Consider the following 72,089-nt stretch of genomic DNA (forward strand, 5'->3'; position numbering starts at 1 on the left):
CCTCACTGCCCTTATGTTATAAATTGGGGCCACTCCCTGAGTTTCTCGTCTTAAGCTAGCCTAAGATTAACCACCTGGACTTCCTTTTCCTCTGGTTCTACTAGGGGCTACTATTGATCTCTCAGTTTGCACTGATCTATCCCTGGACCTCTGCGGACAGTTCTGAGCATAATGACTCATTTCTCTACAAACAAAACAAGCACCAGAAAGCACTCTACATGTTACCCAGTGAAATCTGCCATATGACTAACATTGGTTACTTCTTTCTCCATAAGCTCTACCCGAGCTAGCATCAACAGATTGGGATTATTTAGTTTTATGTGAAACTGAAGCAGAATCAGCTCTCTCTATATATCGAGAACCTAAACCCTTGCCTCTCTTAGCATAGTGTGAAGATGAAGACATTCTAATCCTTTTACCCATCTGCATACTTTGTTTCGCTGCTAGAGTTTCCTCTTGAGCTCTTTCAATAGCCTTAGCTCTATTAATAACTTCTTGCAAGCTAGGAAAATTTAAGGCCAACATCATCTCTTTCAACTTAGGCCTCAGTCCCTCGATAAACAAATATCATCGAGCTTTATCATTAGGAACCACCTTGGTAGCATAACTGTTGAACCTATTGTATTCATCCTCATACTCATGAACCGCTCGATCGCCTTGTTTCAAGTTAAGAAACTTTAACAACTTTGACCTTATAAACTGCTCCCTGATATAGTTATTCTTGAACTCATCTTGGAAGAATTACCAGTTTACTTGTTCGGGTGATACATACATCGTCGTATTTGTCCACCACACCTGAGCTGATCCTCAGAGTAACGAAACGACTCCACAAAATTTTTCATGATCAGAGCATTGCAGACTTTTCACCATCATCATAACGTCATTCAACCATAAATTTGCGTCTCCATCAGACCTTCACCTTCTTCTCCCTAAACTCAGGAGCTCCCAAACTTCTTAACTCCTTAGGGATTAACATTCGCGGTGCTGGAGTAGCAGGGGAGGCGAAGGAGGTTAAAACCTTGTTAGAATAGCATTGAGAGCTTGCATAAAAGCTCCAAACTTTGGAACAGGCATACCCAGATCCATCTCTACTCTCTAGCCCAGCCGCTCTTGTCGAATTTGTAGAATCCGACATCTAGTATAATATACATAAAGATAGTACTTAAGTTAGTAAGGAGAGACATCCATCATATTCTTTCTATACCCTATCAGTAACCTTGACATCTTAGTGGCATATAAAATCTTTTTACATCAAATACACTAGGTTTCGGACGAGAATCAGCTAAACCAGTAGCTCTGATACCAAAAAATATAACACACATCTCCTGTATACCTTTCCATACATGAGATACATATATCACATCACTTTTCAAACCGTTCCTCATTTGTAAACTCGTAAAAATTTTGTTTCTTTTTATAAAACATTTTAATTTACTAATAATAAAACATGTATTAAACTTAAATAGATAACAAAAGAGAAATATCCATACTTCATCATTTTACATCATGTTAAATAAAATACTTTTCAGAGTGTTTTTACTAAATTTAATACATGCCAACTAAATACATCAAAACAAGACATGAATGTCATCCTGTTACTGATGAGGCGACACTTGATTGGTGATGTCCGATGATCTCCTTACTCCGATTATATCAAAACCTACGTGTGAAATCAACACATGTTAAGTAATTTCTTAGTGAGGCATAATTAACCATAAGAAAACTTATAAACATAAGTATAGCATAACAATTATAATATCTAGTAACTCTTTTTAATTTATTATAAACCTTATCAATTTGCACCCTTAGTGCTAATAAGGTAATTTACCAACTTTCTATTCATGTTCATTTATTAAGATGCACACGCAGTGCCTATACGGTAGTTCATCAACTAATGATGAATTTCGTGGGTTGTACATATCGTGCCTGTACGGTTATTCATCAACTCCTAATGAATTATGTGGATTTGCACACATAGTGCCTGTACAATTATTCATCAACTCATGATGAATTATGTGGATTTGCACACATGATGCCTGCACGGTTATTCATCAACTCATGATGAATTCCATGGATTTGCACACATAGTGCATGTACGATTATTCATCAACTCATGATAAATTCTGTGAATTTGTACACATAGTGCATGTACGGTTATTCATCAACTCATGATGAATTTCGTGAATTTGCACACATAGTGCATGTACAGTTATTCATCAACTTATGATAAATTATGTGGATTTGCACACATAGTGCCTGTATGGTTACTCATTACCTCATGATGAATTCCGTGGATTTGCGTACATAGTGCCTGCAGTGCACTTAGTACTGATATACAATTACAAAATATGTTTTTACAATATCTTTTTATAATTCTTAATGTATATAATAAATGCACTCACCTGGCTTTCCTCGCTATTGTATCCCAAACCGTAAAGGTGATTACTTAGGTACTTTTAAAAGAACTGTAATACCCCAAATGGTAGGTCAGTGACTATTTTAAAAGAATTAAAAAATTTAAGGATTTAATTTAATAGATTTCAAAGTATAAAGAATGATTTGAGTAAGATCAATTAGTAAGAAATGGATGATTGAAAGGGCATTTTGGTCCATTGGAATGAAATGAATTTAAAACTTATTTTTTTTTAAATAGGGATTTAAGAAAGAGGAAAGTAAAGAAAGAGGTTAAGTTATTTACTTCTCTTTTTCTTCTTATTCTCGTGGCTTTGTGCTCTCCTCCATAGACAAAGGTAAACTTCATCTAATTAGTTTTTCCTTTCGATTATGGTTTGTTATTACAACCTTAAGTGATGTGTAATCTTAAGGAAGGGTTAAAGAAGATTAAAACTAAGAGATGATTGTTTTATTTGAGATTGAAGGAAATGGGTTTTTGAATGATAGGTTGGCATATTAGTTTTATTGATGTTTATTAGTATATTTGACTTTCCAAAGAAGTAAATAAGAGATTAGAAGCTCCAGTTATTATTAAAAATATATTAGAAAAGGTGGTATGATTCTTGGTTTGAGATGTTCTTGGGAGATTTTAGATGTTATAAGAAGCTAAATGAAGGAAAGTTAGTTGAGATAAGTAAGGAAGAGTGTAATAGTATTGTTGGAGGTTAAAGTAAGGGAATTTGACCAAATTTGGATAAAAATCGAGCTGAAAATGAAAAATCTGGGTAAGGGTATCAGTAGTGATAGAAAAGTATCGATACTATACGTTTAGATGGGTAGACATATGATGAACGGTATTGATACTGATGCAATTAGTATCGATACTGATAGGGTATCGATACTAAAAGAAAAGTATCGATACCATGGATTCCAAAATGCCTTTGAGTAAAAGATTAAATGCCTAACTGTGCATTTGGTATAAAGGTGCCAATCATGGTAGCTAGATGAAAGGTTAAATGCCTTTGTGTAAAAGATTAAATGCCTAACTGTGCATTTGGTAGAAATGTGCCAATCATGCTAGTTAGATGAAAGGTTAAATTCCTTTGAGTAAAAGATTAAATGCCTTTTAGTAAAAGATTAAATGCCTAACTGTGCATTTGGCAGAAAAGTGTCAATCATGCTAGTTATATGAAAGGTTAAATGCCTTTGGGTAAAATATTAAATGCCTAATTATGCATTTGGTAGAAAGGTATCAATAATGCAAGTTAGACGAAAGGTTAAATGCCTTTAGAGGAAAGAATAAATGTTTAATAGTGCATTTTGACCTAAAACAGTGTCATTCATTGATTTGACTAAAAAGATTGTAAATGAGTCTAACGAAGTAGACGGTTTATCAATGTTTTGATAGTCAAGACATGTTTATGGATAAATTGTAGTTCTTTTACAAGATTATGCATCACTAAATAAATACTTAACATGTGTTGATTTCACGCGTAGGTAAAAATCAAAGATTTGCTGAGTAAGGAGTGCAGCAGCAACAACTATCATTAATTAAAGGTTGACTCGTAGTAACATTGGGACAATCATACTCATTTTGAAACTTAGTTGGCATGTAATTAAACTTAAGAAAATATTTTTTAATGTATTTAAAGTGATAGTTTTGGTAATATGCTCCAATGAATATTTTATCATTGTGTTAAATTATGTGATTTTTAAAAATTAAACAAAATTTTACGGGTTTTCAAATGAGAAAATGTTTTAAAAGTGATGTGACATCTGTATCTCATGTATGGAGAGGTATATGAGATATGTGTGTTACATGCATACTTTAAATGTGATGGCAAAGGTTTAAGTTCCAAGGTAGTGCATGTTTAAGCGAAGGATTAGGAGGAATAAATTCATGAAAGTATAGAGGTTCAAATCGTATACCTGGTATAGTTAGAAGCAAGCTAGATTGCTCCACCTCTGATGAAAATTCCTCAGGCTCCTCAATGCCTTTAGTAAGTCTCTCATATTCCTCCATCTGTAAAAAGTTACTGCAATAGAAATTTATAGATTCGTCCTCTACTATTGAGTCTATGTCCAACACACATTGGCATTCTTCTAAGTCATCCACATATTTGAGTGTGTTGAAGACATTGATCACAACACTCTGATCAGCTACTTGCATGGTGAATTCTCCTTTCTCATAATCGATGAGAATATGGTTGATGGCTGAAAAAGGTCGCCCTAGAATAATAGGTTCATTATCATCGGCCTCATAATCGAGAATAAGAAAATCAGTAGGAAAAAGAAACTTGTCCAATTTTACTATGACATCTTCAATTCTACCCTCATTATGGACATGAGATCAATCAGCTAATTATAGAATCATGGTGGTCAGTTGAGTATTTCCCATTCCAAGCTTCAAAAATTCGAACTTGGGCATCAGATTTACACTTGACCCATGGTCACAGAAGGCTCTCCCCACATATTTATCACGGATAAAACATGGAATAACCAAGCTTCCAGGATCTTTTCACTTTGGCGGAAGTTTACTGAGCGTAGAACAATATTCTTTCACTGTGGCTGCAATTTCAAACTTTTCCACCTTTCTTTTCTTTATGACAATCTTCTTGAGAAACTTGGCATAAGTAGGTATTTGATCAATGGCCTCTAGAAGCGGGACATACATTGATATATAGATTATCAAGGATGTCAACAAACGTCATGAATTGGATGTCATCATTTTTCTTCTTCAGTCTTTGAGCGAAGAGTGATGGGGGTCTAACTTCTTCTACTGAAGGTGGTGGAACAGTTTTTGCTATAACATTTGTTTTTCCTCCATCAGTAGGTTTACTCGTGAAACCCTCATCATTGTCCTTTTCCACAAGTAATCCTTCTTGCACTTCATGTTTTTGCTGCATAATGGTAGAGCAAGAATTTTCTTGCTTCTTCCTCCAAAACTTATCTCCATTATTAAGTTGGGTGAGCGCACTGCATTGTTCCTTTCCATGAGGCTTAGTGAATTCAGTATCACTAGAGAGACTGCTTTATGGGTGAGCATGTAATGTTGTAGCGATTTGACCCACTTGGTTCTCTAAAGCTCTCACAGATCAGTTGTGATTTTGCAACAAGGTTGCTTGATTCTACAAAAGTGTAACTTGACTTTTAATTTTTGATGAGTGCTCATGAAATAAAGCCTTTGTTAAAGCCATAAAATCCTGAAGAGTCTCTTTAAGAGAATTAAAATTTGAAGTAGAAGTTGAACCCTTATTAACATTTTGCCACGGCATATGTTGTTTCTGAAATCTAGAAGATTCAGAAATATTCTGTTGTGACCTATTCAAGTAGACTGCATTATTATTGTTTTCCCCTTGATTACCCCATGAGAAGTTAGGATGTTGATGCCATCCTAGATTATAGGTATTATAATAGGGGGTTTTGTTGCTTCGGTTAAAATTCACCATGTAATTGATAGACACTAGATTATCCAGGCATTCACTCTTATGGTAATTGCCACGACATAAGATACATACAGAGTTGGCCATCTTCACCTCAATGGAATGTTGCAAATTTTTCAACATATTTGTTATGTCAGAAAGTTGGGCAGACACTGAATCCTTAGCATCTAACTCGAATGTCCCAAGTGATTTCCTTCCAATTCCAAGACAATAAGAGGGAAATTGATAGTCATTTTTTGTTATCATGTCTAGTATGTCAAAGACTTCTTCAGGTGATTTGTCAAGCAAAATACCATTTGATGAAGCATCTAATATCATGCGTGTGGGTGCATTGACTCCACTATAGTACATAACGACCTGAGTCTAGTCTTAGAATCTGTGATTACTGTACTTGCGAAGAAAATTTTTGTAGTGGTCCCAGTACTCATACATTGATTCATCATCAACTTGAGAAAAACTTGTTATGTCATTTTGAAGTTGAGTGTGCATGTTGGGAGGATTATACCGCAGCAAAAAGATTTTACAAAGATCAACCCAAGTCTCCATCGAGCTGGATGGAACTCACTAAGCCAAGCTCTTGCTCGGTCACGTAAAGAATAGGGAAACAAATTTATCTTTAGCACATCTTTGTGCACTTCTTTCTGCCTGAATGAGTCGCAAACTTTAAAGAAAGTGCAGATGTTACCTTGAATCTTTGTTAGGCATGCCACCAAATTGTCTGATTGAATTTAGTATGTTTAACATAATCGATTTAAGCTCAAAGTGGGCTACCTAAATCTCAGGTGCTACAATCCCTAGGTTGAGATCATCCAAAATAGGAGCTAAATGATATGTAATAGCTCACAATCTCTATACAAGTCCTTCATTTCCATATGCTACAGTATTCGAATATGTAGGATCTTGAACTCGCTGAACACCTTGGTCTAATGGTTCATTTTGGACTCGATTAGCACGTTGAATATGTCGTCTTTCATAGAATAAATGTTCGATCTCTGAAACTGGAGGATAAAGTGGTTCCTCAATAGTTCTTCAGGTCATACAACAATAAAACCTCAAAAAGGAATAAAAAAGTAAAAATAAAAATAAAAACTAAATAAATTTTTCCTATAATAGAACTTTTACAAAAATAACCAGTTGCAAATCCCCAACAATGGCACAAAAAACTTGATCAAGTGTAAATATATAGTGTGGTGGCATGCAAATATGTGCAAGTATATATAATCGATGCAAGTAATACAATAGTGAGTGAGTATCGTCTCCACAAGGATTGGAGGTATTTTAAAAGTCTGCTATAGCAAATAAAGATTGCAACGAACTAAATCTAAAACTTACTAAATCTAAGTATATATTTTATAAACAAATGAAAGTGTAGCTATGGAAGATGGTATGTATAAAGGATGATGGAATGTTGTGCCAAGAATGGTGTGAAGTGGAGTAAAATTATTATGGTAAAAATTATTGAGAATGTAAAAGTATGAGGAGACAAGTATTTAAGCAAATTGCAAAAGTATGCTAAAATAGGAAAATAATCTGAACTTTGGAAAAATGAGATTAAACTGATAACCTCACACAATCAAGCTTCTATGGAGGTAAATGGTATAGATTTGCTATGGTAATAATATTCTATGCTAAAGATGATATTTGCTTCTATGAGTATGTTGTCCGACAGGATTAGCTAAAAATACTCCTAAACTCTCTCAAGCAAGGAACCTGATAAAACAAATGCTATGACAATACCTCTTAGTGTGAACTGAAACACTAGCATATCGACTAAGTCATATCCCTTTTAATCGAATGAAACCCTCTATTTATCTCTGAGGTGGGTTAGAACCTCCCCATCCCGGTTTGGCTCCCTTGATCACATAGATATAACCTAGCTTTCTCCATACTAGGTATCTATACTTAGAAAATGACAATCTCTCAAAAGATCTTATAAGACTAAGCATATTACGCTACATCAAGCGACAATCTCTCAAAAGCTCTTACAATGTTACAAAACATAAAGTTAAAAACTATAAGCAAAACAACTTTTAAAACATAAAAACATACATTCATCCATTAACACCAAATAAAATCATCCAATACAAATCCAACACCAAATAAATAAGTTCATGGTGTGGGTAAGTTCATCCCAAATTATGCAAGTTTAGTACAAGCCCAAATAAGATATAAAAATAAAGCACAAGGAGAAGAAAACTCCCAAAATAAGTTATTGTCATGACTTAGCTCAATCACCATGCACCGTCTTTGCAAGCTAACCTCTCTCGAGGTCTAGCTGCTACCTCCCTTGAAGATCGACTATGGAGGACACCATGAAAAGAGGATGAAAAGGGAAGAACAATATGGAAATGAGCAGCCACCTTTCTCTAGGTCACCTCCCAAAGCTTTCCAAATGTCTTTAAAAATGTAGGGCACCTTAGGTATTTATAGAGGGGATATTTCTAGAGTTTTGGGCCCAAAATTCCCTTTGTACCCTAGGTGGAATCATTCTCATATTAAGGGAGCGGTTATTGTGGCAGGTTGTCCCAAAAATTACAGCAGGGCTATTGAGTCACATGTCGCTAAGCAATTAAGCAAAGTCATTTTTGTTATTTTGTTGTCCATCTTTCATTGGGGCAAGTCTTTCAACTCTTCATCTCCATAATTCTATAACAATAATTTCTCCAACATGCCTCAGCAACCATGTTTTCTCCTTAAGCTTTAGTTGCCTGCACAACACCACAAAAGCAAGACATTTCCCTCAGCATCACCAGTTTTCAATAAATTTATGTAATAACAAGCTTTTGCTACCAAATGTAACTAAATGGCCTAAATGTAATTTAAATATTGTGACATGTGCTCTAAAACAAACAATAACATAAGTAAAAAGGAAAAATAAATACAACCTTTTTATGGGGTTAAAAACTTGCACCCATATAAGGCCTCATATGGAGCCATATGGATGTTTGCCTGATAGTTGTTGTTGTATGAGAACTCCGCCAATGGCAAATGATCTTTCCAACTGCCAATAAGATCTAAGACGGTGCAAATAAGCATGTCTTCCAAAATCTGAATAATATGTTCGAATTGTTCCACTGTCTGAGGATGGAAAGCGGTGCTAAAGTGTAGTTTTGTACCCAAGGTTTAATGTAGGGCCTTTCAGAACCGAGAGGTGAAACATGGATCTCCGTTGGATATGATCAAGGTTGGAACCCCATACAACCTCACTATCTCATGGATAAAAAAGTTGTGCCAATCTCTCTAATGTGTAATCCATCTGAATCAGAAGAAAATGAGATTATTTGGTTAATCGATCCACTACAACCCATAATGCATCGTGTCTAGATCTATGCATCGATAAACCAGTCACGAAGTCCATGGTTACTCATTCCCACTTCCACTGTCATATTTGAATCAATTATAGTAATCCTAAGGGAACCTAATGTTTCTCCTTGACTTGTTGGCACACTAAACATTTAGCAACAAACTCATATACTTATCTCTTCATGATTGGCCACCAATAAAATGGTTGGAGCTCATGATACATTTTGTTGCTACCTGGATGGGCTACAATATGACTACAATGTGTTTCATATAAGATCCTATCACACAATTACTTATTTGTAGGAACGTATAATCAACCTCTAAAATAAAACACACTCTCATCACAAAACTCATAATCTGAAGCCTCTCATCGGAAGACTTGCTCTACTCGGGTCTTCAACTAGTCGTTAATACTCTACAACCTCTTAACTTCACCCACTAACTCGGGTTCAGCCTACAACTCAGCTAACAAACTACTCGAATCTGTCAAGTTTAGACGCGCTAGTAAAGTTCATAATTCTAACATTGTTTTCCTGCTCAACATATTCATAACAACATTCGCTTTACCTGAATGATAGTCGATCATATAGTCATAGTCTTTCGGTAGCTCTACCCATCTACATTGCCTCAGTTCAACTCATTCTGAGTGAGTACATACTTAAGGCTCTTGTAGTCCGTAAAGATGCAACACTTCTCTCCAAATAAGTAGTGTCGCCAAATATTCATCGCAAAAGCCACCGCTGCAAGTTCCAAATCATGAGTAGGATAGTTTCGTTCATGGAGCTTGATTTTTTGAGATGCATAGGCCTCCACTTTCCTTTTTTTCATCAAAAAGCATCCTAGGTTGTTTACTGATGAACCTTGGGTCAACTCAAAACCCATAGTTGGAGCCCAAATTACCTATTAGAATAGCTTAGACCAAGTTATTTTGGAATTGGGATGAGTTGGGCCCAAAAGAATTAATGAAAGGTGACGACTATTTTATGAATTATAAAGTTTAGGGACCAAAAGTGCAATTTTCCCTTGAGGTTTTGAAAGCTAAAACCCCCTCATTTTATATTCAGATTTTCCGTAAACTAACCCCCTAAAAATCTCACCAAACTTCTTTTTTCTTCCTTCCATCATTTTACATTCCTCTTCCTTTTAAAATTCAGGTTTCCAAACGTTTCAAATCTAATTTGGCTTAGCTAAGGTAAGATTAATAATCTTTATCATCCTAACTTCAATTCAAGCTCAATTTCTCTAGTTTTAATCTTGGAACCAAAAATGGGTGTTTGAGGGGTTTATGAAAATCTTTAGATTCTCACCCATTTGTAGTAAGATTTAAGTTATAGAAAACATTTTAAATCTCAAACCAAGAATCTAGAGAGTTGGTAAACCTTTTTCTTGATATTGTTTAGTGAATGAGGTGAGAGAAAACTCAAAAGCTAAAGGAAAATAGAAAGCACCTCTTGAGTGAGTTGGGGACTTTACCATTAGTCAAGAAATTCAGGGTAATAACACTTACAACCCCTCATACTTCTTGTGGGTCATTTAAGATATAGCTTTGTTCTAAAAAATTTAGTTGAAGCATGCTAAATTGCTTTCATGGTAGATCACATATGTTGAAGTTATAAGCATGTTTAAAGCCTTATTAATGAGCCTACATGATTAGATAAAACACAAATAACATTTGGGAATCTTTAGGTAACAATGTGGGTGAATTTAAGTGCCCAAATAAGGTATTTACGGTGAAAAGTATTGGTACTAGAGGGATCAGTACCGATATTGTTCTTGTTTTAGGCTTAAAATATATGATCATTGTAAGGGCAGTATCGATACCCCTTAAAGGTGTATCGATACTGGCGGTTCAGTATCGATACCGGGGGTATGGTATCGAGACCAATAATCCAATAGCCACTTTTGTACCACAACTCAAGAAGTATTGATACCAGTATCAATACTCTCGGCAAAGTATCGATACCAAGACTCTATTTTCAACATTGAAACCAATTTCAGTATCGACATCATGGATAGTATCGATGCCATAGTCTGGAGTATCAATATTGGGTTAGTAATATCGATACTATTCACCCATTTTCAGCTTTAATTTAACATAAGGTATTGATACCCAAGGGTGAGCAACGATACCCTCATTCAGTTTTGGGCTCAAAACCCAAAAGTTTTTAAGGGAAATAGGGGGTTCCCAAGGAATTTAATTACTCTCAAATAAGACTTCAATTGGAACATTAATATTATTTAATTACATTTAGAAACATGATCAATTAGGGTGACATAAAACTAGCCTTGATTGATGCTCGGGAAACGATCATGACACCCGAGTTCCTTTAGTAATGCTAAGAGTGTCGATGTATAGATTCAGTCTGGATATCCTTAGCTAGAGTGCAAGGCACTTAAAAATGACTAGCTAGGGCTGTTGGAACCATCGCTGCACCTCGTGATGCAGCAAAAATTTAATTCAACGGTTTCTCCAGCGATCCAAGTATGATTACCAAAATTAGGAGGAAGTGATATGATTACTTACATTAGGTTCCATGAAAAATAGCAAGACAGTAGTAGTCATGAGTTGGTTGAATTGTAAGCCTTCACGATAACCGTCTCAGCCTCTACTCAGTTCACCTGTTGAAAAGTTGAAAGCAAATTTCTTATCTCAAAAACTATTTTTGAGATATTTCGTATAAAAGGCTTAAAACGGTTGCTAGACCTATCTTAACCTTTTATATCAGTTACCCTAACTATTATCGTTTTTTTAATTCTGAATTAATTAAATCTGAATTTAATTATTCTAAATTAAAATATTCTAAATTAATAAACATTAAAAGAATTGTAATCATAATTACATTCTTTTAATAGTCGTTTATTATATTTAGGATAATTAATATATATATATATATATTAACTTTAATAATATTCTACAGAAACGTACAATAAATTGTACATTTAAAATCCGTTTAATATTTTCTCATTTCAACCCTAGGGTGTGACCATGTACGTTCCTGTAACATTAGTAGTAATCATTAGAACCATTCTAATATTACAAACAATGAGTTACATCTAGCAATATATCATTGTCACCTATGCTAGAAGAAGTCAAGATTTAATATAACATATTCGTGACTAACTCTTTTATAAATTTTATCATTTTATCCTTTATATCTAGAATAGGAACAAGTCTTGGAATAGTCACACTTGTATAGCCCATCATTTATTTCTTGATATATAGAGTAGACTACAATAAACGAATAATTTGTGATATCTCTTATCAACTTATTCAAGCATGGCCATGCATTTCTAGTCTCACTCAACCAAGTGCATGTGATATATTTCCTATTATATAGGAAGGAAAAATCCTATTTTGATCATTCACAACACACACCACATATATTGTGATATGTTCAATATCAATCTTTATAGTGCAACCAATCACGAAGCATGTTTAACTGTATCAAAACATACAACAATAAATGATAAGATAGTAATGATCTCAAGTCTGAGGATCATACATATAGTCATCACCATGAGCAATGTTGTGACTGTCACATAATAATCCAAGACATATGCTCATAGTGGGTTATTTCAATATGTCGTTCTCTAACAAAATATTCATGCAATGATTCTGACATCTCTATGTCAATGACAACTCATTATCATCAATCAACAACATGTTAGCCTTAAATGTATTATTATTGTCCATGCCCATAATAATCGACTACGGATATTTAATAACAATCATATTAATATATAGACTTTATTATATTTTAGTTTATTTAAGACACAAAAAATATAATTGAAATAAATAATGGTAATTCCTTTATTCAAAAAATGGTAAATAAAAAGTAGCATTGCAATCATGTCATGATTGGTCTTTGGGAATACTTTAACAAGGGCGCAAGGTCTGACACTCTCAAGGGATTGGCTAGTCGAGGGTGTTGTGTCTGATACAAAGATTTTGGACCTCATCCTCGATAGACTAGAAGAGTGTGTAAGCTCTGAGATACAGAAAACCCTTAGCCGCACCATGATGTCTGTCATGGAGTAGAGAGTGAGTATATGAGTATACTAAATATATTATTTTATTAGTGGGCTTGATCATGTTAATGAACCCTTTTTTATATATTTGTGTTGTTAATGTGGCACCGGGCTAGTTAGCTCAACGTTTGGAATTTGTTTCCTTATGCAGATTAGGTGAGGAGTAGTAGAGGGGCATTTTAACTAGCAGCGATCCAAACCAGATTCAAAGAAGAGTACATCTCGAGTTCTTTATAGGGAATGTATATTTTGAAACCCTTATTTTGTACATTTGTAATGATGTTTTGTATAATCAAGTCGTAATTCATTTTAAATTGATGGGATGTATATTTTGAATTGATATTTAGGGAGCCCCAATGTAAACTAATTTATTTAAACATTATTGTTTATTTTATCATGAGTAATTATAAATGAATATTCTCAATTGAGTAAGTTTAAAAAAATTGGTTTGTAACTTCGGTGGTTCGTGTGGCACACTTATCGGTCAACTATGTGTCATGCTGGTGTAGGGTGTTACGTTGATCTTTTCTTCATCTACATGGATTCCCTGTGCACTAACTATAAAGCCTAAAAATATAAGATTATCGCTACAAAACACACATTTGTCCATGTTAACAAATAAATGTTCTTGTCGTAATACTTCAAAGACAGAACGAACGTGCCTAACATGAGATTCAAGAGAATATGAGTAGAAAAGGATATTATCAAAGTAAACAATAGCATAATTACCTATTAAATCCTTTAAAATGTGATTCATTAGTGTCATGAATGTTATTGGCGCATTTGTGAGTCTGAAAGGCATGACGAGCCATTCGTAGAGTCTAAACTTTCCCTTGAAAGTTGTTTTCCATTCGCCACCTTCTTTCATTCGAATTTGATGGAAACCACTTTTCAAGTATATCTTCATAAAGATGCAAGATCCATAAAGTTCATCTAACATATTATCAAGGCATGGAATAGTATGCTTGTATGTGATTGGTATGTGGTTTATTGATCTACAATCTACACACATTCGAAATGTTTCATCTTTCTTTGGCACGAGAATCACTGGAATGGCACAAGGGCTAAATCTTTTACAAATGTGGCCTTTTTGCAGTAATGTTTTTTCTTGTCTTTCAAACTCCTTGGTTTCTTCGGGATTACATCGGTATGTTGGACGGTTCGAAATAGTGGATCCCAGAATGAAATTGATTTGGTGTTTGATTTCTCTTTTCGGTGGTATGTCATCCGGTGGATCGCTTAAAACATCTGTGAAATCCTACAAAAGAGAAACAAAAACACTAGGCAAATCGGTGAGGTTAATAGAAATGAAAAGTGTGGTGTCTTTGAACCGGTTAAGATACATGTGTTGTTTTGGGAAAAGGTTTCTCTCAAGTCTTTTAAACTCGCATAAATGTTTTGCGACACTCTCTTTTTCTCACAAGTGGATTCCCTCACCTCCCATGGGTTATTCTTTGGCTTTTATGGGTTGTGACCTCTTTTTGTTTTGCCTCTTTCTTTAAGTTCCCAACCTCCTCACAGATTCTCTTTTGATCTTGCTTAATGTCTTTTGGATGCATCGGTTTGAGACTGTAAGGTTTACCTTTGATGTTGAAAGAGTATGAGATGTTTGCATCAAAAATAAGTCACATTATCATGGTCGTCTCAAAAAAATATTAGATGCTTGCATTGGAAGTACATCACATCACACATCGTCACAATATTTACTCATCTTCAAATTAACTAGGCATTTTTTCATGACTTTCAACTCGGTATTCTCAGTAAGACATTGTAAGCAGTATGGCTTTGGATACCATTGACAAGGCAAGTTAAGTGTATCCACTACATAACTACTGATTAGATTAACACAACTTCCATTATCAATGATCAATGAGTATACTTTAACTTAAATCTGACATCTCATGTGGAAGATATTTGTTCCTTGTATATCCAAGTCATCGACTGTTTTTGTACTCAAACTTTTCCTCATAATCATGCATAATAAGTCAAACTCATCACTGTCTGAGTGAATGGGCGTATCTTTTTCCAAAGCCTCTAGACAATCCGATTTGTATCGGTCCAACGATAATTCTCTTCTCGGATTACCATGGTTTTCAAATTTGGACAATCGCGACTGACATGGTTGTGACCTTTGCATTTAAAGCATAAGGTTTTATTTTCTCAGGACTTTTTAGGTTTTTCAGCCAAGTCTTTATAAGCTAACTTAGGCTTTTCACCCCTCAATTTCTTATTCGCGGCAAAAGAATGAGTGGATGATGAAGTAAGAGTTCAATGGATTACCAAAGGAAGAAGCTGAGGTACCTTGGCAGTTTTCTCAGAAATGAAATCTCCTTTGAAGTTGTTCTTTGATTGTTATCTCTTTCTTCTATATGTCTTCAAGACTCTCTTGTCCATGTAAATTAATAAGATCAACCATGTTTGTGTTTAAGCAAACAACAAATCTTGACATTGTGTCTTCTTCGTCTTCAGTTATGTTTGTCAGATTTAACAAGGATTGCATCTCATTGTAGTAGTTTTTGACTGAACTTCTTCCTTGTCGAAGTCAATAGAGTCGTTTTACTTCCCATATATATGGTTTCAGAAGAAAACGGTTTCGTATGACATTCTTTAATACGTCCCATGATCTAATGTTCGAAATTATGTGATCTTGAATTGCTTTTCAAGTTTGCATCCACCATGTATGAGTATACCCTGAAAATTCCAAAATTATGAGTGGTACATGTTCTTCGAGAGGACAATCATGGTAGGAAAACATGAGATCAACTTTTCCTTCCTAATCGATGTAGCCATCCGAATCCTAATCTCCTTGGAAAAAAGGAATTGTGAACTTTGGTTTTGCAAAAAGTTTCATCATTTGAAATCTAGGTTGAGCACGCCTAGGGACCATCAAATTGTTTGGTTGATTGTCATTGGGTGTTCTCGATTGGTTAATTTACGGTTGTTGTTGTTGTCGTAAGGTGATGTTGAGTTCAACAAATTGTTGTTGAAGTTTGATAATTGCAGTCAAGATACCCTCAAGGTTTTTATTGCATTTCCTTTGTTATCCATCCTGAAAATCCCAACACTCAAAGAAAAATTTAAAGTGGAAAAAGAAAAGAAAAACAAGAAACCTCACAAGTCACTCCAAGGAAGCAACACAACGAAAGACAAGAAAGTCGATCTTGTACTCTTTAAAACTTTCTTCTCTAGAAGTCTTTTGATGTTTGTATCAAAACTTTCTTCTCTAGAAGTCTTTCGATGTTTGTATCAGAGTTTGATCACTAACAAAAGAAGAATATAACTTAGGAGTTCTAAGATGCCAAAGAAAGATATGACTCTGAGAATGCAAGGGAGAAGAAATATGCAAACTCTTTAGTCCTACTAATACAAGGAATAGAATGTGTTAGATTATGTAAAAGAACAAAGAAATGGTGAACTAGAGAACCTAAGGCAATAAGATTCAAAGAAAAGTTGGAAAGCTAAAATATGGACAGAACCTAAAATGTTGGATCAACTTGAGCAATGTTTTTTAGGGGTTGGCGATCTCCAAAAAAATTGATTTTTTATGCAGTCTAGTTATGATTTGGAAAATTTTAGCAAAAAAATCTTTCTGGAAAATTTTTGGAAAATTTGATATTGTAAGTAGCATGAATCTGCTGAACAAACTTTAGTGATTGAATTGAAGGGGTGAATGAACTCCGGTTTGGCTGTATTTTGGACTGTAGAACCTTTTTTATATGAGGTATGGTCCTATAAAAAATCAGCTCTAAATTTATTCATTTGCTTTTTTTTCTTTTTGATAAAAAATAGTAAACTAAAAGAAAGGAATCCAAACTAAATCAAAAGATTGCAAAAAGAACCTGAAAATGATGAATCTTTGTGAACTAGCTCTATTGGGGTACTTCAGCGATTGATGCTTACAAGAACAATTAAGAATGCCTAGTTCTCTCCAAGAGTCATCCCAAATTTGATACCAATTGATACAGAAGTGGTAGCGGATGATATTAACGTTGCTCTAATAGATGAAACAAACCTAGGAAGGCTCTAGACTCAAAGAATAAACGAAAAGGCTTTGAATGGGTGTTTAGGGATTGACGGTAAGATTAGGGTTTTTGGAGGAGTTTTGTTTGCTGGAAAATATAAAAAGAAAACAAAATTAAAACAATAAAACAAGGGTAATAAGATTGAGAATGAATAAGGACAAGAGAAAACAAGGGTAAGAATTAAAACAAGAAAAAAACATATAATAAAAAAGAACAAATTATCTTACCTTTAGAGTAGGTGCCCAAATTAGGGTTTGTTTGATTTTAATGGATAAATACTGGAAAGATGATGAAACAAGGAAGAAGTTGGTGAAAATGGAATTAAGATAGGATGGATAAATTATGAGAAAAACTAAATTAAAAATTTACCCCCGATAGTATGATACATAACGCAAACCCTATGGTTTGATGTGGATTGGCGTGAATGATAATAAAGGAAGAGGATGATGATGGATGATGAAAAGATAGATGGATATGTCTTATCAAACCCTCTTAATCGTAAAGAAAAGGAAAACTCGATAATATGGCTCTAACCAGCCCTCCTAATCGCTGTGAATATGGAAACCAGAGTATGAAGATCTCTTTCTCAAGAACTCAGAAGAACTAAAGAATAAGATTCTTTGAAGGCACAAGGCAATCAACTCTTGTAAAAATGAACTCTCGTTGTATTGAATAAAAAAAATTGATGATTACAATGAGGGGGGCTCTTTTATTTAGTGTTTAAGGGGTCCTTAGGGAAACATGATTGATGAATAAAATAACAATAAATACAGCAAAATAATTAAAAAAAAAACTATCCTAAATGCTTGTATGATGGGCAGCATTAAATGACGTTTGTTGATGAAACTTTGATCTGACGGTGTAGATGAAAGATAACTTGAAAGGGCTCTTGAGGCTTGATGGATGGTCCAAATCTTCCTTCTAGAAGGTGAATAGGCGGAAAAGAGGGATATGGGCTCTTGATAGGCGCCCATGTTTATGATAAGAAATGGGGAAGGAGTTTTGATAAGCTATCAAGGCATGTGTTAATGGGCTTGGTGTGATAGGCAAGGGAGGATGATAAGCTATCAAAGGCTATAGTCAATGAATTATTTGTCCTTATCCTAAAATAAAACAATAATTCCCTAAGATTACGAGTTATCATAGGCTTTATAAATTAAGCACTAGGTAACTTTACATAATGGTGGGGCTTAGGGTGGTTTAGACTTAATTCTGGGCATATCTCCTTGGTTTCACAGTTGGACTCGGGAATGACTTGGGATGTTATGATTCAAGTTGATGATGAGGGAAGGATGAGTGATTTTCCTTCCTTGAATTCTTCAAACTCCATGTGGGCGTGAAGGCCTTTACTAACGAAGGCTTGGACTGCAGTTTGGAGTTGATCTTTGAGTAATTTGGCTTGTCCTCTTGTGATTGGGTATGGATGCAAAGTAAGCCCATCCTTTGGATGTGTGGTGGATGTATCAGTAGTATCGATACTCTACTTGCATTATCGATACTCCATGAGTATCAGTACTAAAAATGGCTTATGTTTTCCAATATCGGTACCACGTGACCTCAGTATTGATACTCCTTACAAAAATTGCCTAGATTTCATCACAGTTCATCCATTGTTCATCCAGTATCGACACTTGAACCCAGAAATATCATGTGTACGCTAGGGAAACACCCAAAAATCATTCGAAATGTCTTAGTTTGGTTCCTAATCATGTGCTAAAGCTTTAGGAAGTTATTTAGTTTCATAAAGTGTCATAAAAAGATATGCTTTACACTAAAAACGTCATCTAATCATGAAATCAAGCATAAACCCTAAAATGCTCAAATACTCAAATCTTAACAAACATCATGCTTATGAAAGACTTAACACCACAAAGGATTAGAAAAACACTACTTTGATGTTTGAAACCCAAAATGAAGCTCCTATAGCCAACCAACACTCTCTTTAAGTCTTGGGTGATAAAACCCCCACTGGTAAAATAAGAATCCCAAAGCTTGAATTTCCAAAACAATGTTGATGGAATAATTAAGGACGAGATTGAAGCTTAAAAAAAGTATGAAATGACTTAAAATATTTACCTTTAGCTTGGAGGAGAAATGGGAGAATGAAATGAAGAGAATAAGGAGATGAAAGAGATAAAAGCTCTCATCTTTTAAAAATGGGATAATCGCACTATTGGTCCCTCCTCATCTATATGCTATGCAAAAGTTCCCTTTTTATGATCTTTTGTGCTCAATCCAACCCAATCAAGCCCAACTCGATCCAAAGACTGTAATTACGAATTCCACGAGGTTCACATACCTCTCAGGTAAACCTAAAATTACTAGCATGTAATTTGGGGTGTTATAACATTTATCAAGAAACATATGTTTCCCAAGTGGGGGATTGTTGGATTAAAATCCATAATTATGGGCACATATTTATAATGTATATTGTTGTCATAAAATATGACATAAATTAAGTGACCAATTATGTTATAAAGTCATAATGTATAGAAGTATAATGAAAATAAAAGTGTAGATACTATTAAAGTTGTATTTATAATTTGATGAGGGGTAGAGTTATAAGTATATATAGACAAGAAAGACTCAAGGATTTCAACCTATCCATTAATCCAAGTACGCTTCCGCATCTACTATTTTATTCTTGATATTGGGCATGATTAGATCCTAGTTTATTTTCATATTTCTTATGGTTTGGTTCTAAAGACTATCTCCCCCTACTACTATTTTAGTTTCTCTTTGTCTAAACAAATATCACAGGCTCATAGCAATTAGAACTTATATTTGTGTAATAGTAATAATAATAATAAGTTTCTTTTTTTTAGGAATAATAAAAGGTTGTGTTGTAATCCGTTGAGTCTTTGACGTTGACTTAAATTCTAACTTTGAGTTGACTCTTGAGAGAAACACAAGTGTTGATGAGTGATGTTCATTGCATCTACTGTTAAGTCAAATGGAGAGAAGGGTCACAGCTATTACCATATGTTATCGTTTATGGCAATTACATGAACATAAAATAAGGATTGTTGTTGATGATTGAGACTGCTGCCTTGATGTTTGATTCAAGACTATAATGCGGCATGCAGAGATTTTGTTGAATCTGCATCAACTTCATTGCAGGGCGTAAGCTAGATGGTTGTATTAGTATAGGATCTGAACAAAACTTGTGAATCATTCATTGGTTCATCATTTCTGGTTTTATATTTTAATTTTTTTAGTTTTGCAATTGTCTGTCCAATGAATCTCTGTTTGGTAAACGGGACAATGTAGTGGTACACATACTAAAACTAAATTGTCTAAGCTTTTTATGTTTTTAGATTAATCTTAAAATGTAAAAAGAAATTTAAAAAAAAAAACAACATTCAACTCCCCGTCACATATCCACAAGGGGACAACAACAGAATGAAATATGAGGGTATGAACCCCCACTAAACCAAATCAAAATGGTTGCTTAATGCTAATTATTTAATTGAAAAGCCTCCTTTCTCCCATACCCATAGTGTCCTTGTCAGAATTTGCACCTAATCAAGGGGCCATGCCACTACTGTTACCATTACCATTCAGTCCATCTTTGCACTATATTAACACAGCAAATGAAATGGACTTAAGTCTGTAACAAAGAAGTCTCCCAGTCTCTTTTTGCTACTTGTCCTGTTTCTCCACCTTACTCTCAGTCTGAGCCATGTTAAACTCAGAGTGGATTACTATCGCAACTCCTGTCCTGATGTTGAATCAATCGTCAGATCTGCAGTAAAAGCCAAGTTCGAGCAGACATTTGTTACAGCTCAAGCAACTCTTAGACTATTCTTTCATGATTGTTTCGTCCGGGTTTGCCTTTGCCATTGCCACTATATTTTATGTTATGCAGATTGAGACGGTAATTACGTACATATCTGTTTATATTTGTGTAAGGGTGTGATGCTTCGGTGATGCTAGCTTCATGGAACAATCGTGCAGAGAAGAATAATCCAGATGATCTTTCATTAGCTGGGGATGTATTTGACACTGATAAATCCAAGGCTGCCGTTGATAGTGTGCCTGAGTGCCGAAACAAGGTTTCATGTGCTGATTCTTGGCCCTGGCTACTAGGGATATCATTGCTTTGGTATGAAACCCATTGTTAAAGCTGCTACTTTGCTCAATTGTTGTGCCTGATATAAATAATCAAATTTGTGCTCTTTTTGCAGACTGTAGGCCCATCTTATGCAGTAGAACTGGGAAGACTAGATGGTAAGATCTCAACAAGAGCCAGTGTACGCCATCATCTCCCTCATCCCGATTTCAAGTTAAACAAGCTCAATGCCATGTTTGACTCACATGGCCTCACTCTTACAGATCTGGTTTGTTCAATGATGCAAGGTCAAGAAATATTGTTAACCTATGTGCATCCAACAATGCTGCATTTGAAGAGGCTTTTGTAGCTGCCATAACAAAGCTCGGGCGGATAGGGGTCAAGACAGGAAAACATGGTGAAATCAGGAATGATTGCTCTGTTGTAAACAAGATTTTCTAATTGGTTTGCATCATTTTTCAATGTTGAAACGTTTTGTTGTTTAAGAAAGATAATGAGGAGATTCCAATCTAATCATTCATTCATGTTCTTGTCTTGCATAGTACTAATATACACCTTACTTTTCATGTATAACAGATAAATGAAATTTGAGCAAGAAATAAACGTTGTAAGGGAACGAAAGTTATAAACTATACAACCAGGAAGGCAGTTGAAAGATTACAAAACAAATAAAAAAATAAAATTTGATGGAATTACATATTGCTCAGAGGAATGGAATGATTTTCAGAGATAGGGTCATCAGGAGGCTTATATCCTTGAGGGTAAGTCCCGAAAGCTCCAGTTCAACTTTGCCAGCAGAAACAGTCCTGGTTGGATAAATTACAACCGCCAGGAATGGCTCCTGAAACTGCTGATTGAGCATTTTGATTGAAACATCAATACCAGACAGCCAGCGTCCATACCTAGGTTGAGAGAACGGTACCATCGAACTACATTCTCCAACATGTGAAACAAACAACAATACCTCTTAAGAGAAATGATTTTACATTGACAACGTTATTATGGTTTCAACTTCCAACGGGCTTAGACACCCTTAACACGAGACAAAATAACAATAACAGCTACTACTGAAACAAATTCATATAACTCGAACACAAGTTTGTAGGCACATTGAGGTGAAACACAATTTTCCTTTTGGACTGTGCAAAATAAGGATTTTCTCTTAATGGTGAAACTATTATCGTAAAACAACCACTTACTCCGTTTCCGTCCATAATTATTAACTCCACTTGTCTGGGAGAGTCTTACAAAGTTATCAGTAGTAAAAGTAAATTACAGACTGTATCAAGAACACTTGTTGTACAGCAAAACCATATTCAAAACATGAAGAAAAATCCGGGGGAGTTGGGGGTGGGGGGGGGGGGGTTGAAACAAGAGAGGAGAAGAAAACCAGTTTATTGGTCTACGAATAATCCACCATATACTCAGAGGCATCAGCATGAGTGTTAACCCGAGTTTCGAAGGCCTTCAACTGGCAAAGGAAAGGTGTCCAATACAATGATGGAGTCGGCATTAGTCTTGCCTTGCATCAGCCCCGTCATATCTAACGGGCATGGAGAATCATCTTGAGGAGAGCAAGGGAAGAGATCTTAACGAGCTTGAAGTAGTGGTGATCGTTGCCCCGATGCTTCTCCTGCTTGAGCTTGGCTTGAGTGGTGGTGTCGTTGTGGATTATAGGGTCTGGTGTTTCCACTGTCAAAGATATTGTTCTCTAATTCCCAACTTGCCAAATGGCAAATGCTAAGGTCATCTCATTCCCAAGTTGTCCAATGGACAATGCTAAGGTTATTTTATAGCAAGCATCGGAGTGGAGAGTGATAAAATTCGAAAACTGTTACCTAGCCCGGATGTTAAGACCATTACTGCCGATCGCCACTAAACTGTTCGACTGTTCTTACGCTTGACCTTTTATTCTAGTTGCTGTAAAATATTTTTGGTGGTGTTATTTAATGTCCGTGTTCATTAATGGCCCAAATCAATGTAGAGTAGAAAACATGTTAAAAATGAATCTTATACATCAATATCTAATCATATATGATAAAACAGGCTTGTACCGAGACAAGAAAAGAAAAAGGTCATTAACCAGTGGTACTCCTAGAGATTCACGATTTGGTTTACAATGATTATGAAAATACAAAAATCAATTCCTGAAGTTGAACAGAACACCACAGACTGACTGACTGATACCTAAATAATCCCCACATCTTGACAACTGGGTAGTTACAAAGAAAAAGGATTACCACTGCACTCGGTGAATATAGTGTACAAATAATATGGTCATCCCATATTATTATCCTTCTAGTTTACACGTCATTTTACACTAAGCTACGGGCATAACATTAGTACACTACAGCATATATTTCATCTGACCCGTACCCTTGTTCTCCTCGTGTTTCGGCTCACTTTCTTTCCCTGCTGCTTCTCCATGCCAGTGTTGCTATTGCCTCCCATGCTGCGTTTTGACTTTGGTGTATTCAACTGCTCTAGCGAACGTTCACCTTCAGGCTGCATGCTTGAACTGTTCTGGGAATTGGATACTGCAACATTGTTTTCATTTTCCTTTGACACTTCTAGGGAAGCCTCACTCAACGGCTTAGTCTTGTCCTTCTCACCCGTGCTTGTTGCGTTCTCATCCCCGGAACCAACTGTATTCTCTTCTTGATTTATTGGTCCCTGGTTTTGTTCTTTATCCGCTTCAGCTGACATACTGAAATGATGAAGAAACTTAACAAATTTTAAAAAAAAACATCAAACAACGTCAGAACTAAATTATTTAAGCTAGCAGCACTATCACCTGAATCCTGAAGGTAATCCATTGGCAGTAGATGCATCAGCAGCACGGCCTGTTTTGGCAACTTCTTTTAATGTCACACGGTTGCCTTCTATTTGTGATTCTACAGATTATGTTCAGGGGTGAAAAACTCGTGTAATCAAGAATTAAACAATCCACCTGTCCTAATTGTAAACATGAACACCCCAACAATAAAAAGAATCTTTACAGAAGAGACACAAATTATTTAATCTTCCAAATTGTTAACACACTGTTTCAATCATATGTACCAATACAATTTGTAGCTGTGTTCACGAGGCACTACTTCGAGGGCTTAAGGAGGATAGCAACAGACCTTGGTATGAAAGTTAAGTAGGAAAAATTAAAAGCAAATAGGTTGTTTCTTACCCTGTACAGTTCCTTCAGTAGTAGAACCAAACTGCAGGATAGACCCATTCGTGTCCTTAAAATGATTGGCATCAGCAGCAACATCATCACTGTGGCATAAAAGGTAAAAAGTTAGAATAAGAAAAGCATTGAACTCGTCGTAAAGAGACAAATGAGGAACTTCACAAGTAACAATAAAACCACTTTAACATCACTGCCGACAATTATTTTCTTTTGCTTATTTTTTTGTGTGGAAGGGGGATTTTTTAATGGGAATGATACCAACCTATTTGATGCAGTTTTGATATCTACCGTTGATTGAAGTTTATGTCCCTCATCTAGTGTCTCACCTGAGCCATCCCAAAAAACTTAGAAAACTTCTGACAAAGGTAAAATATTTAGCAGATGATACAGACTAAAGAGAAAAGAACAGAAGAAAGTGTGTCTGCTACACAATGAAGACCTCGATCCAGAATTCATTAGATAAAGAGCAACTTCAGAAAATAAAAGTACTTTCTTTTGAGATTGAGACAAACCTTAGTTACCGAAAAATAACCTAGTCAAGACACTACAAACACGGAAACACCATGTAATTAAATCACCATCCATAACTTTTTCATGGGAAAAAAGTTAGACAAGGCAGGCTACATGCATCAAGTATATTAATTAGAGACATAACTGCCATTCCTCAAATTAATAAAATAATATTCATAATGCAGTACATATAGAGCCACTACATTTGTTCAAGGGAAATTTGACAACAAAAGATAAAAAAGGATGCAAGAATACCTCTTTTTCTCTCAGTGCTTTGAACAGCTTCCATACCCTTGCAAAAGAGAGAGAGTCAAATATAAGTGCTTGACAAATAAAGTGAAATATCAACATATCATAAAGATACCTGATAATCTTCACAACCAAGAGTTGCTGGGATTGGTAAAGCATCACTGTTTAATGCATGTTCTGGAATCTGTGAAGCTGAAATGAGAAAACGATGCAATGTCTTAGAATATCACTGCCTAGAAACCAAACAGACTTGCAAAAATTTTGAAGTACAAAAGACTATCAGAAGAAATGTCTGAGATTATTCCCTCCCAAAAGTTATACTGCACCTGGTCTAGTAGCCAAATCTTCAGATGCCTCCACTGATTTTTTAGAGCTATCTGGGTTATTTTCCTCAGCAGGGCCTAAGTTTTTGGCAGCTAAAGAATCAGGAGCACTATTCTGTTCTAACGCAAACAAAGACCAGTCAATTTTCGGGGATGATAGAGTCCTCAGCATTTCTTCTGTTGCCTTAGATCTCACTTTTCGTGTTTCCTCTTGGATGTTCCATGAACCAGTGGTAGGATAATCCCTTTTCAACTGAATCCATATAAAATGTATAAGCAGCAAATTAAATCCTAACCAAAGGAAAAACGTACTGCAGAGACAATCAAACTTACACCCCCATGCACATTAGTCATATAGAAGAGTAAGAGCAAGCATACGTTTGACCTAATAAACTAAGCATCAGTAAGCTTCAGATCAAAGAGAACCGTGATGTTATTTCTTTTCTGGTAAGATTGCAACAGTGCAGTTAACGCATGCACGTGCTACCTGCACCTCAGCACTAGGGGGGAAGGGGTAAATGTACCTCAGACTCTTTCAGGTTTGGCTCATTTATTCAGGCATATTTCTGGTGCAACTAGGCATTCTTTTTTGCAAGGCGGTAGAAATAAAAATGTCCACCTGATTGAATTTCTCTTTAGTTTCTTTTATTTTCACTTTTTTTATTAGATATGTATTTCCTAGTAAGAAAGGGTTATCAAACTCTATACTTCTCAATATTTGATAGTATTCAACGCAGACACTGATGGTAAAGAAATTATCCATATAACCCAATAAAGCAATTGCATGTTTTGTAAACAAACTTTATATATATTTCAATATATATATATATACACACACACAAAAAAATTGCACTTTACTTCATGCAGGGTAGTTCTTTTTTTAGCCTTGTGCCTGAGGCTACACAACTAGTGCACCTTGTGCCCTTGACAACTCTAAATTGCAATATTTTTTTTTTAATAAAAAAGAGTTAACCATGGGCTCAACCAGGAAAGCAACCCAACAATAATATCATAAGAAACTTAAAGATCTGCAATCTTAATGACCATAATACACACATATGGATCATTACATCCAATCAACAAAGGAATAAGCATATAAGAGCACCTTGGATGAGGACAAGTGCTTGCCCCCAATTGAATATGGTGTTTCTCCCTTGAAAAGTGGCACTCCAAATAGTCGTGGTGATCTAAATTCAATATCGTTCAGAGCTGGTGATGCCCATGGAGGACGAGTTCTCATGTATGTTTTGGCAATGTCCACAGGTGATCCAGCTTCACCTTCAATGCTCTGCAGCAACAAAAGCTTACAAACTTAGAGGTTGACAAATTTTTCACACTAACAGAATATTTGGATATCAGCATGCCATTCATCATAAGTTTCTTTTAATAATGGAGGTATTTACAACAGTAATACGCCAAAATCATGCACAAGAGAAATGAAACCACTTTCACCATTGCCTTAACATGTGAGCAAACTTTGAAACCAAATAACTGCACAATGGAACAATTATAGGCAAATTGGCATCTACAAGAATCAATCATAAGTTGGAGAACAATGGGTAGCTTATATTCATTTACAGCTCACATTCAACTTGTCTTTAAGGTATATGTTAGATTCTTTCTGCATAAAATCTTCCATATAAGTAAAAAAAGGTAAAAGAAGCGCGGTCTATCTATCTATATATATATATAGACATATATAAATATATGTTGATAAGACATGCAGCATGGTTTCAATCTTCATAAAAAATGACAACATAGAAACAAAGGGACAACTGGATAAGGGGAAGAAAAAGAAGCATTTAAGATAAGCTATAACATCAGCTGTACAAGAAATGGAGGAAATATATGAAAAAAAAAATATCAGCTTAAAAGTTAAATGAAGACAGCATAAAGGAAGCTCGGGAGAGCAGAAAGAAGAAGGCACAGAACCAAAGGAAGAAGGGGAAGAAATAAAACATTCAGCATAAGTTATATGAGGCAAAGGATCAATCACACAGAACATGTCAAAACTATAATCATTGATGAAACAGGAAGTATCATAGTGATTATCTAACCTTTTCATCTACCCCTTTCCCAATATAAAGTTCTTATCTAATGAATTTGCACATGCACTTGTTCCTTCTAAGAAAATAATTCACAGAAAGAGTAAAAAACACAACCCACAAGCATCATAGAGAAAAGAGTTACAAACATGTGCCAATGTTAAAAACTTCTGAGCAGAGGTCCCATGGTGCAATTCTGACTTAGAATTTGATCCTGACTTCTCCTCTAACCATTTTTTTGCCTCTATAACAGCTGTGCCACAAAGATCATGATTATTGACATCTGAAAAATAAGAAATAGTTAGTCTGCTATAGTTGTTGAGAAGTTCATTCTCAAAATCTGTTCTCCCAATTTTGTGAAAGCCAAATCACTTTCACCTTCTCTGTCAGCTGTTTCATTTAGCCTTTGAAGCCCCATGCCTCTGGTCACTGGAGAATCCACAACTCTTGACTTAATAATATTTGTTAGTTTATCACACTCTTCCCTGGTCAAAATAGCATCCATTCAGAAGTTCAAAACTAGAAGTTCATGATTAACTAGAGATATAAATGAGGGATAATAGTCGAAACACACATCCAATTAAAAATGCCATGCAAAGTTTGCCAAAGAACCAAATATTTTATAAACGGGACAACATAAGGAGGAAGAAAGAAAGGGATTAAAGCAGGAAAAAAATCCAAATAAGCAAATAAGTTCCTTTACTTGCCTTGAGAATGACTCCTGAAAGAGAAGTTGCTCTATAAGACGCTTGGTTTCAATCTTTCCTGCAAAAGGTTGGGCCTCACCCTGATGGCCCACAAAAGAACAACTAAGGAATCCTCAAAGATCCTTATACATGGAAAAATAAACATAGACAGGAAGAGGAATATATCAAATCAGCTCCAAATTTACCACTATCACCAAAAAGTTATTTTTAAATGTTTTGGTTTTTTCTTTACCAGAATTACAAAAAACATAGAAGGTGGGAAACTTACATGTTCTATGTTATTATGCCCTTGACTCCAGACATCCTGACCATCATTTGTACCACCAGTGTCATCTGTACCAAAATTAAAATAAAATTCTATCAATAAACACGGATGCAATATGTGGACTACTACCTGAGAAAGTAGCCTTTCAGAAGCATAACAACAACACGGATTTTTTATATCTTCTACCGAAAAGAAATATGCTTAATTATCCACTATAAGGTTAGTGCCCAGTAAAGAAGCATGAGAAACAATGGAAGCCTCAAGAATTGAGATGATAATATGTAACCTCACTGAAAACAAGTAGCTTAAAACAGTTGAACCACAAAGCAAGTACTATACCAGAGGGAAGCAATATATTAACATTGCTAGTACTAAAGTACTGCCTGCAGGCTGTAGCTGTAATCAACATTCTAGGCTCCTTATTTTGGTCTGGAATTAAAAGTTAACAACAAAGATGCATGCTTTGATTGTAGAAACCCGTCAACCGAAAACCTAGTGTTTAAGCTATTACTATCAAAACAAATATTAACGAAAAAGAGGGAGGAAATGAAAGGGGAGAGACGGATTTCCAAAAATACATAATTTTAAGAGAGCAAAAAAAATGCATGTGGAACCTGAAGTTGAATCACGTTCTGAAGACGAAGAAGAGGAGGAGGAGGAGGATTCGAGGCCAAAAACAGAGGAAAGTACTCTGGTGGCACCGGAGACGATAGCGCGGGTAGGGGAAAATAAATGCCTGGAGATCCAATTAGGGTTTTGCTGAGTTGAATTGAGCAATCTGGGGCGGTAGTAAGGTGTCGTGCGTGACATGGTTCGCCGAGGACGCAGCATCTTGCCACCGGATCTGGGCTCTCGGTGTTGGGCAGCTCCTGAAATCGAGGCCATGGGGGAAGGTGGTAAAGAGAGGAAGTGGGTTAGTCACTAGTTACAATTGCAAATAGATTGAAAACCAGTTTAAGGGCTTGTCGATATTCTGTCTTATTGCAACCATAAAACAAAGGGTAAACTACTCAGTTGATCACTTAGATATGTAGCCCTTTTACTTCTTTCATTAATCTTTTAATTTTGTCAATTATATTATTTAACTATTTAATTATTCAATTATACCACTAGTCGTTAATATTTGACGAAAATATTGACGTGACAGTTAAATAAATAATTTTTCTAGAAAATCAAATGGGAAATAAAGGTTGAAAAGGATGCATGGAGTGGGGATCAAACCTGCAAACATTAGGAATGCTTGCAAACGCCTTACTAGCAGACAAAGCTCTAAGTTTATGTTATATTTTACACAATCCCTATATATTTCAGTTAATACTAGAGAAAATATATATATATATATGCTCATAATGAGAATTGAACCTATATTTTTTATATATATTATAAATTGATTCATATAATATTCAAATAAAAATTAAATTTAAGTTCTGTATATTTTAAAATAAATTTAATATTTTCCTTTTCACATTTATAATTCAAGGATTATATATAATTAAATTTAGAATATTTTTAATTTAGTAATAATTTTTTATTTTTTATTGAAAATAAAATGTGAATCGTTTATATTTAATTAATTTTTTATCAGAGTTTAATAAAAAAATTGACTTTAAATTACATAATTTAAACTACATAATCTAATAAAAATAATTAAAATATAAATAATTCATACATTTTATTTTTTAATAAAAATAAAATATTAATTAAATTAAAAATATATAAATCTTAAATTTAATTTTTTATTTTAATATTGTATGAACCAATTTATATATATATAAAAAAAATATAGGTTCAGTTCTCATTATGAGCATATTTCTTTTTTTCTCTGGCATTAACTTTTTTATAGAAAGCCGCTAGTTTTATTAAAAATAAAAAAATATCCAAAATTACAATGAAGATTTACAAATATAACATACGTAAATAAAATTATAATTAGGATATTTTCCTATAATCATTAACACAAAAACTAGCCACTTAGATCACACAAGACACAAGGATCAAATAAGAAAAAGGTTAAAAAAACATAACCAAAAGCTCGAACAAACTAAATATATGAACAAATCTGACTACATCAGCAAACGAACCACAAAAGAGGATGAAGCTACTAAAGGCCACCGACAAATCACAAATCAGAGTCAAGCGACGTGAAAAAACTATCTACGAACACAAAACGTGTATCCAAATCAATCCAAGGGTCCAAAGCATGGAAGATCATCATGATAACAAATAAGTGTCATCTTGATCAGTCGTGACGATGTCAAACCCAACCATGAGAAAAAAGATAAACAAAAACAACGACAAAAAATCGTAAGCTACCAAATGGTAGAGGAAAACATGCTGCAAAAGGAAAAGATAAACGTGTCATAAATGCATAAAACATGTCACAAAGACATAATTATTCTTATTAAAACACTAAAAAATAAAGAAAAAATATAATCAACGGGTGGCACCAGCATAAAAAATGGTGTCACCGCCAGTTAAACTAAATTAAAGAAAAAAGTTAGATTAATTAATAAAACTGACACAAGTTGTAAAGAAAAAAAAGGGGAAGATATATGAGGAGGAAGAAAGCGACTAGTTTTTTTTTCTCTCTATCATTAACTAAATTATATAGGGTATTGTGTAAGATATAACACAAACTTGGAGCTTGGTCCAGTTGTAAGGCATGTGCAAGCATTCCCAAGGTCCTAGGTTCAATCCCCACCCATGCATCATTTGGTCTTCCATGTTAGATCTTGATTGTGAATGATTAATTTATTGAATTATATTTAAATTATTTGCAAATTGAGAGAATTTATAAATATTAAGAACTAAATGTAAAAATATACCAATTCTTTTAATTGTCACGTTGGTATTTCCGTCAAATATTAACGACTAGTGGTCTGATTGAACAAATTAAATAGTAAAGTGGTGTGATTGACAAAATTAAAATCAATGGCAAAAGTAATAGAGACAGCAGATCTATATACAGAGGATGATATATTTATTAAAAGTCTAAACTAAGTATTTAATCATCATCTATTGTCATGATTATTTTTTGATCACTCAATTATTTTTTCTTTAAAATTATAATTCATATTACGTTTTAATTATATTTTAGTCGCCCGCTGGTAATAGTGATGCTAACATGTTACCATTAAAAGATAAAAAATTGTCATGCCATAAGTTATATTTTTTAACAACGGTGATGAATTCATCAAGTGACTTTAGTGGTTAAAGGAATTGTTATTCTCTCTAGAGATTTTGGGTTTGAGCTGTTGCGTCTGCATGTTGTTTGTGCAGTCAATGGTTAAGAAAGATTATGAGAATATATTATCTTGTAATCACCTCAGACTATTAAGAAAATGATGAATGATCAAAACCAAACCAAACCAAAATGTAACGTTAAAATTATAATTTAAAAAAATAATTAAGTGACCAAGACATAATTGTTGAAATAGGTGTGTGATGAACTACATTGTTTACCCTTATCAAAATTCATATATGTTTTAAATGATTATTTAAATTATTATTGATTTTTAAAAGTGTCAATTTAATACTCCTTCTATCTTTAGTGTGTTTCTGTTAGTTTTTAAAATTGTCCCTTGAAAATGTCCGATAAGAAAAGTTAACAAATAATAATATTTATATTTCCTTTTTTATATTTATATGTATTATTATTTTACACATATCAAAATAAATCAATTAAATCTATCAGTAACCTTTTGACAAAAAATAGTATCTATTTTAAGTATTCTTTACTATTTTACAATGAACATTCAATCACCCTTACAGTCATTGATGTTCGAACCCATGACCTCTAGGAAAAACAACAATTCCTTTAACCGCTGAAGTAATTTTATTCGTGTGAGAAAATAAAGTTTTTAATGGGTTTAATTTAATTACATATCCTCAAATTATAATTTAAGTCCAAATTAAATTTTAAATTATATTCTTAAAATATTATTATCATATCAATTGAGTTTTACCATCAACATAATCATTAACTTTGATGTTAAATGAAACTTCAAATCTTAATATTGTACACATCTAAAAATGAATTAAATGTAAATATGTATGTACTTGTTATATACAGAAGTTTGAGTATGAGATGCTAAAAAAAATAACAGTACCGATATTATAGGCTTAAAATGGGAAGAACATATGGGTAGTATCGATACTGCTTCAAGAAGTATCGATACCAAAAGGGGGTATCAATACTGTGAGGAAGGTATCGATAACATTGATAAATGAATGTAAAAATGGTATCGATACCGTATAAGAGTATCGGTACCATAGTATAGTAATATTGATATCATGGTGGAGGTATCGATACTATTGAGCCAGAAATGTTAAAAATAGGATGAGATTGTTATAGAAAGTTAATAATATGTACTTTTGAGTATTGTTTAAGTATAACTGTTAGGAAATATACTAACAATTGACATTGTACGTGTCTTTAATGGATGTTTGAGTAAATCGAAATCCAGATCCCGAGACAAGCAAAACGAAAGGCAAAGGCAAAGTACCTGAGTAATCAACTTTGCGTTTTGGATACAATAGCGAGGCAATCCATGTGAGTGCATTTAATTATGTATGTATATGTTACGATAGTCATAGATGTATGATTGATTGATATATGTATGGTGATTACCTACTGGCACTAAGTGTGCAAAAACTTAAGAAATTCATACTAAGTGGATGGATTTCCGTATGGGCACTTTATGTGTAAACTAAAGAAATTAATACTAAGTGGGTGAATTTCCGTATGGGCACTTTATATGTAAACTTAAGAAATTCATACTAAGTGGATGAATTTCCGCATGGGCACCTTATGTGTAAACTTAAGAAATTCATACTAAGTGGATGAATTTTCGTATGGGCACTTTATGTGTAAACTTAAGAAATTATACTAAGTGGATGAATTTATGTATGGGTAGTTTATGCGCAAAACTAAGAAATTTCATACTAAGTGTATATATATTTCCGTATTGGTAGTGGGTGTACAATCCACATACACTAGAGTAATAGTTGAGAAATGATTGTATTAGTATTACAGAAGTAAACTATCGAATGTTAAGGAATTGAAAGAAGTAATGGATATTAGAATTGTCATAATATACTTGTACGTAGAATTTTGCTTGTGATTGTTTATGCCTCACTAAAAATTTCTTAGCGTGAGATAATTTCATGCGTAGGTTTTAACATAAGTGGAGTAAGGAGATCATCGGACATCAAAGCAAGGGTCGCCTCGTCAGTAACAGTAAGACATCCATATTTATTTTGATGTAATTAGTTGGCATGTAATAGACTTAGTCAAACACTCTGAAAAGTATTTGATTTAATCTGATGTAAAATGATAAAGTGTTTGAACATTATTTTTGTTTACTTATGTAAGTTTAATGAAAGTTTTATTATTACTAAATTTAAAAGGGTTTATAAGAAGAAATAAAATTTTACGGGTTCTTAAAATGGGAATATACTTTAAAAGTGACGTGACATTTGTATCTCATGTATGGTAAGGTATACGGGAGATGGGTGTTACAAGGTCAAATGCAAAGATAACACAGTCGAGCCATGAGGTGGGAAGCGGATGGGATTCGTTTATTTTATACATTCATGGATACCGGCAGTAAGTAAAAGCTACATCCTTGACCCTCCAATTCCAAAATCGTTTTATTGGCGGAAAAAAGGAAATGCCTGGACTAATCTTTAATAGAGAATTCATCGGATTAGAAGCTCCATTACAAGTTCGATTGGCACCGTTACAACCTCAAGTGCAAGGTCTTTTCTCTATTAATGCATCTTTAATTTCAGATGCAATTTTTAGATGCTAATTAAAATTTGTTTTTTCATGCAAATTCAGAGGTTAGGAAACATATGACATCCAAAGCTCACTGTAAACTGCATTATCGTGATGGTGAAGAAGAAGCTGAGTTGAAAGAATTATACGACTAAGCAGGCTGCAGTTATGCATCATTTTTTAAAATTTTAACCCTTGATAATTCTTCTTCATCCATAATCATCTTTATCTTTTAAGTTGTTATTGATTATTATCATTTGAAAACAACTCTATGGATGATAGTGGGAATGAATCAGTTGGTTACAGTTGGTGAGAAGGGCAACATTATAGAACATGGTGGTGGCTCGGAGCTTATTATAACCAGAAAATCTGATGTTGGAACTACGATAAAAACAACTGGTTCTAGAGAATACTTGCGCTACTATCGCTGCAAATAACAAGGCTATTACTGCTGCCTTAGCTTTAAGGTCTACTTTCACTCATACTTGTCTTTTGGAACACACCCATCCCCTTCCTTTTTGTTGTGATCCTACTCTCACATCTTCTACACTTCATCTTACAATCGTTCTTTGAGGATAAGATAAAGGACTAGGGAGTTTTTACTATCATTCTCACATCTTTTCATTTATCTTTACATCCTATACTTATGTCTTATGCTATGTTACATATGCTACGTTCATCTTGCTATACTATGCCAATGCATGCATTACTTTTTATGCCAAGTATGATGAACACATGCCTTATATTACATACCATGTTTTAAATGTCAAAAATCATGTATCTTTGAAAGGAAACAAGGGCTGTCGAAAGGGTACATGTTTTAAATGTCAAAAGGAAACAAGGGCTGTCGAAAGGGTACATGTTTATTCGGCCAAGTCTCTTAATTTCCTATATAAAGCCAATGCCTTGCCATTTGTAAGGCATCATCCTTTTGCATATAAATACAATTGAGAGGTTTTCCTTTTTGTCAAGTTCTTTAAGAACTCTATTGACTTATTAAGTGCCTTGTGTGCTTGTAGCATCAATCCTCTATCCTTCCATTGATACTAGCATTTCTTGACTCTTTATAGTCATCGGGACCAAATCCGTTTCTTGTGTTAGACTCCTTTATAGCCTAGTTTCTTCCTTGTTATCTAGGATACTATCCAACTCATTCCATTGTTTCTATAGCCATCACCACGCCTACAAACAACCATCTTCCGCAACCTACTCTATCATCATCATAGCCCACCCTTTATCACTTTCATCAACCACCAAGACTTCTTTTAGAACCTATCTTATTGTAGGTGCTTGCTCTCTAACTAGATCCACAATCAAGGGCACAAGTGCCTTGCATCACTTTTTCTCACCAAACAGTAAAAGGATTTTGAAACCCTTATTTTTCTGTTTTCTCTATTTTAATTTTGTAATAACAATGAACACAAAACTATAATCAAAATAGTAATAGGAACTCTTCATTGCCTTTCATATACAATAATATAGGCTTAGCGATTGTGCACTCGAGAGAACAAATGGTGAAAATGAAAACAACCAATATATCAGGAGTGGAGGTAATGGGGTCGAAAGTTGGCATGGAGAGAAATAATGTCATTCAAAACTTGCCCAAAAATGTCCCATATAAGTTGGTAACTCTCAGGCCCCATGTTATCACTATTTCACTAGTATTTGATATTCTTGAAAATCCTATGCTTTCCAGTTCAGTATGTTATCTAAAATTTGCCTCGTATTAAATACATTATAACTTCATTTAGCCAATATACTCGCATGAGTGACATCACCATAACAATATGCCTTCTCTTTGCCTTTTTCTTATAGAGTTCTTGGCTCTCGAGTGTTCTTTACATTGACTTAGGTGTCTATTTGCATTTGCACTAGTAAATATAATATATACACGTATATTAACTGAAGTAATTTTCGCAACAAAATGAACAACATAACCACATGAAATTAAGTTTTATACGATACATGCATAACAAGCTCCAAAGGTGTTTTTACATGTTCAAGACTCTAACTGTCTGTAGCAGCAATTACCAAATTGTTCACCACTTGCACAGGATCAATCCTCGGCTTCACTTGTTCAATATGCAACTGCTAGAAAATTTTGATCGAATGAATGGTTAAAATCCACATAACCCTTTAAGCAAAGCCACTAGGTTTTCACAATACCAGTGAAAATTTAAGCTCATCAACAGTTTGCTTTGTAAAGGGAAGAAATAGATCTAAATGGTACATACCTAATCATCATAAAAGCGGGATCGACTTCTTTGAGAACTGTGCAAACCATGAACAAAAAATGGATAAATTTTGAGGGAAAACAAGGTCATGAAACTAGTAACTGCATTCATGTTTATTCTAACATGTCAATGAAACAATTTGATTCGTTTTCTATACCTTACTGCTCGCAGGCACTCTCACAGTCATCTCATTATTATCCAAGTAATGTTGGCCAAACAACTTATAATTATCAAAAAGGCATTACCTTTATGATATCTTAAGAAGCCTAATTCTCTGTCACAATCCTATGACGCTTATGAAGAAAACCAATTATTATAACAATAAGTCATGTGGGAAGAAGAAAGGAACATTAATCACCTTTGATACCTGGTGCTACCTCCTGAGGGGCCACTTGTGCTCACAAACTCATCATCAGTCTCATCTACTCTATATTCCGCAAAGTCTACGGAATGCACTGAACCTTCATCAGAAGTTGATGAAGCATAACTAGAACAGCGAGTTCTCGTCCTAGTATCTCTGACTCTTGACCTTCTTCTATTTCTAGAATTCCTAAAATTATCAAACATCTGATATAAAATGCAAGAGGTCCACCAGTTGCCCTCATTACTAGGAAAGTCTTCCAATTCTTCTCTAGATTCATTTTCACCATATTCAATTACATAGTCCCCAAGAACCACTCCGCGTGGGACTTCTGAATGTATAGTGCTCAAAACATCTACTATCTCAGAGGACTGCTGGACATTTTCCCAATCAAGCTGCCGAGCAGGATCTAATCTTGAAGGGCATGCATGAGGGTGCTCTAATTGAGCATGGTTTTGTAGTTCCAAGAAGGTTCCTGCAAATGTGCACTGTTCCTCCTCACAAGAACGCTTCTTCTCATCTAGAAGTAAACGAGCTTTGTCAACAACAATCCATCCAGTGACTTGCCCTCTACATAGGGGACAAGTTGGCCTGCAGTTGTCTTCAGATTCTGCTAGTTGAACGTTTGTTGTAGAAGATGTATCATATATTTAAAGGAACGACATTCCATGTGCATTTTTGAATCGATCCAAACAATTTGAATGCATGTGATTTGTGTCGCAAACAAAAGCACGGCAGCCTTTCCCATAAGATGAGCATTGGAGGAGTACCCCATTGTGGGGGAAATCCAAACATATAGGGCAAATCACATCATCCCAATTGGTATTCAACTGAACACCCTCCATGTAAGACGATGTATTGGGTTGGTGCTCTCTTTCGTCAAAACGTTCAAAGGCCGTAAAGAGTTTGCATAATAATTTACAAGCATATGGCATGCACCTCCCTCATACAAGAAACTTGGATCAAAACAGGAAATTACTCTTTTTTGGACAAACCAACCAAGCTTCAAGGTGTCAAACAAGTAGAGCTGAACGTTGATAGTCTATATGATGCCACTAAAAAGCTGCACATGGCAGAAAATAAATCTCTTAAGTTGCAATAGGCAACAGTTTAATTGCATCTAATTTCCAAATCCAACAATCAAATAGGATGGACAGAGCCTCATAGAGATCAAGCAATTTTTAAGCTATAGATTGAGAAGGATTAAATTAATTTTACAACTAGTGAAAATCTTGAAACCAATAAAATGATCAGATGCCTATAATAGCATAGAACTGATTTCCAAACAGAATGATTTTACTTTGATGACATAATTGTTAATAACGATATACTAAAATGATAGCAAATGAAAGAATAAAGGGCATAGACAACAATGACAATGATGGAGAAAAGAAAAACACCGCAGTAAAACAACCGAATTCGTCACCATACCTAAACACCAACCCAAATGATCAATTGGGTATTCAAAAAAATGGGAAAAAGGAGTCCATAGATCAACAAATATAGTCAAAAATGATTACACCCAGATTGTTTTAGACATTAAACCAAAATTTAAAGCTGCCTACTTAATATATTTAAGGAAAACATAAAGAGGACGAACGAGATGTGAGAAAATTGGGGGCTTACCTTCGATGTATTATGTTTTGAAGTGAATTCGCACTTCCTTTCTCTAATGTTCTGATGGATAGAATTGAGAAAGGTCAGCTTTCTCCCCTTATTTTTGATGCAGTTGTTGAGTACTTGGATCGGTAAATGGTAATGGGTTGGCTCCTGCTGCTGATATTGACTCTCTATAGTATACACGATATAAAAGTAGAGGGGGTTAGTGGAAGGAGAAAAGAATGGAGGGGCAAAAATGGCAAATTACTTGTAAATATTAGGGACTTAGGGTTTTAATTGCCCAAACCTTTAAATATCAAGGACATGGGTTTCAATTGCTTCATAAAATTCCTACTCTTTTTTTCGTCTTTATTTGTGTCAACCATTGAACTTGGAGTTGCCATTTCCAGTTCTTATATTTTCATCGACATCATGTCATCTGAATCAGAAGAGCAGCAGCTGAGCAAGAAAGCCGCCAAAAAAGAAGCTGCCAAACAGGAGAAATTACGCCGCCGCCAGGAAGCTGCTGCCTTGGCCTCAGCGGCTTCTTCTCTTTCCGTCGAGGAGGATGATCCCTATTCCTCCAACTATGGCGACGTCTCTCTCCCGGAGCTCAAATCTTGCTCCCAAACAGATGCTGGCCAATGGAGCCTAGCCATTTCCTCCATGGAATGGACACCTGTTGGAGCTCTTACCCAGGATTTGAAGGAGAAAGAGGTGCTTATAAGGGGACGAGTCCACATAACACGACCAGTGTCGAAGAATATGTCATTCGTGGTGGTGAGGGAAAAGGGATTTACCGTCCAGTGCTTGGTCACTACGCAAGGAGAGGGAGTTAGTAGTCAGATGGTGAAGTTTGTAGCTGGACTCAACCGAGAATCCATCATTGATGCAATCGGTGTAGTATCTGTCCCTGGGAATCCGATCAAGGGAACCACCCAGCAGGTACCGACTTTTTCTAATAATGCTCTTCTTTTTCTTTCTTTATTTAACTGAAAAAAATGAAATTCAGATGTTCGTTGATGCACCTTTACTTTTTATTGTTCAAGGTCGAGATTCATCTCAGAAAATTGTATTGTGTGAACAAAGCTTTGCCCACCTTACCCATTAACGTTGACGATGCTGCTCGAAGTGATGCTGAGATTGAAGCTGCCTTGCTAGTATGTAATAAAATACCATTGTTTTGCTTTCACAACGAAAAAAATAAGCAATGTATACATCTATATATATCTGCATGCATGTTTATCATCACTAACCCGTCTTTCCTTTAATCTACTACAGAGTGGGGATAAACTTCCTCGTGTCAATCAAGATACACGTTTGAACTTCAGAGTTCTTGATATTCGAACCCCTTCTAATCAAGGGATTTTCCGCATCCAATGCCAAGTTGGAACCGTTAGTCTCAGAGGCTTTGCTGTTGCCAGCATCTTCTCTTTCTTTCTTGCTTTCTATCACTAATATTGTTACTGCATGCTATCACGCCTGCCCTTGCCATTGGCATTTTTCATGTCCATTAAAATTTTAACTGAACAGATATGGAAATGTCTTTGCGTTCATTACATTTCTCACATCAGATCAAGAACTTGGTTTTTGTTCACCATTGTTTAATATAGTCTCTAATCTCTAAAGAGTATAACTGTTTGTTTATTTTATTGTTTCCATCTTATATCTAAACTGCTAAATTTTTTCTTAAACAAATCAAAACATTCTGCAGATATTTAGGCAATTCTTGTTGTCTGAGGGTTTTGTTGAAATCCACACCCCTAAACTGATAGCAGGCTCGAGTGAAGGTGGTTCTGCTGTTTTTAAGCTTGACTACAAAGGGCAACCTGCATGTCTGGCACAGTCTCCTCAACTTCACAAGCAGATGGCAATCTGTGGGGATTTTGGAAGGGTTTTTGAGATTGGCCCAGTTTTCAGAGCTGAGGACTCATACACTCATAGGCATTTGTGTGAATTTACAGGCCTTGATGTTGAAATGGAGATTAAGAAGCATTACTCTGAGGTATGATTGGTTGTTGGCTTGAGTCATGTCTCCTGAATCTTCAATATGGTTTAATGGATATTTGATCCTCTATATGCAGGTGATGGACATTGTGGACAGATTGTTTGTTACTATGTTTGATGGTATGAATGAGAGGTGTCAAAAGGAACTTGAAGCCATAGGGAGGCAGTATCCCTTTGAACCTTTGAAGGTCTATATCCATTTTTCAGTTCTGCAATACTTATATAGCTATTAAGCTCCTGTACTATTTTGGAAAATTAAATAATCTCATATTAGCCAGTTAAATATTGCTGGAATAGAAAGAAACATGCAAATGTGGAATTCTTTTTTTTTTAAATTTATATTCTATTGTTAACTTTTGTAATGTGCAGTACAAGCCAAAAACGCTGCGTCTTACATTTGAAGAAGGAGTCCAAATGCTGAAGGTAAACTTGAAGCTTTTTGGTTATTTAAATTCAAGTCACTTGTTGCGGTATCTTTTTTCTTGTTTTTTTTTTGCACTCATGTTATAGAGGAAACAGGTGACATAATCTATGCACAATAAAAGTAATTAGAATGGTAGCAGGAGAGTATATAAGGTGGCAAAGGAAGTAATTTTCTTAAGTTATGCTTGGATTAGAAATCAAGCATTTCTTATAGATTGGCTATGTTAAAGGGTTGTCTTTTTTTTTTTGGCTGATATTGTTTCTAGTTCACCATCTAGTTTTTGTGTGTTTGTTCAGGATGCTGGTGTGGAAGTTGACCCTCTTGGGGACCTTAATACAGAAGCAGAAAGAAAACTGGGCCAGCTAGTTTTGGAGAAGTAATTTATAACTTTTATCTATTTCTTGTACATTTTTGTCTGCTGCTGGTTTCTTATACTGAATGTGATTTTCTAATTATGATTTTAAAACTGTTTATTATAGGTATGACACTGAATTTTATATTCTGCATCGCTATCCTTTGGCTGTGAGGCCATTCTACACCATGCCTTGTTATGATAATGCCCTTTATAGTAATTCATTTGATGTCTTCATTCGAGGTAATCAATTAGATCAATATTTCTTTTTTTGGTTCTCTTTATGCATCTTGATCTGTTTTTCTGTATGTGTGTGGCTACTTTTGTTCTTCTTAAGTATGTTTTTGTTAGACATTTTACTCTTTTAAATATATCTATTTAAAAAACTCCCTTTTTATGGTTTCTAAATTTTTTTATATCTGATATTCTCCTGACAAGGTTTCATGTGGGGATTTTAGTTTCATTGGTACAAATGGTTTCAAGAATGGACTGAAATTGTTAACTATCATGTCAGTGTCGAGAATAGTCATGTCCTTTGTAAATGAATGAAAATGTGAAATGAACTTCACAAATCTGGAGCTCTTTTGGAGTAGTGGTTTTCCTGCCTGGATGGCATTGTTAATAGAAGATTATAGTACAATATTGTGGCAATAATTGAGCAATGATTGGTTCACTGGATTAAAATAATGACCTTTTTAATTTGCTCTAATTGAATTTGCATCTAAACCTTTTTTCTGTTTGTATCCGCATGATATAACTACATTCATTGTCTGTTCCTTTTCCTAATGGGCTTACATTTGTTGCAAATTCTCTCTTTCTTTTTGTCCCCTTGTGTGATCTTAAACTTAGGAATCTCACCATTTTTATATTGTTATTCTCTTGAAACTTATATATGGTAATGTCAATAATGAAACTTGTTTAACTGTTTCTTTCCTTAGGTGAGGAGATAATTTCAGGAGCCCAGCGTGTCCACGTACCAGAATTTTTGGCAGAACGTGCTCAGGCATGTGGAATTGATGTCAATACAATCTCAACCTATATTGATTCTTTCAGGTAGTCAAAAATCGCCACTTTCTCGAGGACCTTAATTTCCTTCTAGTAATAAGTTTCAATAGTGAATCTGTATTGACCAAATGTTTGATCCGATAAGTACGAGCAGTTGTTATCATTGTTTGTTAATGTTTGAATAGTATCTACTGCTGAGGCTTTTCTTGGTGTTAACAGATTTGAATAGCTTAGAGTTCTTAATACTTCTGCACTTGTACAGATATGGTGTTCCTCCACATGGTGGGTTTGGAGTGGGATTGGAGCGGGTGGTGATGCTTTTCTGCGCTCTGGGTAATATTCGTAAAACTTCACTTTTCCCTCGTGACCCTCAAAGGATTGCTCCGTGATGACATCATTGACATGTTAGAGCAGTGCTTCATCTCAAGCTATTTCGGGGTTATTTTATTTGAAGTTTGATAAGGTGTTGAATGGATAGAGAATCGAAGGAATCTTACTACTGTTATGTATTTGGAAGTTGGATCGTTTTTGCTAGCACAATTTTCACTTTGTTCACTTGACTAATTGTTCGCTGTTGTATGTTTCGACTTTTGAGACATGTATTTAGAATAAGGCGACCATTAAAACACGAATTTTAAAGTAACTCTGCAGATGGGCAGGTCGGTTGTTGACTGTCTCGTGATATAAGCAAGCAATCAAATATTACTAGTCAACTTCTGTTCCTCCTTTTTTGCTCACATGCATCAAGTAGATTGATTGTTGCTCCAAGCCTTAATCTTCCCAAGGTACTGAATCTGGGTCATCTATAGATTTGGGGTTGATGGTATGCAATCTCCCATCACATACTTATCATCTTTCTCATGAATTTAATTTCAAGGACCCTTTAAAAGTGTTAACCTCTCCAATGGAAGGGCTGTAAGATATGTCCAAAGGATTCAAGGATTTGGGTATATGCTTGCAAGCATCGAACCTAATACAGGTTTAAAAGCAAGGGTCTTATTGTCTGTGGTGAGAACTACCAAAATTGAAATGCTAAGAAGTACCTCATGGAATAACCACCGGCATCAACTACATGCCAAGCTAGGGCCTAGGGCAAACCTCCGATTTTGGTCTCTAGCTCAGTTGTTTGGAGAGAATACGCTTTTGGTCTCTAGCTCATTTGTTTGGAGAATACGCTCTTGGTCGCTCTGGGTCTATAGCTCATATGTCATTCTTATAGATTCGAGACTTATCATCTAGTCGATAAAATCAAGCTCTAAAGAGATCATTACGACCATAGAGCAAATCAATTTTAGTTAACATTCACTAGATACGTCGGATTTTGGAATTTCAACTTGCTAACCTGCTACCTCATATTCAAGAAGGCTCCAATCTCTTCGTCTAACAAAAGATAACAAGAACAGTTACATTGACTTCATAAATCGCGTGCCAGCTAGTTTGTCCACAAGGACAAAAATATTCATTTTTTCAATGCAAACACAATTCTAACCTGAGAAATTATTATCAGAATTGCACGTCTTGTGCTAATCTTAGCCATAAACATGCAAATCGAACAAGTACAAGAGACAAATATATAATTGATCTTCTTTCAAGCACGCTTTTTTTACACCTTGCGCCTCAAGCAATATAATGGTTTTAACACCTAAAGAACAATCTTGTACCCTTGACAACACTGACTACATGACGGAAAATCTATTTTTCAACCGTGTTCCTCATAGGATGAGTATTAGAGGAGACTTTTTTTTATCTGGGTATCCTATCTTTCCAAGTTTCAAGGTATCTTTACGAATCATATTTTATACTTGTGTCTAGATTTGTGTTGGACACCGATTTTAGAAAAAATGAAAAAAGTAGGAGCTCAGTTTGCCAACAGCTAAACAAAGAGTCCCGTCAGCAAACCAAACAAAAGCATTCGGATAAAAGTAGAAAAGGGATGTCATTGGTAAACTTATACACGTGCAATTACCTCTTTGGTTCGATATCCATACACTTTTGATTCGTTAAGCATGACAGTAAGCTCCAATGCAACATCAGAAGGAAATGGAGCAGAATGACCTATATGCAATATAAGGTGGTGGAAAGTAAGGGTTGAGCTTCTTGTAGCTGTAGTAACCACAACCCTCTCCACCAAAGAGGAAACTATCTTGCTGCTTTTCAGGAATCATGGCTTAATAAGGAAAACAATAAGTGACAGCAGAGTATAATGTTACTGAAAAGGAAACTCTAGGAAACAAAATAAGAATCAAATCCCTAACAAATCAGTGGCAGTAACAACCAGTTGAATAAGCAAAAAGAAAACACCACAGAAAGACGTTGATCTAATTGAGAACCTGCTTTTTAACAATCAAAGAGTAGACGGATATGGCAGGCACTGCACGCACTCACACATATATATAGCTATAGTGAGAAACCACTTCACAGCTATTGTAATGCCCCAAATACTGATATAAGGACTATTTTGAAATGATTCAAAAATATTAGGATTTATACTAATGATTCATAAAGATGAGAATGGTTAGAATTAATGGTTAAGACTAAATTATGACTATTGATTTTTAAGAGGGCAATTTGGTCTTTTACATGAAAGAAAATTTAAATTGGTATTTATAATAAGGGAAAAGGGGATTAGGTTGAAAAGAACAAGCTCTCTTCCTTCCCCCAGAAGAGTTCTCTCATAAGCTCAAAGGTAAGTTTTAAATCAAATGGTTTATTCTTAAAATTTTGTTAGCTAATAAATCCTTGTATATGTTGGAAGCTTAATAAAGGTTTAGAGGGGATTAAAACCAAGTTAAGAATGAGATATCAAAGATTAAAGAAAATGGGTTTTATAATGATATGTTAATATATGAAGGTTTAGGAATGTTTGTTAGTAAATTTGACTTGTCAATGGTTGAATTAAGAGATATGAAGTGATAGAATTGAATTTAGAACAAGTAGAAAATTTGGTATGATTCTTGAATTCCATATGGAGGATGAGATTTTGAGGTTAAAGATGTGTTAAAGGGTTAGAAATGTGTTTGTGTATGTATCCTTGAGTTAAGGGTATTAAAGGAGTTAAGTTATGAAGTAATTGAGTTAGAATGAAGTGATTTTCGTGCTTAAAATATGATTTATGGGCTAGGGGTATTGGTACCCATTTAACAGGTACCAATACCTCAAAAGTAAAAATTCAGGAAGATATTCAAAGGGTATCGATACTTTAAGGAGTGTATCGATGGCCCCTTGAAATGAAAAAATATCGAATGTAATTTGGGCATCGATACCTAGGGAGTGTATCGATACACCAATTAAGGGATGTACCGATACCCTATAGAGTGTACCGATACCTACTTTAGATAGAAAATAAATTACCACTTCCTTCAGTTTAAGAAATGAGAAATTAGAGTATATTATTTGGAATACTGATATGTATAAATGTATGATTATGTAGACATTGAGCGTAAGCAAGTTCTGGAACAACTGAAAGGTTAGAATTGATCAAGAAGAGAAAGTAAGCCATAGAGGTAATTAATAGCAAGTGAGGCACAGGTGAGTACATTTAAATATGAACATATATGTTATGATAGACTTAATTGTATGACTTATTAATGTAAATTGGTGATTTCCAAAGGGCACTAAGTGTGAAAAATATAAGAAATCATACTAAGTGTATGAATTTCAGATAGGGCGTTTCGTACGCTAAAATGTTAAGAAATCATACTAAGTGTATGAATTTCAGATAGGGCGTTTCATACGCTAAAATGTTGAGAAATCATACTAAGTGTAAGAATTTCAGATAGGGTGTTTCGTACGCTAAAATGTTAAGAAATCATACTAAGTGTATGAACTTCAGATAGGGCATTTCGTACGCTAGAATGTTAAGAAATCATACTAAGTGTATGAATTTCAGATAGGGCATTTCGTACACTAAAATGTTAATAAATCATACTAAGTGTATGAATTTCAGATAGGGCGTTTTGTACGCTAAAATGTGAAGAAATCATACTAAGTGTATGAATTTCAAATAGGACATTTCGTACGCTAAAATGATAAGGAAATCATACTAAATGTTTGAATTTCCAGATAGGGCACTTCGTGTGCTAACATGATAAGGAAATCATACTAAATGTATGAATTTTCAGATAGGGCACTTCTTGTTCTAACATGATAAGAAATTCATGCTAAGTGTATGAATTTCTGTATTGGACATTTTGGGTGCTAAAGAACAAGAAATTCATACTATGGGTATGAATTTCCGTATGGAAACATAAGGGTATACACATAAGAACTACATAATAAGGAAATGGATATTTATATTGGTAATGGGTATGCCAACCATATAGATTATAAAAATGGTTGAGGGATAACGGTATAAGCACTACATGTGCATCTTAATAAATGAATATAAATAAGATGTTGGTAAATTACCATGTGATCATTAAGGGTCCGAATGTATAAGGTTTATAATAAATTAAAAAGAGAGTTAATTGGTATTAAAAATAAGTATTAGAATAGAAATTATTCCAAAATAAAAGATGTGATGGCCTAGCTGTGCAATTGATAGAAAAGTGTCAATTATGCCAGTTAGATTAATGGTTAAGTACCGTTGAATAAAAGAATAATGGTTTAACTGTGCATTTGACAGAAAGATGTCAATTATGCCAGTTAGCTAAAGGGTTAAACACTGTTGAGTAAGAGAATAAAGGAATTTGAACGTATTGTGATACGATTGGGGCATAAGTGATATGAAGGGATAATATATATATATATATATATATATATATATATATATATATATATATATATATATATATAATGTATAACCACACATAATTGGTATGGATGAATGTCATAAATGAAATGTATAATAGTGTATAAAAGCATGAAAGGATGTCATAGTGGAAATGGTATAATGGTTTATTATAAGCATGATGGGATACTATCAATGAAAATAAAGGTTTAGGACTAAAGAAATAAATGGAGAAGAAAAACATAGAGGAAGATAGGTATGCTAGGCATACTAAAATACTTAAGATAATTGTGAATGAAATACAATTTAAATGAGGTGGATCATAGAATCCTTAAAGAATATACGATTTAGTAAAAATTAAATAAAAATAACATACTTATGTATACACAAAGGTTAGTTTATAATATTATGTCTCATTAAGTAAATACTTAACGTGTGTTATTTCCATGCGTAGGTAAAAATGGAGATAAGGTGGGTAAGGAGTGCAGCAGTAGCTGTGGGTATCATTAGTTAAGGTTGACTCTCATCAGTAACAGTAGGACAATCTGATTCAATCTAAGAACTTAGTTGGCATGTAATTAAACTATGATAAATATTTTGTAATGTAATCAAGTGAAGATATGAGTTTGTTGCTTTCAAAAATATTCTATTTAGTGATTAATCAAATTGAAACAAAATTTTATGGGTTTTCAAATGACAAATATTTTTTTAAAAGTGATGTGACATCCATATCTCGTGTACGGAAGGGTATATGTGAGATAAGTGTTACATTTATTGGTATCAGAGCTATATGTTTAGCCAATTCTCTGCCAAATCTGGGTTTAATTGAATTGAGAAAAAGATTACATGCCACTAAGATTGTCAAAGTTTCTGATATGGTGTCAATTAGAGTGTGATAGACGCCACTCCTAACTAACTTGAGTGTTAGTATTATATATGTGTAATATATGTCGGAAACAAAGGACAAAAGTAGATAATATTGAAAAGATGGTCGAGATTAAAATCGACCCAAGAGAATCCGACATGACTTTAGTATCATGTTTTAGAAGGATAAAAGTTGTTATGGATTTTCCTCCATTATGTGGAAGGAATGCCCCAGCGTTTAATGATGATTTTACAATTGAGAAATACTTAAGTGAAGCATTAAAGTATTTAAAGTATGGTTAAATCGAGTAAGCATGAATGAATAAGCGGTAAGTACATTGACCGCTAAAAGCTAATAAAAAGTGGAGTTTTAGTGGATCAAATGATTATGAGTTGTCTAAGAGTAAATTGTTACTAGTGTAATTTTAGCATTAATTGCTATGAAATTATTGCTACAAAGTTGTCTCTTTTTAGTAAATGTTTTGGATAATTAGATTTTCATAGTTGAAATAGAAGATGTTTCAACTGTTTGAGAATATTTTAAAGGGATCTGGAAAAGATATACGGATTTCCTCAATAAGAAAATGAAAGTTTTTAAAGTAAAAGTATTATATTCAACTTAATATCGTGTGAGATGATAATAGTAAACCCTAGTGGGTCATGGTGCAAAGATGAGTTGGACAGGTAGTAAATAATTGATAAAAAAATTCTAGTGGTTATGTTTCCGGTGAACCGATGAAATTATCATCTGATGAGTTAAAATCATATTGGAAATAAGTTGTTTGTCTTTAGAGAAGATTGTTTCAGAAAGATGCAGAGATTATGGAAATTATAGTTTTTAGTGAGAAAGTAAAATCACCGCTCAAGGTAATATCGATAATGATGGTGAAGAAAATGATGTCAGAAAGATATATATATATATAGCTTTTATGGTTAATGATATAGATACTCAAATAATTAATGTAGAATTGTTTGATAATCTCAAAATATTTGGGAATTTATAGATGTCTTTGTAAGTAAATTTATTGAGTTACCTCCATATTGAAAGGTAGAGTTCAAGGTTAATAGTTATTGAACATGTTTCTATGATTTAGTATTAAATGACTTAAGTGAGTCAAGAGAATTAGAGACTCAATTATAAGAGTTAATTTAGCAAAGTTTTATCAACTCGAGTATTTTATATGGGGAGATATATGTGTTATTAACGAAAAGAAAGATAAATCTATGTGGTTATACATAAATTTTGACAGTTAAATAAGACTTTTCGAGAGAAGAACTTGTTTGCCCAAATATTCAAATGTGAAATTTTGGTTAACAGAGATAATTTTCATTTGCTAGGTTGTTTTAGTATAAGATATAAGAGTAGATTCTAAGAGAAACTCAGGTTGTAGTAAATTAGAAATTTCCCAAGGAATGATCCTGAAATTGGACTTATTCGGGGCTTGCTGATTACTATCTAAAGTTAGTGAAGAACTTTTCAATGTTAGCTTTGATGCTAACTAAATTTTAAGAAAAGTTATGTCTTTTTGGGAGCATGAAAAAGGGTCAAGAGAGTTTTGAAATACTAAAGAGGATTGTAACAGGAATACCAACATTTATACAACTTGAGTTGGGTAAAGATTATGTAGTTTTTACTAAGGCATATATCAATGGTTTAGGAAGTGTGCTTATGCACAAAGGTAAAGTTGTGACATATGCCTCAATAAATTTAAAAACTCACAATAGGAATTATCTACACATGATTTAGAGTCGGCCGTAGTCGAGTACTTTAAAAGATTTGATATCATTGTTTGTATAGTGATCGATGTTATAGTGGCAATTACAAAAGTCTTATGCTGATTTAAAGAGAAAAGTAGTTGAGTGGTAAGAAAGTGATAAAGTTTTCCTAAAAGCATTGTTTTGAAAGGAAATATTGTGGTTTGGACTTAGTTCGAGAACTAGTGAACCTTAATAGATTTTATCAGTTAACTTTTGTTTCCTGAAATGGACAAGACCTATAATGTTTTCATGTGTCATTGTTTATTAATGATCAATCGAATCCATTGCATGTTCTTACTTTGGGAAATGGGGATTCGATTAAAGTTGTATTATGGAAAAGGACCAATACAGATTTGGATTAGAGAAATTCAAGAAACGGGTAACAAAACAATTTTTTTTAATTGAAGTACTGTGGTAAGAGCATAAAGTTTTAAAATTTGAGGATGAATTTTCTTAAGGATGAGAGAATTGTAATGCCCAAATATTGATATAAGGACTATTTTGAAATGATTCAAAAATATTAGGATTTATACTATTGATTCAGAAAGATGAGAATGGTTATGATTAATGATTAAGACTAAATTTTGACTATGGATTTTTAAGAGGGCAATTTGGTCTTTTATATGAAAGAAAAATTTAAATTGGTATTTATAATAAGGGAAAAGGGGATTAGGTTGAAAAGAACAAGCTCTCTTCTTCTTCCTCTTCTTCTCCCCCCCCCCCCCGTAGAAGAGCTCTCTCATAAGCTCAAAGGTAAGTTTTAAATCAAATGGTTTATTCTTAAAATTTTGTTAGCTAATGAATCCTTGTATATGTTGGAAGCTTAATAAAGGTTTAGAGGGGATTAAAACCAAGTTAAGAATGAGATATCAAAGATTAAAGAAAATGAGTTTTATAATGATATGTTAATATATGAAGGTTTAGGAATGTTTGTTAGTAAATTTGACTTGTCAATGTTGAATTAAGAGATATGAAGTGATATAATTGAATTTAGAACAAGTAGAAAATTTGGTATGATTCTTGAATTCCATATGGAGGATGAGATTTTGAGGTTAAAGATGTGTTAAAGGGTTAGAAATGTGTTTGTGTATGTATCCTTGAGTTAAGGGTATTAAAGGAGTTAAGTTATGAAGTAATTGAGTTAGAATGAAGTGATTTTCATGCTTAAAATATGATTTTTGGGCTAGGGGTATCGGGACCTATTCAACAGGTACCGATACCTCAAGAGTAAAAATTCAGGAAGATATTCAAAGGGTATCGATACCTTAAGGAGTGTATCGATACCTCCTTGAAATGAAAAATTATCGAATGTAATTTGGGTAACGATACCTAGGGAGTGTATCGATACACCAGTTAAGGGATGTACCGATACCCTATAGAGTGTACCGATACCTACTTTAGATAGAAAATGAATTAGCCCTTCCTTTAGTTTAAGAAATGAGAAATCAGAGTATATTATTTGGAATACTGATATGTATAAATGTATGGTTATGTAGACATCGAGCGTAAGCAAGTTTCGGAACAACTGAAAAGTTAGAATTTGTCAATAAGAGAAAGTAAGCCATAGGAGTAATTAATAGCAAGTGTGGCACAGGTGAGTACATTTAAATATGTATGTATATGTTATGATAGACTTATTTGTATGATTTGTTAATGTACATTGGTGATTTCCAAAGGGCATTAAATGTGCAAAATATAAGAAATCATACTAAGTGTATGAATTTCAGATAGGGCGTTTCATACGCTAAAATGTTAAGAAATCATACTAAGTGTATGAATTTCAGATAGGGCGTTTCGTACGCTAAAATGTTGAGAAATCATACTAAGTGTATGAATTTCAGATAGGACATTTCGTACGCTAAAATGTTAATAAATCATACTAAGTGTATGAATTTCAAATAAGGCATTTCGTAAGCTAAAATGATAAGGAAATCTTACTAAATGTATGAATTTCCAGATAGGGTATTTCGTGTGCTAACATGATAAGGAAATCATACTAAATGTATGAATTTCCAGATAAGGTACTTCGTGTTCTAACATGATAAAAAAATTCATACTAAGTGTATGAATTTTTGAATTGGACATTTTGGGTGCTAAAGAACAAGAAATTCATACTATGGGTATGAATTTTCGTATAGGAAACATAAGGGTATACACATAAGAACTACATAATAAGGAAATGAATCTTTATATTGGTAATGGGCATGCCAACCATATAGATTATAGAAATGGTTGAGGGATAACGGTATAAGCAATACATGTGCATCTTAATAAATCAACAAAAATAAGAAGTTGGTAAATTACCATGTGAACACTAAGAGTCCGAATGTATAAGGTTTATAATTAATTAAAAAGAGAGTTAATTGGTATTAAAAATAAGTATTAGAATAGAAATTATTCAAAAATAAAAGATGTTATGGCCTAGCTGTGTAATTGACAGAAAAGTGTCAATTATGCCAGTTAGATGAACGGCTAAGTACCGTTGAATAAAGAATAATGGTTTAACTGTGCAATTGACAGAAAGGTGTCAATTATGCCAGTTAGCTAAAGGGTTAAACACTGTTGTGTAAGAGAATAAAGGAATTTGAACGTATTGTGATACGATAGGGGCATAAGTGATATGAAGGGATAATATATATATATATATAATGTATAACCACACATAATTGGTATGAAGAATGTCATAAATGAAATGTATAATAGTGTATAAAAGCATGAAAGGATGTCATAGTGAAAATGGTATAATGGTGTATTATAAGCATGATGGGATGCTATCAATGAAAATAAAGGTTTACGACTAATGAGATAAATAGAGAAGAAAAATATAGAGGAAGATATATATGCTAGGCATACTAAAATACTTAAGATAGTTGTGGATGAAATACAGTTTAAATGAGGAGAATTATAGAATCCTTAAGGAATATACAATTTAGTACAAATTAAATAAAAAGAACATACTTATGTATACACAAAGGTTAGTTTATAATATCATGTCTCATTAAGTAAATACTTAACATGTATTGTTTCTATGCGTAGGTAAAAATGGAGATAAGGTGGGTAAGGAGTGTAGCAGTAGTTGTGGGTATCATTAGTTAAGGTTGACTCTCATCAGTAACGGTAGGATAATCTGATTCAATCTAAGAACTTAGTTGGCATGTTATTAAACTATGATAAACATTTTATAATGTAATCAAGTGAAAATTTGAGTTTGTTGCTTTCAAAAATATTCTATTTAGTAATTAATCAAATTAAAACAAAATTTTATGGGTTTTCAAATGACAAATATTTGTTAAAAGTGATGTGACACCCATATCTCGCGTACGGAAGGGTATACGTGATATGGGCGTTACAACTATGATCCTCTTACTACGACTGAAGCTACAACACCGTTGGTTCAAGTCCAACTCACCAAAATAAAAAACCAGCAGTCTTATTCCTTACCATTTTCTATTTGAAAACAAAGGAGAATATAAGATTCGAACAGAAAAGTACTGATACATACACCAACTTATATTTAGATTCTTAAACCTGCTACTTTGATTTTCATTTATATCCTCTTTTCCTTTCTGTTCTTCACTCTTATTCTGGATCAGTCTATTGTCATTGGTTGAGCCATGCAACACCTGAAACGAGCCTTACGAACAGTTGTCATTATCTCAGTTTCTGCATTCTTAAGCATCTTCACAATCTCAGTGAAAGGAGGACGAACTTCTGGGTTAGCGTCCCAGCAACGGATCATGATCTCACTCAGAACAGGGAGACAATCATTTGGAATAACAGGTCGTACACCCTTGTTCACCACAGCAAATGCTGCTTGCACTGCAGTCAAGTTCTGGAAAGGGAGCATGCCAGTTATAAGCTCCCAAAGGACAATTCCAAAACTATACACATCTACTTTTTACGTGTAGGCCCTATGTTGTATCATCTCTCTGCAAGTGTAAAGAAAAGCACAGAATCACAACCAACAGTATTATTGTCATAAATAAAGACAAATTTTGAATTAAAAACGTAACGTATAGACAACTCGGACGCCAAGTCAACTGATTAGCAGGTAAACACAGTTCCATTTAAAAGATAATTCAGCAAAAAATAATGAACTAAATGCTAAAACAAAATACACCAATACCACTACGTAAATAAGACATATATTTGCAACTCAGTTTCCGATGCTCCATTTTGGAAAGGAAAGCATTTTACTTGAAACATGCAAGTAACATGGCAAGCACAATCCAAAAAAGGACAAACATGACAAGCAAAGAGTAATAAGATGATGTGATGCGATTTTCTCAACTTTTTTCCACCACAGTAGGGAAGCCCTATTGAAATGCATATTAAGGCAAGGTACAAGGAACAGGAATTACAAATACACAATTTTCGATGCCTCAACTTATTCAATTGCTTTGAGTATAAAACATACAGCGTACAATATGTATTTATGTCTGCGCCTCTAGCCGACAACCGTTAGGCTAAAAACCATTCATGGTAATAACTATATATACATATATGGCATTCTACGTTATCAGATATCATTATATCAACTCATGTATCACTGTTTAACTATACATCAAAGTTAAATTGTGAAACTGGAACTTATCCTACGAAAAGAGTATCCTTCAAACCAGTCAGTACTTTACCCTCTACAAAGGCATTAACAATTTTCCTACCCTAAACAATCAACAAGACCAAGCCAAATAGAAAGAAATTTTGTAGAATCATCTTAACAAGAAAATGTAACAATCAGATTTAACAATCTGTTTAAGTTTGGTAACCCAAAAAGAATATTCCCAATTTTTGGAATAGTTGGTCGGTCTGTACATTCTTTAATTGCTGCATTTTGAATGGCCTCATTTTAAAATGCAATAAAAATCTTCAATTGCTCTATCCAAATATACCCTAAGAGACTTGTTTTAAATCTAGGAAATTCTTGGTAAAACATACTTGCGTCCGACCTTATTCGTGCAGACTTCATTGTAGGCCATTACTAAGTGCACAGAATGAATTGCTCAGTTTCCAATGTTTACGACCATGAGTTTGGAATTGAGTCACACAATGGCGGGGAAATCATTAGACCCCTTACGACTCCTTTAGATTCATTAGATCCTAGGAGATTTTAAAGAAGTTGGACCAGTAACCTATCAGTAAAGGTTGCCATCAAAATGGAAAGGATTCACAAGTGTCTTTTATGTTTCAACGCTCAAGAGATATTGATTTGATTTTTTTCACATCATAGATTCAGAAGAAATAGAAGTTCAATTTATCCGACTATAAAGAAGAAATAGTATATGAAGCTTAATAACTAAGAAATTAGATGATTTCGTTAGTAAGAATATTTTGGGCAATCAAAAAGAGGAAGAGGTGGCGTGAAAGCGTGTAGAGAATGTAAAGGGAAAAGTTCTTTATCTTTTTGTACAGTGAAAATTCGAGGACGAATTTTCTTAAGGGTCTACGTATGTGTAACACCCCAAACATTGGGTTGGTGACTAAAGTGTAAGGATTTAAAAGTTAGTGGTTATATTTTGATAAATTGAAAGTTTAAGGACTACTTTTGGAAAAATGTTGTCTAAGACTTATTATCAAAGATTGAAGGATTGAAGGGAAAAGTGGTATTTTGACAAGAAATGAATTTAAAATTCATTTTAAAGTTATTTAACATGTGGGATAAAGAGAGATAAGGACAAAAGAAATATCTGGAAGCTTTGTCATCTTTTTTTCTTCTTTCTTCTACCTTGACCCTTCCCTTTTGCTAAGGTAAATGATTAAAGTTGGTTATTTCTTTTATCTTTGATTTGGTTTTGGTTCTATGAGTGATATAGAAGCTTAATAAAGTTTAAAGATGACCTGAAACCAATAGATCAAGGATTTAATAGGGATTTAGTAAAATGGGTTTAGAAATGAATTGTTGATATGGTTTAGTTTTTAGAGTCTTATTGATAAATTTGACTTGTCAATGATATACCTAAAGATTAATGAGGATTAGAAATGATTAAGAACTTGGTTCAAATCATGGAATGATTTTGAGATGTAAGAGTTTTAGTAAGATTTTGTATGTTTAAGAGTAGTAAATGAAGACAAGTTAGTTTGGATGAATGAAGTTGAGTTTAAAGATAAAGAAAGAGGTAAAAGTAGGTGATTAGTTAAGTTTTTGGTTAAATTTCGAAATGGAAATGGTAATTCTGGGCATGGAGTATCGGTACTGGAAGAACAATACCGATACTTCAAGGCAAAATCAGTTGAATTTGAAGAGTAGCATCGATACTGGTTGAGTAAGGTATCGATACTGAATTGGGAGTATGGATACCAAGGGTATAGTATCGATACCATTTTCCAAGATAAATTTCTAGAATGTCAAAATGGTATCGATACCGAATGGGAATATCGATACCATAGAAGGGAAGTATTGATACTGTAGTGGGAGTACCGATACTACTAAGCATGAAGTGAGAAATTAAGTGTTTATTTCAGCTTAAGTTATTTTGATTTTATATAAGTGATTCGAATTACGATATTTATGTTCGATTGTTTTGTGTAGACGTTGAACAAAATCAACTTCCGGTTAACTCGACGTTATAAGTTATTGATCAAAAGCGTTAAGGACTACTTTTAGGACTTCAGTGAGGCAAAGGTGAGTGCAACTTACTTATTTTATACATATTTGGAGGACGACTTGTGATGAGCCAACCTCAAATATTTTTGAATAAATGATTTTTATTATATTATAACATATATTTTTATTACTTGTCTTATTAAATGATTTCGTTATAATTTTGGGTACGAATACCCAAACTATTTGTATATGATAATTTGAATAATTCTACAAGAAATACTATAAGTATATACCCTATGAGTAAATGTTGTATATATGAATAAATGATAATTTGAATAATGCTATGGTATATGCTACAAGTAAATGTTCTACGTGAAATGAATTATGTGAATCAATGATATGTGAATATGTGTTAAGAGATGTTAGTTATGTGGAACTATTATACTCGAAATGTGATCTACGTGAATAAAAGACCTATTGAATAATAAATGTGATCTAATTATATGAAATAAGCCGAAGGTATATGTATGAAAATTAGAGGTATAGTTGCCATGCCAAGAGTCGAGGGTACTATGTGATCCTTTGGGACAAAACTATGTGGTCCTTTGGGACAAATATGTGGCACTTCGGTGCAATTTATACGAGCTATGGTGACAACATTAGTGCACAACCTCAATGTACTCAAATACCTAGAGTTCTCAGTAGTATGCATTGGCTATTGTTAAAACAAAGTTATATAAACCGAACAAGTTATAAAAGTATACATTCTTATTATGAAATGAAAATGAAATCTTTTACGAAATGTGTTCTACGAAAAGAATAAGAAGTTATTTTATAATGTTTTATCTTACTTGTATTTGCCTCACTAAGTTATAGACTTAGCGTGTAACTATTTTACACGTAGGTGCAAAGGCTTCGAAGAGTAACTCAATTAAGCAAGGGAAGGACATCATACCTGTGAAGACTATCATATCAGTAAAATGTAAATTGTATATGTTTTATAAAAATGTTTTCATTTGTCAAATAAAAGGAAAAATTTTAGTCAAATTTTCAGAGAGTCAAAGAGTTGAATTCAATTTGACACTTCAGAGTCGTATCTGGGTCGGGTACGGGTCGAGGGTGTTACAATATGCTTTTGTTCAGTTTGCTAAGGAGACTGGATTAAGAAAGGAAATTGAGAACGTCAATGGAACGTGGATTGATGGGAGAAGAGTATCAGTGGGGCCTGCAAAATACCAGAACTCTTGATCAAGGGTAGCTACTGCTGGCAGAGCCCAGGTGGAAGCTGAGAAGTCAAAAAATGGAAAACAAAAGAGGATAAGAGAGTGAGTTGAGTCTCTGAGAATGTTAAGGGATGAAAGATCCTATAAAGATGTACTGGTCTCGGATAGAAGGTAGAGGGAAAAACCTGTAACTAGGGAAAATATAGAGGGATATATGTAAGCTGAAATAGGGATGAGGAATGTTTGGGAGATGTACATCTCTTCATACGAATTGAGTTGGATGAAATGCTCTTTAACATGGATCATCAAATCATCTTTTGATTTGAAACTGGTGCAGAAGGGTTTGTCTAGTGATGGTTTTTAGGTAAAGGTTGCCAGTTGAGGTTACGCATGGAACTCCTACATTATTACCTTTAGGTCGGTTGAAGAGCTGTCAGAGATGTGGACGAAGAAGAAAGAGGACATATTTTTTTGGTTTGACTGGCTTGATCCCCTTCTAAGTAAAGATGAAATCCCAATGGCGTACTACTTGATTGAATTGTATGGAGTTCCACTATTATGCTGGCATGTTTCATTCCTGGAGAGGCTTGCTGGGCGGTGGGGGACGATGGTCTGCATTCAGGAGTCAATGAAGAATAGAGAGGATTTGTCGGCGGTAAGGTTGCTGGTGAGGGTGGCGAGCCCTTTCGACATTTCGAATACGGTCACGATAGGATCATAAGGGAGATACTTTAAGGTGAAAACTAAGTTGGGGTTGGTGTTTAGAAAACTAAGAGTTCTTTTAGAAAAGGCATCAGAGGGGGCCTCTGAGGATTTGTTTAGTGAGAATGAATCATCGGAGGATAAGGATAGTGGTCGGACAACAGTTGCTGAAGGTGGAATTGAACAGTCAGTTGAGGAAGCTTGATTAAGGGTTGATACGTGGATGGAAGGGGATGAGCTGCTGGATTTGATGGCGGCAGTGGGGGATAACAATCATCGTTGTAGGAGAGAAAGATTAACATAATAAAGATGGGGTATCAGATCTCCTTGTTATTGGGAGAAATTTTATAGGGGAATATGAGGGGCTTAGTCTTCGAAAAAAATGTGAATCCGGAATGGAATGAACAAGCCCAATTAGAGGAAAATTGTGAGCCCATTTCTCCCATTTTGAGAATTAAACCATCTGGGTTGCACTGAACTTAGCTCTACTAGGGTTTGGCAAGCAGAGAGATAAGCGGACTAAGCCTCAAGTGGAACTGGAGCAGGAAGTTTCGGAAGGAGTCTTATAAGGGACATGAATTGCTGTTGATAGACATTTAGATATTATACAACAAAGGATTATAATCAAAAGGAGTTCTTCTTACCCGCCATCGAACCAAAGATGCACAAGCTGTGGTACAAAATTGTTCTGCGGCAGTGTATAGTGGATCAAATAAGATAAAGTCTAGAGTAGATTTTGAGGTGGGTGTTTATGCGTTGAAAGATTTTGTAGCGAATGAGGAATTCTTGTCCACTTAGCAGGTTAGCAAAATGATGGGAGTAACCTTCAGGGGAGGGAAGAACGCTTTTGCCAAGAAGTTTTTAGAAATGACTAAAAGTAGGGGCTAGGAGGGTGGGAATTAATCACATAGCTTTGGAAAAGGTGTAAGTCTTTTTGTATAATGGTTGGGTTCTTGTGTGTAACTTGGAACATCAGGGGGTTGAAAAAGAAGGAAATTGTAAGGGCTGTGAGGAGTGTGGTTATCAACAGGAAACCTTCTATCTTATTCTTGCAAGAAACTAAAGTAGAGTTGGTGAGACCGTCTATGTTGAGAAAGTTAGGGGAAAGAATCTTAGCGGGTTTGTCGTGTCTCTGTCAGAAGAGGCGTCTGGAGGAATCCTAAGTTTATGGGATGAAAACTAGTTCGTATCTAAGGTGCAACAAATTTCTACAAGGTTTATGGCAATTAAAGGAATGATCAAGGAAAGCAAAGAGGAGTTTCTTTTTAAATGTGTATGGCCCTACCGTTGAGTCGAAGAATGCTGTTTTTTTAGGAACTGCCTTTTGTGCATAGGAGGCGACTTCAACTCATATTTGTCTCAGGATGAGAAAATTGGAAAAACTTAGAATTCGCATTCTATAAGGTTATTCAGGGAGTTCATCTTCCAAGCTAAATTGGTGGACTTACCGTTGGTTGGAGGGAGCTTCACGTGGTGTAATAATATGGAGGCTCCTTATTTTGTTAGACTAGATCGGTTTTTAGTGAATACTAATTTTTTGTTGTTATTCTCAGACATTGTTCAGGTCTTACTGCCAAAGTCAATTTCGGATCATAATGTAGTGGTGTTGGAAATGAGTCATGTTAATTGGGGTCTGAAACCTTTCAAACTTTTTAATTACCTTATGGATGAGGCGGGATTTCAAGACATGCTAGAAGTGAAAATCAAAGAGTTGAAGAGGGGAAAGAAGGGGGGAATTGAAAGCATCTTAAAAGAATTAAAGGAAACAATTACAAGATGGTCTAACAACAGTCGAGTGCAGTTACCGAAATGATTGTGAATCTGGAGAAGTCCATTTCCGAACGATATGAAGAAATACAACAAAGGTATACTTTGGCTTCGATGGACTCCATAGCGAGAGATAATAGGGAGTTATGGTCTTTGTATAAAAAAGACTAACAAATTTGGTTTCAAAAATCTAGGGCGAAGTGGATTCAAGATGATGATCGGAATTCAAGATACTTTCACCAATGCGCTTCAAATAGGAGAAGGGTCAATGCCCTGAAGTTTTTGGAAATGAATGGTAAGTTGGTTTCGGACCTGGAACATACAAAATCTAGTTTTCTTGAATATTTCAAGAAAGCTTACAACTTGAAGCCAACACTAGAGGTGGAGCATATGAACATGCATTTTAATAGGATTTCTGAGGAGCAGTCTTTCGTTCTGGAAAGAAGCTTCTCGAACGATGAAATTTGGGAGGAAATATCTTCGTCGAATAGTAACAAGGCGTTGGGACCGGATGGATTCAACATGTTTTTCTTTAAAAGATTTTGGTCGTTCTGAAGGAGGACATTTTGAAAATTTTCAATGATTTTTACTCCGAAAAAAACCAGTAAAAGGTATGAAACATTCATTTATCACGCCGATTCATAAGATATCGAATCCGGTTGGTATAGAGGAGTATAGGCCCATTAGCTTGGTCGGTGGCTTGTATAATATTTTATCAAAAATGTTATAAAAAAGATTATGGACGTGCATAGATTCATTGATTGGCCCTTCGTAGTTTGCGTTTATTCCAGGGAGACATATTTGCGATTGTTCTTTTATAACAAATGAATGCATCTATTACTAGAAGAGGAAAGGGAGGAAATGTATTGTGTTTAAATTCGATTTTAGAAGAGCCTATGATTCAGTTGATTGAGCGATCTTGATCAAAATTATGTAGTATATAGGGTTCAGACAGAGATGGCAGTCTTGGATTTTTAAGTGCTTATCATCAACATCTATTTCAATATTAGTAAATGGTTCTCCCATAGAAAGCTTCAACATATCTTGATGATTATGCCAAGGATGTTCATTATCTCCGCTACTATTTAATCTAGTGGGAGAGTTGCTAAACCTTTTATATGCAAGGCAGTCAAGTTGGGGTTGTTTGATGGTTTTTAGATCGGTTGTGATAATAGGTCATTCTCGCTCTCTAATTTGCAATTTACTGACGATTTGATAATTTTTTGTAGAGCTTCAAAAGGTCAATTGAAGAATATTAAGAGGATTTTAGTCGTCTTTTAGATGTGTACAGGGCTGCAATTAAATCTATCAAAGAGAAAGATATTTGGTATTAATATGGAAGAATCAACAGTCAAAGAGTGGGCAAATTCAATTGGGTGTATGTTTAGTGTTCTTCCGAAGGAGTATCTTGGGCTTCCCCTTGGTACCAGGCAAAATTTGGCAGCTTTATGGGAGCTGATCTTTAAGAATTTTTATCAGAAGCTGATACATGCATCACAAGGTTCACATCAAAGGAAGAAGTAATAACTCTTTCAAATGATCCACTCGTCCAAGCATTGGAAAAGAAGATCATAATAGAAGCATACTTACGATGACTTTTTAAATGGGATCCTAATCTTATTTAGTCAAGATTTATTCTGGAGATACGACCTTCTGTCTCTTATCTTTCCAACGGTTCTTGAATCGCATCAATCCGATATCGGGAACTCAAGATATGGCTATTTTACTGAAGACGGTGCATGCAGAAAATCCTATACGGGATTAATACGGGATTTTGTAAATATTACGAATTTTCAATATTTTTATTGATTATTTTTAATATAACTTAATATAGGATGATGCATTATCTTTTAGGATTAGATTTATTATTTTATTAGGAATTAAGGTTGGGTTAAAAATATTATCTTTAGTTATTATTATTTTATTAGGAATTAGAGTTAAGATATGTTTAGTTTATTATTATTTTATTCATTAGTTATTTAGGACCTTTAGAACTCAATCCCTATATAAAGGAGGCTTCATTAAACTTTGTAATTGAAGATTTCTTTGATTAATAATACAACGAGAGTTCGTTTTTGCAAGTGCTGATTGCCTTGTGCCTTCGAAGCTTCTTCTCCTCGAGTTCTTTCAAGTTCTTGTGAGGGAGATTAATCTTCACACTCCAATTTGCCTTTTCATCGCGACTAGGAGGGTTGGTTAGAGCCATATTATCGTGTTTGCCTTTTCATTGCGACTAGGAGGGCTCGATAGAACATTATCCATCAATTTTCCACATATCCATCCACGTCATCAATCATCTTTACCGTTCACCTTCATAAGGGAGATCTTTTGATTTCTTGGTTATCTTATTTTATTTGCAATTCCTTTATCTTTTCTTTATCTTGTTTTAATCTTATTTATTATCTTGTTTCCAGCACCAAAAAGAAACCCTAAAGAACCTTATCTACTGTCGCCACCTTCCCCATTCATCCCTTATTGTTCTTCATCGAGTCTAGATCTTTTCTAGGTTTGATTCTTCAACAAGAGCAACGTTCATCAACCCGCCACCGCTTCCCTATCAATTGGTATCAGATTTGGGCCGATTCTTGGAAAGAAGCAAGCAATCTTGTTTGTTCTTGCACACAACACCGTCAAGGTACCCCAACGGAGCTAGTTCAGAGAAGATTCATTGTTTCAGGTTATTTTTATTTAATTTTAATTTAGATTCAAATCCTTCTTGTTAGTTTGCTATTTTTTAAAAACAAAAAACAAAAAAAGGCAAAAAAAAAAAAAAACAAAAAAGCCAAAATTTCAAAAAAAAATTGCAAACGAAGGTATTTAGGGCTGATTTTCTCCAGATATCATATTCGTCTTAAGTTTAATCTCCAGTCCAAAATTCACTTCGATCAGAGTTCATTAGATCCTTCAAATACATCATTCAAGTTTTATCGGTAGATTCGGTCTAGAATATTTTCGAATTTATTGAAAATTCTACAGGAGGTATTTTGTGATGAAAATTTCCAGATTTAAACTATATATTGGAGATCATTCACACAAAAAATAAGAATTTTTGGAGATCAAGAACAACTTCGAACAAAGTGATCAAGAAAAGTAGATTGTTTGAGGACTCACCGTTCAACAGAGTCTACTGGATACTACTGAAGGTATTTGGTTCTGAAATTTTACAGGTGGTTTCTTGACGCATCGAAAGACATTCAAGATTTTTTCCATACCGGTAACCCCCCTCAAAAAAGTTTTTCAAGTTGATCCAGCGTTTTCTAGGTTTTCTGGTTTGGTCCTTTTTTTTTCTTTGACTCTTAGTGCTTTAGGTTCTTTTGTTTTTCCCTGTTATTGTTCTTTTGCATTATCTAACACATTATCTTCCTTGTGTTAGTAGGACTAAAGAGTTTGCATACTTCTTCCTTCTTTGCATTCTCATTCTCTTGGAGTCTAACCTTTGTTTGGCCTCTTAGAGCTTTTAGGTTTTTCTTATCGCCTTTGCTAGTAATCAAACTCCGATACGAACTGTGAAAGACTACTTGGTAAAGTGAGTTTTAAAGAGTACAAGATCAGCTTACTTGCCTCTCGTTGTGTTACTTTCTTGGAGTGACTTGTGAGGTTTCTTGCTTTGTTGATTTTTCTTTTTTTTTTTTTTATTTTACTTTAAAATTTTCTTTCGAGTGTTATGATTTCAGGATGTGTGACAATAACAACAAGACACTTACGGCTATCTTAGCCGCACTTGCACGACTCACGACTCAAGTTGAAAGATTTGATGAACTTACCAATACCGTGAGAGAACGACAAGAACCACAACTGGATCTACCAAACAAGAATCCAAGACTAAACAATGCTGAACTTTTGGTACCCAGGCAAGAACAACCACGTTTCCAAGCACCCGAACTCTTTGCAAAATCAAAGTTCATGATCCCGTCTTTCAAAGGAGACAACGATCCGGACAGGTACATCAATTGGGAAGGAAAAGTTGATCTCATATTTGCATACCATGACTACCCCCAATCTAAACAAGTTCCCCTCATCACCATGCAATTCGAAGGATATGCTCGAACTTGGTGGATGCAAACAAGGAAAAAGATCCAGATTTTCTAAATTCCAACAATCACTTCTTGGACCGTCCTCAAACAAACCATGAGAAAGCGATTCCTACCGACACATTATACACGAGAAGTTAAACTACGACTACACCGACTTCGACAAGGTAGAAGTTCAGTTGAAGACTACTACAATGAGATGCAGTCCTTACTCAATAGGGCTAACATAACCGAAAAAGAAGAGGTCACCGTGTCAAGATTCATCTTCGGCTTGAACTCAAACATCACTGATCTTCTTGACCTCCATGGGTATGAAAACCTTGAAGATACACTGAAGAAAGCAATGACAATCGAAATACAAATCCAAAGGAGATTCCGAGAACATTACCAAGGTATTTCATCCTCTTACCAAGGTAATCCTTCAAATCCTTCCTCATCTTCTGCTCCATCTTCTTTGAAAAAACCAAGAGATGACAAACCTGACAAGGAGAAAGAACGACCAGCAAAGAATGACACACTTCTAGCCCCTAAAGATCAAATGATAATTTGTGAGGAGGTAGGGAAAGCAAAAAAAGAAAAAGCTGAGAAAGAGGCAAAAGAAAAAGAGGTCACTAGTTACAAAAGCCAAAAGAATAATGACCCATGGGAGGTGAGTGAACCTAATTGTGAGAAGAAAATAGTGACTCAAAATCTATGTGTGCGCACAAAAGAATTGAGAGAGAACCTTCTTTACAAACATCCTTCCATCCTTGTTCCCTTTAGAGAATCAATTGTTTCGATTTCTAACATTAACAAGGATTTGCCTAGTGTGTTTTCATTTTTGTTACAGGATTTTCAAGAAGAATTAGGTGATCCACCTGACGGATTACCACTGGAAAAAGGAAAACAACACCAAACCAATCTAATTCAAGGTTCCATCATACCTCTTCAAACATACAATCTCGAAGAAACCAAAGAGTTAAATATGTTACAAAAAGGCTACATCCATGAAAGCCTTAGTCGTAACGTCATCTTAATGATGAAACATGACTTGAACAACTCCACATGCTTTATAGTTCATGCACAGGGAATCCATGTAAATGACGAGAAAGTAAAAGCAACACGAGACTGACCCACACCATCTTCTATCGCCAAGAGTTGTCGAATAGTGCTAGGTGACCCTCCTGACGGGTTACCACCTGAAAGCCCTAATCACTATGCTATATCAATGAAGAGTCATGATTTACGAGAGTCCAAAGGTAAGTATTTTATTACTCATTTTAATGACATTGTAACATACTTCTTCTCCTTCTTACAAGGTAAGGCTCGTGAAGTTGTCATCCATACTAAACACAACTCCTTTAAGTGCGTAACATACCGAGGTAAGCAAAACACAGTAGACGATACACTATCACGAAGGTATACTCTTACCTATCAAACTCATACTACTATTCCGAGAATTGAACATATCAAAGATTTATATCACGATAACTCAGATATTTTTGATATTTCTACCCATACTTTTAAAAGTGCTTTTAATGAGCTTTATCTTGTATATGAGTTTCCTTGCCAACTAAACAGGTTCTACAGTCCAAAAAGCTCCTCCCGGGGATCATTAATTCATGAACCCCACTTAGGAGACTTAAGGGATTACTTTAACAAACCAATTGACATGGTTTTTAAACACTCATTCTCGCCACACACAAATAAAACCATGGAGAAATTATCTGAAATAATCATACATAAAGCCAACAGTGGCCGGCGCCATGTTGAATTTCAACCAAAACACCAGATTACAAGACTTGTATGCAAAATAGGATTTCAAGACTTAAATAAATCAGTTCCTACAAAGAAGAAACCTCGACTAAAACGCATAAAGACACATCACATTGATCCTGGTAAATGTTTCACAAGTTTTACTTTCAACACATCTAAATCTCTTTCTTTTGGATTTTCAAATTCGAGGACGAATCCTTTTGAGGAGTGGGGGAATGATACATGCACCAGAGTCCATAATACATGCTTCTTTGGACTAATGTTTCTACTCGAACCTATTAGAAGAACAAAGTCTCGAAGATTCAAAGCATATCTATTCGGTAAGTATAATGTGAATGAATCATTAAACGATTCTAATATTGCTCCCTTTAATGTTTTAGATTCGAGGTCGAATATTTTTGAAGAAAGGGAGGATGATACATGCATCACAAGGTTCACATCAAAGGAAGAAGTAATAACTCTTTCAAATGATCCACTCATCCAAGCATTGGAAAAGAAGATCAGAATAGAAGCAGACTTACGATGACTTTTTGAATGGGATCATGATCTTATTTAGTCAAGATGTATTCTGGAGATACGATCTTCTGTCTCTTATCTTTCCAACGGTTCTTGAATCGCATCAATCCGATATCGGGAACTCAAGATATGGTTATTTTACTTAAGACGGTGCATGCAGAAAATCCTATACGGGATTAATACGGGATTTTGTAAATATTACGAATTTTCAATATTTTTATTGATTATTTGTAATATAACTTAATATAGGATGATGCATTATCTTTTAGGATTAGATTTATAATTTTATTAGGAATTAAGGTTGGGTTAAAAATATTATCTTTAGTTATTATTATTTTATTAGGAATTAGAGTTAAGATATGTTTAGTTTATTATTATTTTATTCATTAGTTATTTAGGACCTTTAGAACTCAGCCCCTATATAAAGGAGGCTTCATTAAACTTTTTAATTGAAGATTTCTTTGATTAATAATACAACGAGAGTTCGTTTTTGCAAGTGCTGATTGCCTTGTGCCTTCGAAGCTTCTTCTCCTCGAGTTCTTTCAAGTTCTTGCGAGGGAGATTAATCTTCACACTCCAATTTGCCTTTTCATCGCGACTAGGAGGGTTGGTTAGAGCCATATTATCGTGTTTGCCTTTTTATTGCGACTAGGAGGGCTCGATAGGACATTATCCATCGATTTTCCACATATCCATCCACGTCATCAATCATCTTTACCGTTCACCTTCATAAGGGAGATGTTTTGATTTCTTGGTTATCTTATTTTATTTGCAATTCCTCTATCTTTTCTTTATCTTGTTTTAATCTTATTTTTTATCTTGTTTCCAGCACCAAAAAGAAACCCTAAAGAACCTTATCTATTGTCGCCACCTTCCCCATTCATCCCTTATTGTTCTTCATTGAGTCTAGATCTTTTCTAGGTTTGATTCTTCAACAAGAGCAACGTTCATCAACCTGCCACCGCTTCCCTATCAGAAGCTGGCTGGGTAGAAAATAGGGATATTATCCCTTGTGAGGAGGGCTGTTTTAGTAAAGTCTATTTTGAATGCGATGTCGATTTACTATATGTCTATGCTCAGATTACCTTCTGGTGTTCGAAAAAAGTTGGAGTCACTAATGGCTAATTTTTTGTGGGGGATCTCGGCTCAGAAAAGTTGGATCCATTGGGTGAATTGGTCGACAATATGCAAAAAGAAAGATTATGGGGGTTTGGGTATCACATATTTAGATCTGATGAATATGGCTCTATTAGGGAAATGGGTATGCAAGTTTAGCAGTGAAAAGGAGTCCTGGTGAAAGCGGGTGATATATTGTAAGTACAATTTAGATAGAAGGTCGATTTTGTTGGATAAGAATCTTCCTTTCATTTCGTCTTGGATTTGGAAATGAGTAATCAATAAATATTGTTTGAATGATGCTTTTGGCCGTTGTTTTCGCAATCACCTTATTTTGCAAGCGGGGAAAGGAAATTCCATTTTGTTTTGGCATGATAGTTGGTTATGCAACATTCCCTAGGCTTTTCGCCTTGTCAGTCATTGCAAACTATGGTCGCATAAACAATGGGAGGTAGGTCTGGGATATCCAAATGAGACGAAATTTGATGGATTGGGAAGTTGAACAATGGATTGAGTTATTGTCAATGTTGGATAGTGTTCATCTTGGATTGGAGGCTGATGATTGCTATGTTTGGAAAGGAAACGGGTAGGGTGTTTATTCGGTTAAATCGTGCATTAACTTAGTATCAAGCCTGTCCGATCCGGATTTGTCTTGGTCGAAGCTTGTTTGGGTTGGTATATCACCTCCAAAAGTGGAGGCTTTTCTATGGCAGGTGTTCCACTAGAAGTTGGCTGTTAAGATTATTCTAATGAGTCGGGGTGTTAGAGGGATCGAAGATCATCTCTGCTCAGTCTATGGATTGGAGTCGGAGTCGATTTGCCACTTGTTCTTCTCGTGCAGAGTAGTTTGGGGGGTTTGGGGTGCGGTTTCTACGGTTTTGGAATATATATACAGTCTTGCCTAATAATCCCAAGGCATTTTTGTACTCTTGGTTTGATTTACTACCAGACTCGGACATTTGGAAATTCATCCCGGGTGCCATAATGTGGACTGTATGGAAATGTCAAAATCATATAGTGTTCGAAAATGGTAGGTTGGATCAGACTCGTCTATTTTTTTTTGGCTACATATAGGGTGGCTTCCTGGTTCTGGGCAAAGAACTCAAATTTCCCTATTCTTCTAGATTACCTTGTGAGAGATTTAACTTTGGCTGATTTGCACTGTATTCCTACGAAGAAAGTTTCCCCTAAGTCACATTGGTGCCCCCTCCTCCGGGATTTTTTAAAGTGAATGTGGATGGGGCTGTAACTTGTGACTGGAGGTGCAGTGGTATTGGTGGTCTGCTTAGGGATGCTGATTATAAGTGGTTGGGGTATTTGTCGGGAGCGTCCGGACTAGGCCCTCCGATTCTTGCCGAGCTAAAAGCAATTCAAGCTGGTTTGAGTCTTTTTTTTGGGATTCAGAGTGGAGTGATAAGGGGCGTCTTATTTTAGAAAGTGATTCTTCTATTGCTTTGAAGTGGATTAACAATCTGGAGGCAAGTCCGACTGCTTATGTTCATTTGGTTAAGGAAATTGCCAAGAGAGTGCTGGAGTACAATGTGACTATTAGACATATTCAGAGATGTTTTAATTGGGAAGCAGATAGTTTAGCTAAGTCGGGAATAAGATAATGTGGGGTGTTTTGGTTGGGTGTGGTGGTTGAGTGCTTTGGGTGTTTTTGTGGGGAACTTTTGTACTTAAAATGGTTTTATCATGGATGTACTCTATGTTTCAGTAATAAAATTTTGGGAACTCTTTTCATCTTTCGAATGTCCGTTGAGTTACCTACGTAGCTTGATGGTTATGAAGGAGTTTTTTTAATGAGGTCCTACTCTTATAAAAAAAAGTCTACTTTAAGCGTAGCTCGATGATGACCACTATTTCTAGATGTGCACTAAACTTGTTCTTTCCTATTACGACATTGCTTGGAATTTCAGCATCTATTATTGGATCTATCTGCCTACAGTTTTCATTTTGTCTGTAATGAAAGATAGTAAATTGGAGTAATATCCGGTATCCATCTTGGATGAATAAAACCACCGGTGTCTTTTATATGTTTTCGAGGTGAGATTAAAGATTTTGGCTCACAAGCTGTCTTAAAAAACCCTTCTGCCTTTATAGAAAGCTTGAAGACCGGACAAATAAATAGCTAAAGCAAAAGGTATCAATATTTGGACTTCCGATTTACTATTGTTGTTAAACCGTGGACCTAATTCTCTCACTGGATCCGTATGTCTCTTTATGTACTGTTTGGCAGACTTTGATAAAACTGTTTTGATATCAAATGATGTTTTGGGACGTTGCAGGAGTTATGCACTTATGGAGCGCACACTCAGAGTTTACGTCTATAAAGATGGGAAAAAACCCATCTTTCATCTACCGATACTTAAGGGATTATATGCCTCGGAGGGATGGTTTATGAAATTGATGCAAGGGAATAAGCGTTTCGTTGTGGAGGACCCTCGAAGGGTGCATCTCTTTAATATGCCTTTTAGTTCTCGAATGCTGGAGTACACCCTTTATGTACGGAATTATCATAACCGGACAAACCTACGCCAGTTTATGAAGGATTACGCAGAAACTATTGCAGCGAAGTATCCGTACTTTAACCGAACTGGTGGAGCAGATCATTTCCTCGTTGCATGTCATGATTGGGTATGTTCTTCATTTCAAGCATCGTCTTAGTTTCTCGGTTTTATTCTATAACTTCCATAGAGAATATTGTTGCGATTGAAATATGATAACTGAATTTTTATAGACTCCATACGAAACAAGGAACCATATGGAGCATTGCATCAAAGCCCTCTGCAATTCGGATGTCACTGTAGGTTTCAAAATCGGGAGGGATGTTTCTCTTCCAGAAACATATGTCCGGTCCGCAAGAAATCCTCTTCGAGATCTCGGAGGAAAACCACCTTCTCAGAGGCATTTCTTGCCTTCTATGCCGGAAGCAATGATGGATATCTGCGTCCGATCTTATTGAAACACTGGGAAGAAAAAGATCCCGATATGAAGATCCTCGGTCCGATGCCTCCTGGTGTTGCAAGTAAAATGACTTATATCCAGTACATGAAGAGCAGCAAGTACTGTATCTGCCCCAAAGGCTACGAGGTCAACAGTCAACGAGTCGTCGAATCCATCTTTTACGAGTTTGTTTCCGTTATCATCTCCGATAATTTCGTGCCCCGTTTTTCGAAGTTCTGGATTGGGGAGAGTTCTCGTTAATACTCGCGGAGAAAGACATTCCGAAGCTGAAAGATATACTTATGTCAATAGGGCAAGAGAGGTATCTCGCTTTGCAACTCGGTGTCCGGAAGGTTCCACGGCATTTCCTCTGGCATGCCAAGCCCGAGAGGTACGATCTCTTCCACATGACACTTCATTCGATCTGTTATAACAGAGTCCACCAGATAAAACTCAGATAGTAGTAACATCAATGGCCATCGAAAACGAAGAAGCGAGTAAAAATGTGAATACAATTTGGAATCATGTATGCTATGGTTTTTCTTGGATATGTACATATGAACCAATGGTATTTCAATTCGAATCATTTCGGATTTGACACTCGAGTTTGGATCATTTTGAATTACTTCTTTTCCGAGTGTTTCATATATATTTGGGCCATTTTGCCAACCAGACGAAACAGGGTTCAGTTTTCTTGCAAGTAACTGAAAATTTCATGCCGCTTGGAGAAACGAGAGACGGGAGCGTTTACTTGTGTCTCTTTGTTTATTAAATAAAGGGTAAAGATCGTAAAGGGGTCATTTAATTATATTTAAATTATGATTTTAAGCATTCAACTTTTAAAGATTGTAAAATGATCATCTTTATTTTCGTGGTGTGACTGGCTGATGGCATTTGTCCACCATGCTTACCGAAGACTTCGTTTCCATCACGTCACGTGTCTCTAACCAAACAGACCCAATCCCTATCCACTTCCCTAACGACAAATCTCCCCCCACGTGGAGCTCCAATTCCCCTTACATGCCGGTTTTTACAGTTATGCTGGCTACGTGTAATAAGATTCCTTTTTTACCTATCGAAAGATTTAATTGTCATTTTAATCCATCGACTATACTCAATTTAAGATTTAGTCTTTTTACTTTACTTTTACACAATTAGGTGCATAATTTATTAGTACGAACTAAATTCTGATGTGTTTCATGAATTGATATGGTTCCAAGTCTTTTAAATATATACTACTTTATATTTCTCTTGGAATAATAAAAATAATTCTCATAATTGATGCTGATACTAAATACAAATACAAATGTATATGAATAAAATAAAATAAAATAAAAATCGGGTCAAAACTAAAGTCAAAATATAATTTTATCACTGATTTTTCTTAGGATTATATAACTTTTTAAGGAATTAAACTGAAATTCTATTATTTCAGAGGGAGTAAAATAAAATTTTATCATGACCTAATTTTTATAACTTTAGTTTCTGAAGGGATCAGAGTCTAAATTTTACCGTTTGAGGAGTCGAGAACTAAGCACGGTAAAGATGGACACAAATTTTTCCTACTGGTTTTTGTATGCATTAATATCAACATATTTTAATATATCATTTCAGATTTATTGATATTTTTTCTAGATTTAGAACCATAGAACGATTAAAATGATGGTGGATAGGAGTTTTGCTGAATCCCACTGAGACATATTATTATAGGTACAATAAGATTGAATCTTAAACTTTAAAATAATAAAGGGGCTAAATAAAAATTAGACCAAAATCTAAGAGTTTGTAATTTTTCGACAGGCAAGCATGTACATTTAGCAGTTGTAGCGATACT

At 34.8% G+C, this 72,089-nt stretch overlaps 2 protein-coding genes, 1 long non-coding RNA gene and 2 pseudogenes across 3 annotated transcripts; 3 read left to right on the top strand and 2 right to left on the bottom strand.

Annotated features, from left to right (window-relative positions):
- The first annotated feature begins 15,073 nt into the window (after positions 1–15,073).
- On the top strand, positions 15,074–25,187 carry LOC120197689. The gene is made up of 3 exons (XR_005523289.1): positions 15,074–15,085; positions 21,991–21,997; positions 25,055–25,187. It is a non-coding gene; the product is annotated as an uncharacterized LOC120197689 (long non-coding RNA).
- Positions 23,325–29,484, bottom strand: LOC120197687 (protein KAKU4-like). Its single transcript, XM_039199115.1, has 13 exons — positions 29,158–29,484; positions 28,547–28,611; positions 28,279–28,358; positions 27,950–28,056; positions 27,721–27,854; positions 26,632–26,814; positions 25,530–25,779; positions 25,319–25,395; positions 25,210–25,246; positions 24,707–24,770; positions 24,442–24,530; positions 24,058–24,157; positions 23,325–23,970 (listed from the first exon to the last, which is right to left on the bottom strand). The coding sequence occupies exons 1-13, from the start codon at positions 29,426–29,428 to the stop codon at positions 23,625–23,627; spliced, it is 1,803 nt and encodes a 600-aa protein (XP_039055046.1). The 5' UTR covers positions 29,429–29,484; the 3' UTR covers positions 23,325–23,624.
- A 7,288-nt stretch (positions 29,485–36,772) lies between these two features.
- On the bottom strand, positions 36,773–38,006 carry LOC120197684 (annotated as a pseudogene).
- Positions 38,007–38,872: 866 nt separating this feature from the next.
- Positions 38,873–42,864, top strand: LOC120197683 (aspartate--tRNA ligase 2, cytoplasmic-like). Its single transcript, XM_039199112.1, has 10 exons — positions 38,873–39,461; positions 39,566–39,676; positions 39,798–39,911; positions 40,231–40,521; positions 40,601–40,711; positions 40,893–40,946; positions 41,244–41,323; positions 41,427–41,542; positions 42,238–42,352; positions 42,567–42,864. Exons 1-10 carry the CDS (start codon positions 38,949–38,951, stop codon positions 42,691–42,693), a joined length of 1,632 nt encoding a protein of 543 aa, XP_039055043.1. The 5' UTR covers positions 38,873–38,948; the 3' UTR covers positions 42,694–42,864.
- Positions 42,865–69,582: 26,718 nt separating this feature from the next.
- Positions 69,583–70,840, top strand: LOC120197396 (annotated as a pseudogene).
- The last annotated feature ends 1,249 nt before the right edge of the window (positions 70,841–72,089 follow it).

The sequence above is a fragment of the Hibiscus syriacus genome, unplaced genomic scaffold (assembly GCF_006381635.1).
Source record: "Hibiscus syriacus cultivar Baekdansim isolate YM2019G1 unplaced genomic scaffold, ASM638163v2 tig00117048_pilon, whole genome shotgun sequence".
Taxonomy (NCBI): Eukaryota; Viridiplantae; Streptophyta; class Magnoliopsida; order Malvales; family Malvaceae; genus Hibiscus; species Hibiscus syriacus.

What these genes read in the sequence shown, in the direction of transcription:
- LOC120197683 (XM_039199112.1), top strand. Translation starts at nt 38,949, where the DNA reads ATGTCATCTGAATCAGAAGAGCAGCAGCTGAGCAAGAAAGCCGCCAAA. An exon ending in AGATTGAAGCTGCCTTGCTA is followed by an intron (nt 39,677 to 39,797) that starts GTATGTAATAAA and finishes AATCTACTACAG; the next exon opens with AGTGGGGATAAACTTCCTCG. An exon ending in ACCTATATTGATTCTTTCAG is followed by an intron (nt 42,353 to 42,566) that starts GTAGTCAAAAAT and finishes GCACTTGTACAG; the next exon opens with ATATGGTGTTCCTCCACATG.
- LOC120197687 (XM_039199115.1), bottom strand. Translation starts at nt 29,428, where the DNA reads ATGGCCTCGATTTCAGGAGCTGCCCAACACCGAGAGCCCAGATCCGGT. An exon ending in AAGCACTGAGAGAAAAAGAG is followed by an intron (nt 24,771 to 25,209) that starts GTATTCTTGCAT and finishes GGGATGGCTCAG; the next exon opens with GTGAGACACTAGATGAGGGA. An exon ending in ATCAAAACTGCATCAAATAG is followed by an intron (nt 24,531 to 24,706) that starts GTTGGTATCATT and finishes TTTATGCCACAG; the next exon opens with TGATGATGTTGCTGCTGATG.